The sequence below is a fragment of the Helianthus annuus genome, chromosome 1 (genome assembly GCF_002127325.2).
Source record: "Helianthus annuus cultivar XRQ/B chromosome 1, HanXRQr2.0-SUNRISE, whole genome shotgun sequence".
In the NCBI taxonomy this organism is placed as follows: domain Eukaryota; kingdom Viridiplantae; phylum Streptophyta; class Magnoliopsida; order Asterales; family Asteraceae; genus Helianthus; species Helianthus annuus.
In genome coordinates this window covers 36,367,108-36,439,196 of record NC_035433.2, presented here as the reverse complement: position 1 = coordinate 36,439,196, position 72,089 = coordinate 36,367,108, and the positions used below count along the sequence as shown (strand labels likewise).

The 72,089-nt window shown below is 38.0% G+C and overlaps 2 protein-coding genes and 1 pseudogene across 4 annotated transcripts; 1 reads left to right on the top strand and 2 right to left on the bottom strand.

The window, feature by feature from the left end:
- Positions 1 to 15,723: 15,723 nt before the first annotated feature.
- Positions 15,724 to 19,589, top strand: LOC110944102 (phosphatidylinositol/phosphatidylcholine transfer protein SFH2). Of its 2 annotated transcripts, XM_022185819.2 has the most exons (12): positions 15,724 to 15,868; positions 15,941 to 15,995; positions 16,072 to 16,100; positions 17,052 to 17,135; positions 17,214 to 17,267; positions 17,437 to 17,514; positions 17,613 to 17,666; positions 17,757 to 17,816; positions 18,143 to 18,238; positions 18,334 to 18,435; positions 18,514 to 18,594; positions 19,002 to 19,589. In XM_022185819.2, exons 2-12 carry the CDS (start codon positions 15,941 to 15,943, stop codon positions 19,326 to 19,328), a joined length of 1,020 nt encoding a protein of 339 aa, XP_022041511.1. In that variant the 5' UTR covers positions 15,724 to 15,868; the 3' UTR covers positions 19,329 to 19,589. The 2 variants fall into 2 exon arrangements, with proteins under 2 accessions (XP_022041511.1, XP_035846411.1); XM_035990518.1 differs by having other exon boundaries at positions 15,784 to 15,995.
- Positions 19,590 to 19,849: 260 nt separating this feature from the next.
- On the bottom strand, positions 19,850 to 37,184 carry LOC110944111 (sister chromatid cohesion protein PDS5 homolog A). Of its 2 annotated transcripts, none has more exons than XM_022185827.2 (32): positions 36,922 to 37,184; positions 35,550 to 35,753; positions 35,278 to 35,459; positions 35,074 to 35,200; positions 34,754 to 34,978; positions 34,322 to 34,538; positions 34,084 to 34,229; positions 33,532 to 33,662; positions 33,011 to 33,160; positions 32,883 to 32,931; positions 32,594 to 32,785; positions 32,249 to 32,431; positions 32,013 to 32,167; positions 31,359 to 31,485; positions 31,125 to 31,274; positions 30,644 to 30,703; positions 30,412 to 30,548; positions 30,209 to 30,326; positions 29,747 to 29,887; positions 29,457 to 29,656; positions 23,606 to 23,756; positions 23,222 to 23,518; positions 22,270 to 22,698; positions 22,109 to 22,201; positions 21,613 to 21,704; positions 21,489 to 21,540; positions 21,303 to 21,389; positions 20,907 to 20,944; positions 20,746 to 20,808; positions 20,471 to 20,658; positions 20,235 to 20,392; positions 19,850 to 20,152 (listed from the first exon to the last, which is right to left on the bottom strand). In XM_022185827.2, exons 1-32 carry the CDS (start codon positions 37,012 to 37,014, stop codon positions 20,108 to 20,110), a joined length of 4,680 nt encoding a protein of 1,559 aa, XP_022041519.1. In that variant the 5' UTR covers positions 37,015 to 37,184; the 3' UTR covers positions 19,850 to 20,107. The 2 variants fall into 2 exon arrangements, with proteins under 2 accessions (XP_022041519.1, XP_022041524.1); XM_022185832.2 differs by having other exon boundaries at positions 20,471 to 20,643.
- Positions 37,185 to 38,595: 1,411 nt separating this feature from the next.
- On the bottom strand, positions 38,596 to 43,324 carry LOC110932996 (annotated as a pseudogene).
- Positions 43,325 to 72,089: the final 28,765 nt, after the last annotated feature.

Sequence of the window (72,089 nt, the reverse complement as noted above, 5' to 3'; positions counted from 1 at the left end):
ATCTCTCTTCACAATATTCACTGTCATTAGTCTCTATGTTCTTTAATAGTACAAGAACTGTCACAAAAAATATGGTGTTTTATGTAAAACTTAACAAACCCACCGGTTTGATTATTTTGCCTGCTTGTCTGTTGAAGTGGCTTTTTTGTGGATGTTTGGGGACATAGATCTATGACGTGTGGGTGGGTTTTTCGCTTTTTCTTCATGTTGATCTTCATCTTTATAATCATCCCACTCTTTAGTGTCATTGATCTCTTCTCCTCATCCAAGCCTTCTTCAAGAACAAAAAATACAAAATACAAAATGCCATATGACTGATATCAGTATCTTTTTCTTGAATTTTTGTCCATCTCATGCAGCAAAATCTTACTGAGTTACTCGCCTTCGCTAACAATTCATTCAGTGAAACTTCACGAATAACAATACTGAATATCCAAGAAAGCATATTAGCCATCTTTGATTTTTTTTTTTTTTTTTTGCGTTTTACAGTGAGTGGTATTTAGTAGTATTGGTGTTTGTTTTTTTGGTTTGATCAAATGGAAGTTGCTGAGATGTATCATTTTATAGGATCTCTTTTTGGCGTCTAAGTTAGGCGGTGCGTTATTATAATAAAGTATTAGTCTTTTCAGTTACTGTTTGTAATTATTGTTTTTTACAAGCTTTAAATCTGAAGTCTGTAATATGTCCCGTCTTTCAAGTTTGGCGTTTTAGATTCTAATATAATAAATTTTCCCTATCTTCAGTATTACTGATTTGAAGTTACTGTTTCTAGTTACATTTTCAAGTTTGCTTTTTATTTATTTTATTATTTTATTTTATTTTATTTTATTTTTTTTGGTTTTTTTATAATACTTGTCCAAAGTAATTTTATGATGGTTTGATAAACGTCAAAGGTGTAAGACATTTGGCTTTTTGGCGTTTTTATTATATATGGCGTTGTTATTATATAACAATCAACTGAAAAAGAAAATTAAACAAAATAAATATTGATCTTTCAAATCTTCACTGTCACCAATCTCTTTCTTCTTTTGAAGCATCTTCACTGGCTGTTTCGACTTTCGTATGATTTTCTTTTATTTTTGTTTTTTGAAGTGGTTTTTTTTGTCGCCGTTTGAAAACCCGAAGTCTGAAATCAGCCTCTTTTTCTATAATTTTTGTCCATCTCATGCAGCAAAATGTTATTGAGTTTACACCCTTTCAGCCAAAATGTTATCTTTTTTGGCATTTTACCGAGAAAAAGAACGCCACAAAATAAACCATCTTTAAAACTGTAAATTTGATCATGCTAAAATCAATAAAGTGTTGTTGTATGGTGATGGATAACATTGTTAATCCTCAGTTAAGAAAGATAATTGACAATGTTGTCCACACCATACAGCTACACTTTATTGACAACAATATATTTGATGTTTGGGTTTTCTGGCGTTTATCAGACGAATAGTATATATTAAATATGGAGTTTGGGGTTTTTGTGTGTGTTTTTTAATTGAAGGTTTGAGTTGTTGTATATATAGGATTTTTTGGCGGTTTTTTAGGCGGGATTTTACTATAATTAAGTTTGGCGTTTTATATCTAATGGCGTTTTTAGTTAGAATGGTGTGTGATTTTTGTTTGGCGTTTTATTTTCATGAGATGGCGTTTTGTTTGGAGTAGTCAAAAGACGCTTTTACCCTTAATGAAGCGCGTCCACGTAATAAAATTGATGTTATTTACGAAAACGCCACCGCGCCAATCTAGTCCATAGATTGTTTTGATCGGACGATCCATAAGCGTTCTCACACTTTCCACCGTTTTCTCTAAATCCCGACCCTATATATATATAGTCCAAATTTCCATTGTCCGATTTGTCCAATATTCGGGTATAAATTATATATTTATTTTCTTGTGATTTCGGTAATATTTCATATTACAATTTTTGGTATTTTGGTGTGGTGCATTATTTTCAAGTCCCTAATTTTAATATAACTTATACAATCAATATACAAGTAGCACATAATTTTGTAACATCTACATATATATTTTCCTAAATATATACTTAGTCATTTTTATTATAAAAAATCAACCTTCCAATACTTGTAATTTTTATAATAAAAATCATGGCAAATTTTATATTCAAAACCAAGATCAAAAATTACTTGTAAACACTTGATTAATAATATTTTTCTAAGTGTTTAATTTTTACAAAAATTTTGCCATAGTTTCTGTTGGACCGTTCTATGACCCGAAAAAGTCAGTTAAGGCAGTTCATCTTCGTGTACAAAGGCGGAATCATTGTAGACAAAGTAACAACAGCTTTTCCTTTCAATTTCCTTCTCTATTAATGCTTTCTGAATAGATTTTGACAGAGTTTCGTCACCTAGCACATGACCTGATTTCGCTCCAATGGTTACAAATGAAGATCACACATGGGTTTATATAGTATGCCTGATTTCGCTCCTATGACTGACTAATGAGCGAAATCCCATGTGATCGAATAAGCGAAATCACTAACTAACCTAATGAGCGAAACCTACTCTAAAGTGTACATATGAGCGAAATAGCAAGAACATGATTTCGCTTTTAATGACACATATGTCATTATGAGCGAAATTATCATTCTAAAACCCTAATTTGCTTTCCAAGCTCCAATCTAACTCATCTAAACCTAAGACTCAATACAAACGTAGTCAACAGACATTCAGTGCACCAACAGACTCCCCCTTGGATGTTGACGGAGTCTTCAGCTCCGAGTCTTCAGTCTTGGTCTTTTCTCCAACTATGTCTTTTCTTTGTGAAAACTCTATCTTCACAGGTTCAGGTTCACTTCCTAGCTCCATCTTCAGACTCCCCTTTGACTGTTGATCCAGACTCCCCCTTTCACAGACTCCCCCTCTCAATATGCTAGAATCTGAGGTCTTAATCTGGTTCAAGCTTTGACAATTAGCTTCCGTGGGATTGATGAAGTCCAAAACCTGTGTCTCAAACATCAAATATTACAAACTTATCTTTTCACAAAAACACACAGTCTATCAGTTCTAGAAATCCACTCAAGTATTCAGGTCCAAGTTAATGGCCCTGATTACTCAATTAATCTACCAAGTTCAACTTAATGACCTTGGTTGATCTTTTGACAACACAGACTGATTTTGTTTAACTTTTTCCAACATTTTCTGAAAAATGTAACAAGCATCAAATTAATGAACTTGTTTTAACATTTTCAACAATCCAAACTCTATCATAGTAAGCTCTCCTCATTCTTCAGCTCAGAACATTTCCTGCATCTGCTTCAATCTTCGAGAATCCAACGATTAACTCTCCACTTTGGTTTGTCAAAAATAAAGCAGAAATAAAATCTTTTTGGATTTTAATAAAGTGTTCTAAACTAAGAAATGAAATACAGAAACTTAAATTGCAGAAAGTAAACAAAATTATCTATTTACAAACTTATTTTTGGTGAACGTGTTAGGGAATCATATCAGCTTTTCAGACAAATCACAAGTACCGTTAAGCTTCATTTCATACTCAGACTTAAACAATTCACATCGATTGTCGATATACTGCTTATGAACTTAGCTCATTCATGTATCCCACCTCTTGAATATACTCCCGTATCCAGAATCCCAAATATTCAGTCTTACAGGTGAGTATACCACAGATGATATCTGCAAGGGGTTAAATGCGAGGGCCGTGAGAGCTCAGGTCGATACTTCCGTATACGCAGAGAGATGACGGCTTCGACTTTTCGGTGTGTTCCCTTTAGAGGATCTTTTAGTTACAACAGCAGCGACTTTCAATTTTATTGTTTCATCAGCTTGCTGAGGGCGATGCTATGTTTCAAGCATTTGCAGAAAATATTATTCGGGGACTAGGTCAGAACTTCCATTCAGCAGAAGTCCCGGAATAATACCCCAGATATCACTGAGTATAAAGACCTGGTATCTCAGAATATGGGACCTTTCAAACAAGATTTCAGGGGTTACTTATATATCCAAGTAGTGTTCCCCACGAATTTCACAAGTTTGAAATTTTAGGTTTATATCCCGAATAAATCTACTAAATGTGCGAAAACCTATCGACACATCATCAGCAAGACTGTTTAACTCATTTAATCTTTACAATTCTTTAGCATACTGTAATTGTCTAGCCGATGTACTATCATTTTCCCTTTTTACACAAGCTCTTTTTCAATTTTCTATTGTTTTTGGATTTTGAAAATTTTATCATGTTTTTGTATTTTTGCATTTTTTACTATTTATGTATTTTCTGAAAATATACTATTTACATCTACTCCCCCTAAATACCAAAACAAGTAAAAAATCGACAAACCATTGCAGATTGTTTCTCATCTTCATACGCAACAGTACTCTCATCAAGGCCAATTATGCCATCCGACACCGAAAGAAGCTTCATACCATTCAGTTTTAACAAATATTTAAACCGATTTTTATCAAAAGCTTTGGTATGTAAATCAGCTTTTTGTTCGTCAGTGTGGATTTTCTCAATTCGTATCAACTTTTTCTCGAAACAATCGCGAATAAAGTGATGACGAATTTCTATATGTTTAGTTTTAGCGCGATGTACTGGATTCTTTGTTATATTTATTGCGGCCTCATTATCAACAAAAAGAGGTGTGTTAAGAAACTGCAAACCGTAGTCGCGCATCTGTTGCTGTATCCACAGGATCTGAGAGCAGCAACTGCTAGCAGAAACGTACTCCGCTTCACATGTAGATAGCGCTATAGATGTTTGTTTCTTACACTGCCAGGTAACCAATCTAGGTCCAAAAAACTGGCATCCTGCAGTTGTTGATTTTGAATTGACTTTGCAGCATCCGAAATCCGAATCGGAATACCCTTCGAGCGTAAAGTCGCCTGTTCTAGGATACCACAACCCCAATGTAGGAGTTCCCTTCAGGTAGCGTAATATCCTCTTCATAATAATCATGTGCGAAGCTCTCAGGTTAGATTGATATCTTGCTGCGAGGCACGTTGGGTACATGATATCAGGACGTGAAGCAGTTAAGTACATCAAAGAACCTATCATGGAACGGTAGAACGTTTCATCAGCCCTGTCTCCGGTGAGATCTGGGTGAATCCCATGATTTGTTGCAAGTGGGGTAGCAGCTGGAGTAGAACTTGACATTCCAAATTTCTCTAGAATATCATGCACGTACTTCGTTTGATGAATGAAAATTCCCTCAGGTAGTTGTTCAACTTGAAGTTCCAGAAAGAATTTCATCTCCCCCATTGATGACATTTCGAATTTTTGCTGCATCACCTGTTCGAAATCTTTGCATAGATTCTCATTGGTCGACCCAAAAATTATATCGTCCACATAAATCTGAACTATCAGAAGATGTCCGTCGACCTCTTTAGTGAAGAGAGTAGCATCTACTTTTCCACGTATGAAACTGTTGGCTAGTAGGTGTTGAGACAAAGTCTCGTACCAAGCTCTTGGGGCCTGGTGTAAACCATACAGCGCTTTGTCCAGCAAGTAGACCTTGTTTTTGTGGATCGGATCGGTAAAGCCCGGCGGCTGACCGACATAAACCTCCTCTTTAACCTTCCTATAAAGAAACGCCGATTTTACATCTACCTGATATACTTTGAAGTTCTTCCAAGACGCAAATGCAAGGAAAATTCTGATTACCTCTAGTCGTGCCACAGGAGCATAGACTTCAGTAAAATCAATCCCCTCCTGTTGACTAAAGCCCTGAACAACGAGTCGAGCTTTGTTCCTTACAACAACTCCTCTGTCGTCTCTCTTACACTTAAATACCCATTTCGTATTGATTTTCCTGTGACCATCCGGTAAATCCACTAACTTCCACACTCCTAACTTTTCAAATTGACTTAACTCTTCTTGCATCGCAATGACCCAAGAGTCTTCAGTAAGCGCCTCTTTGTAAGTTCTTGGTTCGATCTGTGAAATAAAACAACTTAATAAAAATTCAGTTTGTAAAGGTGCTACTGTAGAGTAAAAACATGTAAGGCCCTGGTCAATTTGACGTCTCGTGCGAACGCCTGCTTGCAATTCTCCTATGATCAACTCCTCTGGATGATATGAAAGAGTTCGCGGCATTGCTTCGCTTGGAACATCCACATCACCTTCCAGATTAGTAACATTTTGATTTGCACCTTGTTCACTCATTTGGTTTGTTTGACTTAAATCCTGAATCTGCTCCCCCTCAGAATCTGAATCTCATGATCAAAGATCGGCATGTTCTCAGATTCTTGATTGTCATTCTGATCCGACTGATTATCTTGAGCAACTTCATCTTGTTGGACATCATCGTGTTCACCAGCATTACTCGGACCTGCTTCATCGTCATTTGAAGTTTTCCGTGGTCGCCTTAAATACTCAGCTGGGAACCTTAGCTGTGACTCGTATTCGCGCAAAATATCCAACTCATCAAAGAAATCTTCTTCTTCATCTTCTTCTTCTGTCATGTCAAATGATTCCCACAATTTGTCATAATGATATCGCCATGAATCTCCTGGACTTTGTGGCGGCATAGTATAACCTTGACATTCAACATTTGCAGCTTCAATAATCCGCTTCTCACTTGGAACGAAGACACGTCGCGAAGGACTTGAATAACCAACAAATATACCCTCAATGCACTTCGGACCAAACTTTCCATAAGGCTCTAGAACAGTACAGGGTGACCCGAACGGTTCAAGATACTTCAAATTTGGTTTGCGATTATTGATCAGCTCAAAGCATGTTTTGTTGAACTTCTTGACAGTGAGAACTCTGTTGAGCGTATAGCATGCGGCGGAAACAGCTTCAGCCCAAAAATTAATCGGTAACTTTGAATCTGCGAGCATAGTTCTAGCCGTCTCGATTAGTGTCCGGTTTTTGCGTTCTGCGACTCCATTCTGCTACGGAGTGTATGGAGCACTAAACTCATGCAAAATACCTCTTTCATCACAAAATTCTTCCATCTTGCTGTTCTTGAATCAGTACCATTATCACTTCAAATTCTTTTGATACGCCTCTGGTACAGATTCTCAATTCTTTTGAACAACGCCATCAAACTGTCAACCGTTTCGTCTTTCGTCTTCAAGAAAGAAACCCACGAAAATCTAGAATAATCATCAGTAACCACAAGACAATATTTGTCTCCTGTAATACTCTTGACATTCACCGGACCAAACAAATCCATGTGAAGTCTCTCCCGGGGTCTTGAGACTCAATTGACTTGCTTTGTAGGGTGTGACTTTTTCTTCTGCTTGCCTTTAACACAGCTAATACACTCCCCTTCCAGATGAAAACCTTTGACATGAACTCCAAGAACTAAATCATTGTGCACCAAGTGATTCATTTTTCTAAGATGTATATGTCCCATCTTCCGGTGCCACAATCTCGATTCTTTTTCAGTTGCTCTAGACACGAAACAATGAGCCTGACCCGTGGTTGTAGTAGCTACGCTCATATCCAACACGTACAGATCATTAACTCTTGGTGCCCTCATGATAATCCATTCCTCAGGGATAACAAATCCTGGTTTCAAGATCAAACATTCTTTATCAGTGAAGTGAGTTGTATACATCCTGTCACAAATCTGCGAGATACTCAGCAGATTGTTCTCCAGCTTAGCAATGTAGTTAACTCTTTCAAACGTCACAATCCCGTTGGAGAACGTTCCTTCACCAATAATCCTTCCTCCTTGATTACCTGCAAAACCAACATAACCTCCATTGATATTCTTCACATCATATAACAATGCAGTCTTCCCTGACATATGTCGAGATGCACCATTGTCCATAATCCAGCGTGAGACCAATCTCGGAAGATCCTGCACATATAACAACATGATTCAAACACTTCAATAAGGATGTCGATTCATGCTTCGCGATCAAGGAAGCTCCGGCTATTCAAACTGTTTAGTCAAACATTGTGTCCACCCAAGCCTCATCAGTCTTGGGTGTAACCTTGACACTTTTAACTCTCACAATTTGAATTTTAAAGTTTTCAGCCTTCAAAGGTGGAAAATTTGCATCATAATCAATCTTAATTGAATCCTCAGAAGGTGAAATCTTTTTCTCAGTTTTCGGTTTCCAAACTTGTTGAGATAATGCTACCCGTTTGTAAAATTTGTCATTTTTAGTTACCACATTCTTTACGGGTTCATTTTTCACTTTGATGTTGTCATTTTTCACCCTCTTTTTCTTAACAACCACTTGTGCTTTACCCTTCTCGTCAACTTTCTTCTTTTGAATCTTCACAGTTTCAGTTTTAGGCTTCACGTTGGTACACTTTCGTGCAATGTGACCAACTTGATTACATCTAAAGCATGTTCTAGTATCAACCACTCGACTTGTGCCTTCAGACTGAGCCTGTGAAGCTCTCTTCTCAAAGAACTCTTCATTCGATTTTGAAAAAATTTCTTTCTCTTCATCAGCAAGTGAACTCGAACTGTTCACAAACCTTTTCTTTTCAACAAACCTCTTGTTTTGAACTTTTTGTCTACCACCCTGATAATTCTTACCACCCTAATAACCACCCGACCAATTGTTTCGATTTTCGTTATTATAAAAATGTGATGGAACAACAGGTTTCTTGTAGAATGATTTATCTTTTTCAAAGTTCATTTGTCTCTTTGTTTGACTTAAACTGTTCACTTCTGACAATTCAACCTCAACCAACTTGAAAACATTTGTTAACTTTTTCACATTCACATTCTCAATGGGAAACTCTGAATCCGAATACAACTTATCAGATCCCGACATCTTGTACATGACAAGAGTTGGTTCATCATTTAAGTTGTTTTTGGACTTTTGTTTCGGAATGTATTTGTCCAAGAAACATCCATCATCTTCAGCTGAATCAGACATCAAAACACTTTCAGCTGTGCTCTTAACAATCTCTATCCGAACACTATCATCAGATGATGAAGAAAAAATAACATCAATGTTCTCCGGAAGTTTAACTTCATTTTCTTCCTCGATTTCAACCAACCCAGATTGCTTTTTCGTGTAATTTTCCAGAATCGGCGGTGGAACTCTATGAAAACCTACCCCAGTTCCATCAGAATAAACATCTTCGCCAGCTTTGTTCTTCCCGATGGGTTTTGGAACAATGTGTTGCAAAACAAAGCTTGCGGAGTTGTAACTGTTAAGCTTCAACCGGATTCGCTCATTTTCAATTTCAGCCTCTTAAACTTTAAGTTTCAAATTAGCGATTTCATCCAGTTGTTGGTTGATTGATTCTTCTTTTACCCTAAGCACGGCTTTTAGTTGAACATTTTCTTTATAAGTTTTACCGTTTCGATCATCATTATCTTTCATTGTGGATTTAAGCTTCTCAAATTTTTCACTGATTTGACGGTTTTCATGAACTAACTTTTCAGTTTCTTGTCTAATTCTTTCATGATCAGTTTTATCATTTTCAATTTTGTTAGTTAATTCTTTTATCCGTTCAATTGAAGCTTTAACCATCTTGTCACGATCAAGAATTTGATTCTCAACGCTTCTGACCTTAGCTGTCAGATCATCAACCTTCTTTCCGTTGAGATATGTGATCGTATTACAAAATTTGCATTCTTTGATGCAATTTTTGCAATCAACATCCCCATTAACTTTCTTACCTGATTCAGTCGTTGACGTGTTTGAACTGACCTGGCTTTTAGACTCAGAGACGGATTTAGAATCTACCTCAATCGCCTTAGCTGCCAGCACCTTGTCAGCCATTTTTCCGAGATTTTTAGCAGTCAACTCCTGAGTAGTGTCAATGATCCCAGTATCAACTTTCTTTGACTTCTCTTTCTCTTCTTTCTCCTTCTTCTCTTTCTCTTCTTTCTCTTTCTTGTCTCCTGTTCCCCGCCATTTATTCTGCCAATAATCATCTTCATCTTTTAACTCTTTGATTATGGCCTCTAGATCAAGAGTGTTGTGGTCAATAGCAATGTTTCCATATGGGTCAAGATAACACTCCCTATCTGGATCCCATCTATTTGCTCTTTTTGCCTCCGAAAAGATACCAGATATTCTGATCATTTTGTTTGTGGCCAACAACCTTCTGTAATTATACTTCTGTTCTTCATTTCTGTTGTCTTTCCACGGAACAGGTTCATTCTTTGCCATGAAAGCGTAACCAACCGCATCTTCCTCCGGTAATAGTTCACTCCAGTCATAACCCTCATCATCATAAATCACCACAAGAGCTCTAGATTTCTCTTTGTTTTCTTCAGTCTGCTTCATTCTTGGCGGCTCCGATTTGTTTTGATGATATATCGCCTTCTTGTAGTAATCTTCCCTGAACGGGTTCTCAGACTCATCAGCATATGCGTTTCTGCATTCACGCTTGAAGTGACCTTTTTGCTTACACTTGAAGCATGTCACATTGGACTTGTCAAACCCCAACTTGGTAGATGGTCGGTCCACCAATTGACTTCCTGCCGGTTATTTCCATGAAACGTTGTGCTCGACGAACAGGACTGGCCATGCACCACCTTATGTTAATCAGTTTCATTTCTTCAGGATCTATTTGATCATAGTCCTCTTTTGTTAGGTTTGTGTTGCCAATCTTCCCAGCCACAAGACTTTCATAAGATTCCAAGACCGAAGCTAGGAAAACCATCTGCTGCTTAGCCGACTCCTCGCTGAAATTCTGAGCATTCTTCATGTCTACAGCGATGTTGCAATGAAACAAATTCTTTGCATCAGACTGGTTTGAATTTGATGAAGATCCACTGTGATAACCACTGTGATATTCACTACTTTGACTTTCTTTGTTCGTTGTGGAGACATTCTCAACAGAAAACGCAGTTTTGGGAGAATTGTTCTTTGGCATCATGCTCTTTGGATAATACAAATCCAAGTTCTGCTGGTATGATGAGTGATTGACTTTGTGTGTCTTCTTTAATTCCAGCTCATGACTTTCAAGTCTCTCAATCAACAAATCCACAGTAAGATCTGTAGGTTGATCGTATTCTTCAGCATCAATGCATAGTACTGCCAATCCATTTCATCTGGTAATGAATCAAACAGCTTGTCAACTAGCTCATCTTGAGGATAAGAAATTTCATGTCTCGCTAGTTCCAGTTTTAGATGTCCAAACCTCTCAATCATTTTACTGACTGACTCATTCTTTAAACACCCAAACAGATCAAACTCTTTTTTAAGCAGTTTCCTTTTGTTTTTCACAATTTCTTTACTTCCTAAACATTTGTTTTTCAACTTTTCCCAGAGATCTTTTGCACTAGAATATTCGATCAGAGAGATAATATCTTCGCGAACAGATTGAAACAGCAACGCCACACATTTCTGCTCAGCAGCAAACGACTCTATCTCATCAGATGTTGATAAAGTTTCACCCTCTTTGCCTCCATTATCGTATCCATTTTTGAGACTCTTCCAACTCGAAAACGCAAAAGCCATCAACCAATCTTCGAATTTCTTTGCCCACCGACTATACTCCTCGATAGCCATCAAATTCGGTGGTTTGTTATAAGTTCCGAAAGCACTTTCAACCTCCAAAGCATCCGATAACTTCTTCTTGGCATTTGGCGGGTTCTCATTGTTGTTGCTTGTAGATGTATCATCTCCCGAATTTCCAGCAAATGCGTACATGTCGCTAAACGGGTTCAAGAAAATGTCATCCATCTTGAATGTCCCTGCAAAATCAACAAACACTTAGAAAAATTTTCGAAATTTTGAAAAACAGTGATTTCGAGCGAAATCACCTATGAGCGAAATCAAGATGTACACTCGAGCGAAATCAGTAAACACGTTCGAGTGAAATCAGTTTTGACTGATAAGCGAAATTAGCACTATGACATAAAAGCGAAATTAGCAACTTGTGTCCCTACGAGCGAAATCAAGAATTTCTCTTTGAGCGAAATTAGACAATGTATGTCCTTAATAGCGAAATCAAGCAATTACAAGCGAAATCCTTCGATGCCCGTAAAAGCGAAATCAAGTTTTTAGCTAATTTTCACCATTTTTAGTCCGAAGTTTAACCTGATTCTTTCTAGGGTTTGTTATTTCTATGTTTTACACGTTATATTCGAAATTCAGTCCATTTCAACCGTGGGAACCAGTTCAAATCAGAAAAGTATGAGAAGAAGTGAGTAGAAGTAAGAGAATCTGGTAGAATCAAGCTGTAGTAGTATGAACTCCTCGTCCTGAGCCCTGATACCACTTGTTGGACCGTTCTATGACCCGAAAAAGTCAGTTAAGGCAGTCATCTTCGTGTACAAAGGCGGAATCAGTGTAGACAAAGTAACAACAGCTTTTCCTTTCAATTTCCTTCTCTATTAATGCTTTCTGAATAGATTTTGACAGAGTTTCGTCACCTAGCACATGACCTGATTTCGCTCCAATGGTTACAAATGAAGATCACACATGGGTTTATATAGTATGCCTGATTTCGCTCCTATGACTGACTAATGAGCGAAATCCCATGTGATCGAATAAGCGAAATCACTAACTAACCTAATGTGCGAAACCTACTCTAAAGTGTACATATGAGCGAAATAGCAAGAACATGATTTCGCTTTTAATGACACATATGTCATTATGAGCAAAATTATCATTCTAAAACCCTAATTTGCTTTCCAAGCTCCAATCTAACTCATCTAAACCTAAGACTCAATACAAACGTAGTCAACAGACATTCAGTGCACCAACCTTAAAATGGAGGTTTCCATGCTTAAGAGCATATCATTTTCTTTTAAAAATTCATCATCAATCAACAACAATCTTCATATAACTTACCATAAGCCAAAAATATGCATTTTTACAATATGACATGAACTTAAAGTTAGTAAATTTTGTAGTAATTTAACATGTTGTTTAATATGTTGTAAGAACACTAAATCCATGGTTCTTATTTTATAAAACTCATTCTTATGATATTTCATCCTTTACAACTTGTAAAGTGATTTTACAAAAATTAATCTTCTTGCATTTTCTTGTTTCCTACACTTTACTAGTTCCATTTAACCATCAAAACATGTTTTCTTTCTTTCAAAAATCAATCCATGTTAAATCTTGAAGTAGACTTTAGTTTCTTGAAAATCTTATTTTTTGAAATCTTACATTTTCAAGACTTATATCTTGTAGGATTCATCATCCTACACTAAATCAAACTCATCTTCAAGTTCATGTTCAACATAAAGGATGATCAACATAAATTTCTCAAGATCCATCCTCATACTTGCTAGATCATGTGTTGAATCATCATCTAGCAAGCTTCATATGGTGATCTACACCATACATACAAGTAATCAACAAACAAGTTTACTACATACACTTAAACAACTTTGATCTGCATGTTTTAGAGCTTTATGTTCATGTTCATCTTCATGTTTTGTTGAGATTCTTTAGATTACCAAGTTACATCTTTACTTTAACCACTAAAATTAAGAGTAAAAACAAGATCAAAGGAGCTTACTGCTAGCTCTAAGGCTAGGGAAGAATCAAGATGGAAGATGACGAGAAATGAAGTGGATAATAGCTCCTAGAGAAGGTCCTTCCAATTCCCTTACTTCCAACCTTCTTAGTTAAGCTTGAAACACCTTAGATTATGCTTGGATTACTTGGAAATGGCTTGAAGAATGATGACAAAAGAAGAGGGTGTTGGACCGTAGGTAATGAAGAGGGAGGAGAAGAGTTTTGTTGCTTTGAAGTGTTGAAGATGATAAGGGTTCAAGACTAAGGGTTATTATAAAATGACTTCCAACATGTTATTAGCCATAAGTTACCATGTTTAATATCATACCAACATTATCTAATAAAATATTGAAATTGAAATAAAATCAAGTTGTGGGGCCCTTATTGGACCGTCCACAATTGGGGGGGGGGGTCTTGGTTCCATTTCAAACGCTAGTTACACAATCTAGTTACATGTTAAATGTTTAATTTAGGGGTTTAAGTGTGTTTAGGTGTTTTAGGATGTATTATGATGTTTAGTGATCATAACTAGCTTTGTAACATTAAAACAATGCTTCTAGTTAAATTTTGGTGTTTCGTTTAGTATCCGGTTGTTCGTTTGGTTACTGGTTCGTTAAGGTGCTAAATTGCGCAGTTTAGTGTGCAATATGATGTCTTTTATGACAATTTTGATTCCTGGCATTTATCAAGGTATTCTGGACACTTAAACCATATTTCTGCATTATATTTTGAGGTTAAAATGCTGAATTTTGTTGTTTTCTGCAGAATTCTGCAGTTTTAGTGTGTTTAGGGCACTTTCTGGCACTTAAATCATCACTCGGAAGGCAGTTTTATAGTCCCTACTTTCCTACATGATATTATAGTGTAACTCTTTGTTCCGGGGCTCATTCTGTGTTCTAACAACATGTCTGTCTGAGTAATGAACTCCAGTTAGTACTTCTAGTTTATCTGATCAATGTACTAGTTTTGTTATGTGCACTAATTCAACTGTCTCATGTTGCATTTAACATTCATAAATAACATGCAATCATGTGATGTATTTGTATGTCTATGACAGTAATCAGAAAATCATTCATATCATTAATTCAATCATGCACAGTCATTAAGGTACAAATTACTGTTTGTTTTATACGGAACACATGGAAAAGTGCCAGTTGTCACACCGACACCCGTCATGTTAAATCTGACTCAAAATATACATTAGCTAGTAAATAGTACCCATGCCATAAACTATTTTATTTTTTTAATTTAAAAAAGTTAAATGCCCCAACCCACCCACCAATCCCCAGGTAACCTACTAGCTTAACCAACTCGTCTTACCTACCTTTGGGGGTGACAACAGCGTTCTGGCATGGGTTCGCACCTGTGGAGTGCCCCGAGCCCCCTAAGGGGCGACCACCCCAGCCATGACAGTAGGTCCGCTATTATACAACGCTATGGAATTTCAGACGCCCTTGTTTTCTATGTCATCTAGGGCTGTTTATGAGCCGATCCGAACCGAGCAGACCTTTGCTCGTGCTTGGCTTCTTTACAACCGAGCGAAATCCGAATGAGCATATTCGAGCGTGTAAGAGCAAGCGGCGAGCGAGAAGCGAGCGACAAGTAAATTGGATAACCATAGATTTAGCATGTTTCCTTCGATGTCTCCACTATCAGGTCACGACTAAGGTCCAACTGTCCGAGGACGACACTAAGATTGAGGTTGGATCGTCCGAGGATGAGGCTCTGGTTGAGGCAAATGAGGCGATGAATATACAACAGAGAACAATTGTCGCATTATGGCGTATGGTGAGAGCAAGAGACGATTGACGACTGACGATTGATGAGAGAAAGATGTCAAATATTGTCGCTTCACGACTTAGAATTTTAGTTTTAAAGTTGGTGTTAAATTTTTTATTGGTTTGATTAGGCTAGTATGGATAAATATAATTGTATATTTGAGTATAGTGGTCCAAATCTAATAAAGCGGTATGTATAAAATATGAATATACATGTAATTTGTGTGTGCATATATAATTATATATGTAATAAATTAATAAAAATTAATTCGAGCCGAACCAAGCCGAACGGACATTTGCTCATGCTTGGCTCGTTTGCAAACCGAACCAAACCGAACGAGCATATTTCGAGCATTTTTCGAACAATCAACGAGCAAGCGATGAACGACGAGCGATAAGCGATTTGAACGGCTATAATTGTCATCTCTCTTTCAAGATCGTGTGGGATTCCAAATACACCATGAACACTCTTAACTACATGAATATATAACTACAAAAGTAACAAATTTTACTGTTTTTTCCCTCAAAAAATACAAAATGGGTGGGGCCTACAAGTCGTCCTGATTTGTAGTTTTAGCTAATCTTTACAACACGTGACGTGTCTACAATCTCACATCCTACCAAAAGGTACCATACCATACCTTTACCAGAAGAAGAGAGAGAAAGCTTCAGAGCTTCACATTGACGATCACAAAAGCTCAAATCTTTCAAGTAAAAATTCAATCTTTTTCCTCAAACATTTCTTCTTTTTGGTTTATAATCACTACACATTTCATAATCCAGATGGGTCTTCCTCCCCATGAAGCAATCAACCAGTTCAAGGAGTTGATGGACCAAGGTTTCTTCATACCTCATCTTTCTTCTTTGACTTTAAAGATTTACTAAATTTGACATTTGTGACATTTTTCTTGCAGTTGATGAGCCTCTTAAAAGAACATTCAAGGTTCTGCTCATGTTTCCCTTTTAGATCTATGATTATTTTGTTGAATTCTATTGTTAGATGTGTGTAGATTTATGTAGTTGAACTTGTTTTTGGAAGAAAATTGGTTGATGTGCAAATGCTGGTGGTTAAAGAAAGTGTTGTAAAGTTTAGATCTTTAATCTTGTAGTTTTTGAGTTGGGTTTGGACTGATGACCCTATATTTTTTTTTATTTTTTTTTTAATTTGATGACCCAATTGGAAGCTTAAGTTAGTTGTCACAGATGAACATATTCTAAGGGTTATTATTTATATAAGGAAAAATTAGAAGTTTTGTCCTTTATCTTTATACCACTTTTCAGCTTTTCAGACGGTGTCCTTTTTAACGAATGTTGACAGGCGGTGTCCTATTTTGTTGCATGTTTAGTCCTTTACACCCAACCCAATTAAAAAACCCTGTTAATCGTTGACAGACGTTGTCCTTTACTAGGTATTTTGTTGCAAGTTTAGTGGACCTAGGTATTTTGTTGCAAGTTTAGTCCTTTACACCCAACAATTAACAGGGTTTTTTAACTGGGTTGGGTGTAAAGGACTAAACTTGCAACAAAATACCTAGTAAAGGACACCGCCTGTCAACATTCGTTAAAAAGGACACCGCCTGAAAAGTGGTATAAAGATAAAGGAAAAACTTGTATTTTTCCTTTATATAAATAATGACTATTTAGGCATTTAAATTGATGCTTAAGTTGAAAGCTTGAATTAGTTCTAACTGATGAACAGTGTACAAGAATCTTTGAATAAATGGTGTATCTTTAGGCAGTTAATTACACTTGGTAAGTTTAGTTTCCAAGAGTTGGATTTGAAATGATGACTCAATTGGAAGCTTGAATTAGTTAAAGAATCTTTATATCAATGACGAATCTCATGTTCATGGTTGCATTCTGTTTCGGGCTTACTTGAGTATTATTTGTTCAGAACGTTCATCAGGGATACGTAGTCGAAACTTTGGAGAGATTTCTTAAAGCAAGAGAAGGAAATGTTACAAAAGCCCACAAGATGGTTTGATCTATGATCCTTTACGCTTCATAGTACTGATTTTTCGTGTGATTATGAGTGATGTGTTTGTGTAAATTACAGTTGGTGGATAGCTTACAGTGGAGGCTGCAAAATGGGATAGATGACATTTTAGCTGCAAGTGCCTTTACCCTGATCACCGTCACTTAAACTAGTTTAATCTTCAAACAGTAAATATTTGTTTGGATACACGTTTTGGAACTGATTATTCCATACTTCAAAACGTGCATCTAAACACCTCCGTTTTTGTTTAACAATATAGTGACCCGAGGGTTTTCATATGCAGAAACCGATTATTCCTGCTAATTTCTACAGAGGAGTTCGTGATTCGCAGCTGATAGGACTGTCTGGTTACACAAGAGAGGTTACATATATTCACTTTTTTTCTTATTTATTATTATCATTATTTATTATTATTATTTTTTTTTGCATTATTCTCACTTATTTCTGTTTATTATACAGGGCCTTCCCGTGTTTGCTATCGGTGCAGGCCTCAGCACATTCGACAAAGCATCTGTAAGACTTTGTTTAAACGACTCGAGAATTTAATTAATTATATTAATTAGAAATCTAACGATGTATTTTAATCTAAATTATAATTTGCAGATCCATTATTATGTGCAATCACACATTCAAATAAATGAATATCGGGATCGTGTGATACTGGTAAGAAGAATATCAATGATTTATTAGGTTTTATTTTTCCTCATTAGCACGGGTAGGGTTCAGATCGACTTGGTGGGTTGAACTGTTTATTTCATATTTTTTTAAATGTGTGTTAGGTGATAAAATAAAAATAGGCCAAATGTAAAGGTTAAAAGAGAAATTAACGTCATGTTTTATAATTTAAAACCTAATTCTTTCATACACATTTTTATTTTTGGTTGTATACTTGTTAAAATGAGTATTAATACAATAAAAAATTAATAAACTATTTTTTTCGGGTTAAACGAGCTGCTAAGTGCTAACTTTCACTTTCGAATTCGTTATAGCCGGCTGCAACTAAAAGGAATGGAAAGTATATTGGCAAGTGTGTGAAGGTTTTAGATATGAGTGGCCTAAAGCTTTCTGCACTGAACCAGATTAAGGTACATTTATTAAAACATATTATTTATAAATATATTCTTAAAAAAAAAACTTAAAACAAATATTAGTTAACGAACATTGATGTTTTGCGCTGCAGCTGCTGACAACAATCTCTACTGTTGATGATCTCAACTACCCGGAGAAAACTATCACGTATTATATAGTAAACGTCCCCTACATATTCTCAGCTTGTTGGAAGGTCAGCTCGATTCAGTTAACTCCGTTATTATTAAAGAACAATAATCATTATGCTAATTATGAATTTTGGCACATGTAGGTTGTGAAACCGCTGTTGCAAGAGAGAACAAAGTTAAAAATACGAGTGTTGCAAGGTGGAGGTCGTGACGAGCTGTTAAAGGTAAATACATGGCAGTTGATTTGAATGGCATAGATTAAGGGTGGCAGTTTTTGACACGACACGTAAATAATCGGCTTTTGAGTTGTCATGTCTTAACCCTTCTAATAAATGGGTCGTGTTCGGTTTGATCTGTTTAATTGAAAAGGTTGACCCGCCAACGCATTTACAATCTGTTTAACCCATTTATTACAACCCACTAACCCGATTAACATGTTTACAACTTGATTACTACCTTGACGCATTTAGATAAATGGGTTAAACGGGTTGTGTTTGAGGTACATGCTTATTAATTGTGACTGGGTTAGAAATGTTTTTCGACACAAATAAATGTATGGGTGTGTTTGGGTTGAACAATTCAACACGCCAACCCAACATGATTATTGATCACCAATATTTCTGCTGTGCAGATAATGGACTACCCTTCACTCCCTCATTTCTGCCGAAGAGATGGGTCTGGATCCGGGTCCGGTTCTGGGTCAGGAGCGGGCAATTCGAATGATAATTGCTACTCGTTGGACCATCCATTTCATCAAGAACTTTACAACTACATGAAGGAGCTATCAGGGATTGATGAACCAAAAGAGCCAACAAAGCAAGGATCGATCCACGTGGAAGTGCCAATGGGGGACCACGAAGGCGTAGAGTTACACAGAACGTTGGAATCGGAGCTGATGAAGCTCAGAACCCGAAAGAGCCTATCTGGGTCTTTAGAGAAAGTCAAGATCAGTGATTAAAGATATAATTATGAAGACGAGTGATTAGTAGTGTGACTATGTGGTGTTGTTTAGTCATTAGTTGCTCATTATGCGGATGTATTTGTATTAGATCTACATGCATCATGTATCATCTATGGTCCATTTAGGTAGTAGGAGTTGCAATAGAGATGCTTTAGTAATGGACATAAATAGAAGGTTCATGTTAACGAACTCTGTAATGTATCAATCCTGTATGTGTTTTAGTAAGTTGTTTAGTCTTTTGGGCTGCTGAACTATTGATTTTACGCGTGTTAGGGAGATGAGGCACATCGTTCCTAAAAAGCAATGAGGTGGTGATTTTTGCTGAGATCCAATTTGCGCATCTGCCAGCTTGAGTTAATGCCATACCAAACGCCTCACTTACATGAAGCTCGCCTTTTAGGACCTAAATGCGTTGATGTGGCTCACATCCTTTCAAACTAAAGGCCAAACGGGTCAAGCCCAAACTGACCTATACCCGTTTAAGGCTAAACTCAAACCAGTGAATTCAAACATTAAGATGGAAGCAAAAGCTATCTATATCACATTAATGATAATACAGTCATTAGAGTATACATTAAGAAGCTAAAATCTACATATGCAAACAAAAGATGTAAAGTCATTAGCCCAAAACATGTGAACTATATCTGTACATTCCACAGCCTGTAAAACATGCTTCACTGCACATACAGGTTGATCTAGATTAATATATGCTGCACATTAACTTAACCTTTCTGTTTACCGGTGTCATGAATGCCACCATTTTCAGTCATCAAAACCTATTTTCTTTCTTCTGTTTTCCTACCTCGAGACTTCCATACACCCTGCATCCACAACAAAATCACATTCTTAACATGAAATTTAGCAGAATATAATATTAATATAAAAAAGGATGCAGATGGGTACAAGAGGCATATCATCGGATAATTCTGCTTCGTCGTCATCTTCTTGAATGGATCCTGACACATCAGCAACATTTTCAGATTCGCTCTGCACAGAATCGGGATCACTGAACCTGTTCTCTGCATTTTTATCGCGCACTCTATCACTTGCATCGTCCTCTTCTACACAAGTAAATAAATACCATAAAAAAACTAGGCAAAATATAAGTCAAAAGGTAAAATTACTGTCAAGATATTAACCTGAGTCCAAATTATCAACTTTTGAAAAAGTTAAATCCTCATGTTCACGTTCAGAGTCTGTCGTATTATCAAGTTCATCTGTTCTTTCTACTTCCAAATATTCAAGTTTCTTCCGTCTTACCTTCGTATTCTTTCTAGGGGTTCTTTTGCTTCTTACCATGGATGACGGATGCCTGTCATTTTCATACCTAACGTTTACAATTAACATAATTTCCTCAAGAAAAAGAAAAAAATATATATATCAATTACTCAGAAAACAAGAAACAAGTACTCACATGTCACTTGATTCCTTCTTTCCCTTAGAATTATCCACAACTTTAATTTTCTTCTTAGAGGACCTACATGCGTAACAGTCGACACAGACCAAAATCAAGTCATTTGCTAAAATGAAGATTGTAAGCTAAATATTTAAAAAAAAAAAGTTGGCCGTACTCACCCTTTTTTAGGACGTGGACTCTTGGACGATTTATTCCGCTGTAGAAGTGAATTAAAAGTAACATATCATAAATCGATCGAGGCAATTACATATATACCCGTGAAAACTTTACATGATATCATATTTACCCAACGAAGAAAAGAAGCATCCATTCAAAATACCAAAAATTTCAATCACCCATTTCACTAATACAATTTATATTATGACCATTGTACCCTTATATTTCTCCTAACACTTCAAACTCTCATATCCTAATGCAAGTTTTAAGAGAAGGGTATAAATGTAACAGATTTGCATATGCGTATATTTGACATTCTGTTTCGAAGGGTATACATGAAATTGTCCCCACTTTATACGTACAATGATGACAAAATAAAGATAAGAGATAACACTTGCCTTTGTAGGCTTGGGAGTGTTTCTAACAAGCACCCACCGCTCCTTGTCCAATCGTAGCACTTCAACATCACCATCATTGTATAACACCTTCAGCATAATACAAGTTTGTGGGAAATTAAATGAATAAGCATATTTAAAATTAATATCACATTTGATAAACTGTGATAACAGAACTATGCAACTTACCACATGTCTCTTCTTTTCATGGTCATAAGACTTCACCAATCCTTCATAAAACCTAAAAAACAGTAATTTAGAAAGTGAATGTGTAACGATTATCTTTTTTACTAGATACGAAAAAGAAACTCACTCTCTATCCTTAGGCCACCAAACTTTTATCCGTCTGCCAATCAAGTCTGTCGTGTGTTGACTGTGTTCACTTTCCCCTTCCTTTGATGTGCACTAAAGAGAAGAATAAATCATGTCAGAAACAACAATTCATGATATTAAAAATAGTAAAGTACATGGATGGCCCCTATGGTTTACCAAAATTTTACATTTGCTCCCTTTTCAAAAGTATATTGATGGTCCCTGTGGTTTACACTTTGTAACGCATTAAGTCCCCAGCTTTTTCCAAAAGTACATGTGGTTTGCACTTTGTTACGCATTTAGTCCCTAACTTGGACCCGCTGAAACCTTTAGATTTGTTGGTTGGGGATTAAATGTGTTGCAAAGTGCAAATCACATGGATCATTCGTGTACTTCTGAAAAACCAGGGACCAAAACCAAAATTTTGGTAAACCACGGGGACCATCCGTGTACTTTACTCTATTAAAAACTGAAAAAGTCAAAGGTCAACAACAAACCTTTGCTAATCCTGCAACACTTGCTCGTTTCCGCTTCCTCACAGATCCTGATTCTTTATTATTAACATCGTTATCAACATGCTTTTCAGGATTCTGCATGAAGCAATAAAACATTAGCAGTTAAAATGATAATAATATGTTTTTTATTTTTAAAAAATTACCTCTACGTCACTGCCATCAGTTTTCCCATCTTCTTTTGTATGTATATGGTCTTCTAAATCACTCATTTTGATGTTATCAAAAGCTGACAACACATTTGACTTCTTACGTTTGGCTACCGCAACACTTATTGTTTGGTTAGGTATTCTTTTCCTCTTATGCTTTTCATCAGATTTATTTATTTCATGACCATTTGACACACCTAATTTATGCAAATCTATTTTTCTCACCATACCCAAGTTATCATCATTGTTGTTATTATCTTTATTACTATTATTTTGTACAGAAGTCAATGTAGATCCATTTTTAACAGACTTTCTGTCCTTTGTTCCTCTAGCTTTTAGCCTTTCCAGTATTATTCCTAAAGGAACCTCCTTCCCACTTGTTTCTTCAATGTCCAGTATATCATCGTCAATAATTTTTGAGGTCGCCTGAACAAGAATAAATGCATAATTATCACTAACTTGTTAATTTGTAAATAGTGAATTGTACTTTACATCCTTTAAGTTTGAGCCAAATTGCAAGCGGTGTCCTTTAACTAACAAAATTACACTGGATATCCTTTATGTTATTGTTTCTCATCAGGCGGTGTCCTTTTACCCTTACCCAGTCAGTTTTTTTCTGTTAACTTTTAACACGTGCCACTCACATGAAGGCATAATGGTCATTTTCACTTATTTTGTGGTTAGTATACATATACTTATTTAATTTTGTTTTAGTTATCAAGTGAAAACGACTACTATGCCCTCATGTGAGTGGCATGTGTTAAGAGTTAACATAAAATATTAACTGGGTTAGGGCAAAAGGACACTGCCTGATGAGAAACAGTAACATAAAGGACATACAGTGTAATTCCGTTACTTAAAGGACGCCGCCTGTAATTTGGCTCAAAGTTAAAGGAAGCAAAATGCAATTTACTCATTTGTAAATGATCATTATGTGAAAATAACATACACTTTCATTGGATTCCATGTTGAGCGACTCAAAGTGCGCAACAGCACTAGCCTCACCCAACCATGTATGGCCTTTAGTCACATGTTTCTTGTCTTCTTTCTCCTGTTCTTTTTTATCGATTTCTGACTCCTTTTCTTCTTCTTTGTCTTTCTCAGTCTCGTTTTCTTCTTTCTTATCATGTGATACGTATAGCCCCTGAGGTACACGAACATGTACCAATGGCTCCTCAAGATCTTCTTGCTTTTGGGCTAAGCGTTTGGTGATTAAGAAGCAGAGGTCGCAAATTGCATACGAGTTCTGAATATGTATAGAAGTTAATAATTTATAACTATGTAACTATTTTATATACATAAATGCATCTGTTTAATTATGTATGTTATGTACCTTTGACATGTTTGTATCTATAGCATCTTCAGAGCTCCGGATGCTTTGAAGAATAGAAAGTACGGAAATAACCTCTTCCTTCTTTAGACTATTACTGGGCTTCCCGTCTTCATGGAAATTTGTCAACATAGAAAGAAATAAATACAATTTCCTGGAAATTTAAACATGTTATCATTCAACCAATCAGATTCAATAAATAAGCAGTTGACAAAATATGGTAATGTAATAAGAGTCAATAGGAGGGTAAAAGTTTTTTGACTTGACCCGAAACCCGACACAAAAAAACACCTCTGGGTCACACGACCCGTTTAAAAAAACGTATTGGTTCAAGTTGAGCCGTATAAAAACGGGTTGACTGATACGATTGATCCAAGTAAAATTATCAAAGAAAAACCCAAAGTGATTCATGTCTATTCTAGAGGGGGGAAAAGTGAAAAGTATGCAAGTGGCTAAAGTTGTTAGTGGGGTAGTAGTCTATATAATATGTAATAACTCCTTATGGAGATTAGTTTTGTGAATTGAGAGTTTGTTAGGCTCCTGCAGTATGCATGGAGAGAGGGTGTGACCCTGGTGTTTGATTTCCTTTTCTCTTTCATTGTATCCCAGTATCCATTACAATAAAAATCCTTTGCCTCAATCTATTGCATTCATTTTCAATTCTCTATCATTGGTCCGACCTGCCATCGTCCTGCCGAGATCATGGTGAATCAAGCGGCTCGACTGGATGGTCATGATGAACAAATCCAACAGTTGCATCAGGCTGTTGCTGCGATTCAAGCATCTCTGGAGACAGATCGAGCTGAATCTGCGGAATTCCGTAAGATGGTTTTTGATTGGATGAAATCACAGGAGAAACGATCGGGGGATGTTTCCTTTGGTTCGTCGTCTGGTGGGGTTTTCTCTCCTTCCGGCGGTGCGAAACTCCCGGACTCGTCGGGTGGTCCGTCTGGTCTTCCTTGGGCAGTGAAGAAGGTGAAGCTTCCAGAATTTTGTGGTTTTGATCCCCAGGGTTGGATTCAGAAAGCTAATCTGTTCTTCGACATCAACCAAACTCCGGACAATCTGCGTCTCCGTCTCTCAATTGAGCATGATTGGGGTTGCTCAACACTGGTTTACGGTGATTACGCAGGTACGTGATTCCCTTACATGGTCTGATTTTCAATAGGAGTTGTTACAACGTTTCAATGGTTTGGAAATTCACAATCCTTATGAACAATTAGCCACCATTCAACAATCGGACTCCATTCATGATTACATCGATGATTTTGAGTATTTGATGTCGTTGGTTCCACGTTTACCGGAATCACAGGCGTTAGGATATTTTGTGGCGGGGTTACGTGATGATGTAAAAAAATGGGTCCGTCTTCATCGTCCACAATCTCGATTGGATTGGATGCGATGTATATCGCTAAGGACGTTGAAGAGATGTTACGTCCTTCTACTGGTACTGGATCTTCTTCTCGTTACAGATACCTAAATCGTTCTGGGCCTACTAGTGCTGAAGGGTCTCCACAGTTGGGCCGTTTTGAGCCCAAAGTATCTGTCCAAAATAAACCCTGGGAAAAGAGCCCAATCTCTAAATCTGAGGTTTATCGTTCCCACAATTCTGTTCGCCCTCAGGGTCAGCCGACGGCGGAATTAGGGCAACAAAATTCACGCGATCGTGGGATTCGTTCTCTCTCCCGTACCGAGTGGGAGGATCGTCGGAAGAAGGGGTTGTGTTTTCGGTGTGGTCAGCAGTATGGACCAGCTCACAAATGTCCTGAAGGTAAACTTCGAATTTTATTATTGGGGGATGATGAGTCTGACACTTCTGAGGGTGAAAACTTCAATTTCGAACATGGGGGTCAACCTGAGTTGGTTTCGGGTACTGAAACTCTCACTAGAACTTGTATGGCTTTGGAATTTGCGGGTTCTTTGGCGATTTGTGGTGGGGCTAAAACCTTGAAGTTTGAAGGGGCTTTATTGGGTATACCAATCTGTATACTGGTTGATAGTGGAGCTACACACAATTTTGTGTCTCGTCGATTGGTGGCAGCATTGGGCTTATCCTCTTCCACTTTCGACGGTATTCGTATTAAGTTGGGTGATGGTCATTTTGTTTTCGTCACAGAACGTTGTTGTAATATCTCGGTTCATGTGGGTCCCTGTATCTTTGTGGTGAATGCCTTGGTATTTGACACGGGTAATTTGGATATGGTCCTTGGCATGGAGTGGCTTCAATCTTTGGGGGAAGTGGTTCACGATTGGCATAATTTGTGGATGAAATTTGTGTATCAAGGGACTCCCATTCAGTTACATGGGCTTTCTTTGGGACTCTCCTCCCCTGCGGCTCTGCAACAATGGTTGGCTATGGACGAAGGACTTAACTCTTCCTTGAGTGGGGATTTGTCAACTCAATCAAAAAACGCTCCTCCTTCATTGCCTATGGATCAGCAGCAGGAACTCTCCTTGCTATTGTCTACATTTGATTCCATTTTTCAGTCCCCAACCTCCCTACCTCCGGTTAGGGCACATGATCATGGTATTACGCTATCTTCAACTGAACCAATTTGTGTACGCCCTTATCGTTATCCGCATGTTCAGAAAACTGAGATTGAAAGGCAGGTTCAAGAGTTGTTATCTTTGGGAATGATTCGTCCAAGCAAGAGTGCATATTCCAGTCCGGTGATCCTGGTAAGAAAAAAAGACAATTCCTGGCGTATGTGTGTTGATTACCGGGCTCTTAATAATGCTACGGTACCGGATAAATATCCTATTCCCGTGGTAGAGGAGCTTATTGATGAATTGCACGGTGCTCTTTATTTTTCTAAGCTGGATTTGAAATCAAGGTATAATCAGATTCGGATGCGGGAAGATAGCATTGACAAGACAGCTTTCCGTACACACGATGGCCATTATGAGTATTTGGTGATGCCTTTTGGGCTCACGAATGCGCCGACTACTTTTCAGGCCATTATGAACGACATTTTCAGGCCGTTTTTGCGTCGAATGGTGGTAATTTTCTTTGATGATATATTGGTTTACAGCCCTTCTTGGGCTGATCACATGAATGATTTACAGTCTGTTTTCACAATTCTGTTACAAAATCAGTTTTTGGTCAACCGTACCAAATGTGCCTTTGATCAGGAATCGATTGAGTATCTCGGTCACATAATTAGTGGTCAGGGTGTCTCCATGGACCCACACAAAATAGAGGCGGTGCTTAACTGGCCGGTGCCGAAACATTTGAAAGGGCTGCGCGGTTTTTTGGGACTCACCGGCTATTATCGAAAATTTGTTAAGCATTATGGAAGCATTGCTCGCCCTTTGACCGATCTTACCAAAAAGGATGCATTCATATGGCAACCTGAGGGCTCAGCAGGCCTTCGACGACTTGAAACAAGCTATGGTTTCTGCTCCGGTGTTGGCACTTCCGGATTTTTCTTGTCCGTTTGTGATTGAATGCGACGCGTCGGGTCGGGGTATTGGTGCTGTTTTGATGCAGAATAAGCGCCCTATTGCTTATTTCAGCAAAGCATTAAGTGCCCGAAATTTGGCCAAATCAGCTTATGAGAGGGAAATGATGGCATTGGTTCTTGCGGTCCAACATTGGCGTGCATACCTATTGGGCTCTCGTTTTATCGTGTACACTGATCAAAAGAGCCTCAAATTTCTATTACAACAGCGGGTTTCTTCTCCTGACCAACAAAATTGGGTTGCTAAACTTTTGGGTTACACGTTTGATATCCAATATAAACCAGGGCGGGAAAACAGAGCCGCTGATGCACTCTCTCGCCGGGCTGATTGCGGAGAATTTCTACAGTTGGTGTCTTCTCCGGTATGGGTACAAGGAGCCCAGTTGATTGAGGAAGCTAAAGCGGATGTTTCGTTGCAACAGTTGATGCGAAAATGTCAGACGGCTCCTCTCAAGTATCCGGGGTACACGGTTAAACAAGGTGTTTTGTATTATCGTAACCGGGTAGTTATACCTTCCAACTCCAAGTTCATTCCTTCCTTGTTACACGAGTTTCACACCACGGCTACGGGAGGTCACTCCGGGTTCTATCGAACTTATCGGCGGTTGGCAGCTAACCTGTATTGGCCGGGAATGACGAAGTCCGTCAAACGATTTGTACGCGAATGTGATATTTGTCAACGTTGCAAGGCTAGTTCAGCCTTACCTGGGGGTTTATTGCAACCTCTAGATATTCCGGATGCGATTTGGGAACATGTTTCTATGGATTTTATTGTTGGCTTACCATCTTCTCGAGGTTATACGGTTATTCTAGTGGTGGTGGATCGTTTGTCTAAATATGCCCACTTCATTCTCCTGAAACACCCTTATACTTCCAGATCGCTGATGTCTTTATCAAGGAAGTAATTCGTCATCATGGGGTTCCCAAGTCCATTGTTAGCGATCGGGACCCATTATTTCTGAGCAAATTTTGGCAGGAAATATTCCGCTCTATGGGAACTAAATTGCACATGAGTTCGGCTTATCATCCTGAATCGGATGGTCAAACCGAAGTGATCAACCGTTGTGTTGAAGCGTATCTTCGATGCTTTGCAGTAGACCAGCCCAAAAACTGGGCAGTTTGGCTTCCCTGGGCAGAATTTTGGTATAATTCCACCTTCCATGTATCGACTGGAACCACTCCATTCGAAATGGTTTATGGCCGTCGCCCTCCGTCGGTGATTCAATTTGTTTCGGGTGAAGTTCGGGTTGAAATGGTTGCTCAAGATCTCCGTGACAGGGATGAAGCTCTGAAACAATTGAAAATCCATTTGTCTAATGCTCAGGGCGCGATGAAGGCTCAAGCGGATAAGAAACGACGTGACGTTCAATATCAAGTGGGAGAGTGGGTGTACGTGCGTCTTAAACCATATCGCCAGATGTCTGTTGTAAGCCGTATCCATCAGAAACTGGCTGCCAAATACTTTGGTCCCTTCCAAATTATTGCGAAAATCGGAGCAGTAGCCTACCGTTTACAGTTACCGGCTACTTCCAAAATCCATCCAGTCTTTCACGTTTCCCTGTTAAAAAAGGTCATCTCAGGATCTGCAGAGGCCGAGCTACCTCCTGAGCTGTCCGTTGACACCGATGAACCACTCCTTCCAGCAGCAATCGTGGCTACTCGCGTAAGACAAGATGGTCACGAGGCGATAGAGCAATGGTTAGTTCAGTGGCAGGGACAACCACTTGATGAAGCAACATGGGAAGATGCTGATTGGGTAAAGGGTCAATTTCCTACAGTAAGTCTTGAGGACAAGACTTCTTCGGAAGGGGCGAGTATTGATACGATTGATCCAAGTAAAATTATCAAAGAAAAACCCAAAGTGATTCATGTCTATTCTAGAGGGGGGAAAAGTGAAAAGTATGCAAGTGGCTAAAGTTGTTAGTGGGGTAGTAGTCTATATAATATGTAATAACTCCTTATGGAGATTAGTTTTGTGAATTGAGAGTTTGTTAGGCTCCTGCAGTATGCATGGAGAGAGGGTGTGACCCTGGTGTTTGATTTCCTTTTCTCTTTCATTGTAACCCAGTATCCATTACAATAAAAATCCTTTGCCTCAATCTATTGCATTCATTTTCAATTCTCTATCATTGACCCGTTAACCCATTTAACTATTTAGAAAAAAAAAACTTTTGTATTTTTGTTTTTGTTTTTTCCGTTTTCATTTTACATGGTTAGTCATAATAATGTTAGTTTTGGCACATTATATTATTTACTTGTCATGCTCATAACGACCATTAAACTGTTTATCGATAACCCACTTAAAACCGATATATTACAAAGGATTACACGCCAATATACCAAATATACTGACATGAATACGTAACCTAAGCTGAGCCCTATGAGCCTGTTACCTGTATATTGGTTCATATGCTTTGAGATCCTTGCATTGATCAATATTTGGAAAAGAAGGATGATGGGCAAGTGCATGGATCAAATAGAGAAGAATGGATTCTGGACGAACAACAGAAAATTTTCCATCACTTTGCACCGAAACTTGTCTTGCTTTTCCTTGCTGACACATCTGAATGATGTCATTCAGATTACGGTTTTCCTGCCAAATATAAGTTTAATACCAAAATAGTAAAAATGACTATTTTGTACGCTTCAAACATAATAATTTTGTAAAAGATCCAGCAAGAACCTCAGATTTCTCTTCTTGAACTGATTGCTGAGAGCCTAGATCTAGTAAGAAACCACAAGCGTATTTAGGGTCCAAACTTCGGTCCTTAATGTATTGATGAACTTTTTTGAGAAATAATCTCTTAACTTCAGGGAATTCAAACTACAAGTGTCATCAGAAAAGAGAAAAACAAATAGTAAGAGGTAAAGCTAGCTACCGATAAGTGGGTGTAAAAAAGAGTGAATTCGGGTTTTTTTGTCTGGGTAATTGGGCCAATTCAGATCAAATATAAAACAATAGCTACAAATCAAATATGGTCGAACTGGCTATATGGGTCAAGCGTCTAAAGTGTATTCAAAAGCTTGCAGTGCTCTAACTCGTTATATTTTACAAAAGCTGCATTGTGATTATAATAACACTGTGTTTTAATTATATTTAATAATACATTAATTGTTTACAAAATTCCAAACAGAAGGACTTTACCTCTGAAGTTCTCAAGGTGTGGTAGAATACATCAACGGGAATCTTCTTATCCCAATGCCTTGATAACCGAAGAATAGCCTTGGCTGCAGCTAGCTTTAAATGGGCCTTATCGACACGACTGTGGAGGGTGGGAAAAAAGTATCTAAAAGATTAGAATATAAAAATAACTAGCGAACGTATAAGATTTCAGTGACCAAAAGCACCTTGATTCGATATCTTTTGAGATTTCCCCAAAAGAAAGTATGTTGTTGAGATCTTTTATAAGTTCACCAATCCCAACACAAAGATGTGCATCTTTCACTGGCAAATAACTCTTTACCAGAGTCTTGATGCCAAATATCTAAACGGCAACATTTGGTCAAAAAAGCATGAGAAACTTAAAACATCCATCAAAATTAGAAATCTAGAACTTTCAATTATAATATATATACTAACCTTCAATGAACACACTTCACTTTTATCATCCCAAGATTCTTTTGTTTTATCACTTGTTTTCTAAGACATAGTTAAACAAACTTTAGAGTAACGTACACGGATGATCCCTCGGTTTTAACAAAATTTTGGATTTGGTCCCAATCTTTTCCAAAGTACACGGATGGTCCACGCAGTTTGCACTTTGTAACGCATTTGGTCTCCGGCTTTTTTCCAAAAGTACATGGATGGTCCCTGTGGTTTGTACTTTGTAACGCATTTAGTCCCTAACTTGGACCTGCTGAAACCTTTAGATTTGTTGGCTAGGGACTAAATGCGTTACAAAGTGCAAACCACAAGGACCATGCGTGTACTTTCGAAAAGCTAGTGACCAAATCCAAAATTTTGGTAAACCACAAGGACCATGCGTGTACTTTACTCCAAACTTTACTACTCATAATAAATAACGAGTAGAAGATAGCAACTGGATTCAAATATTCAATACCTCACTGTACCCTAAGATATCTTTCTTTATGAAGTTTCGAATTTTGGTCTCTTGAGTTTCAAAAACAGGCCTCGCGGTCTGTGCAATGCAACCGAGAGATTGTAGCACCGAAGACAAATGCTCCTTCTTCTCTAGCATATCCACAAGTTTCTGTACATTTTCCAAAAAAAAGATTAAATAAGTATAATCGAGGCATGTTTAGAATAAATATCGAAAGAAATTTCAAATCGGAACCTTGTATAATACAGATAATGATTTGAGCTCATCATCCTTTGTTATGGCAACTAATGCATGCATGGCATACTTGGCGAGCCGCCTACTACCTTCTAAGCATAATCTCTCTAAAAATAGATCTAATGAACTGAAAAGGAATAATATAACATTTAGAGAGACATAAATAACGAACGTGATACGCTTCACAAAAAAGTTCATATTTTTTCATCAAGTAAAATGCCATTTTCGTCCCTGAGGTTTGATCAGTTTTGCGACTTTTGTCCAAAGGTTTGTTTTTCCGCATATGGATCAAAAAGGTTTGAAATCTTGCCATTTGCATCCGGCTCGTTAACTCCATCCATTTTTCTCTGTTAGGTCAGGGGTATTTTCATCTTTTTTGTTAACTTAAAGGGCAATTCGGTCTTTTTCACTTTATGTACAAGCATTTAGCATAATGTCAAGTATTCAAAACAAAACAAAGTAGATAAAGAGACGGAAATACCCCTGACGGCTGACTTAACAGAGAAAAATGGATGGAGTAAGGAGCCAGATGAAAATGGCAAGATTTCAAATTCAAACCTTTTGGATCCAGATGCAGAAAACAAACCTTTGGACGAAAGTCGCAAAACTGGCCAAACCTCAGGGACGAAAATGGCATTTTACTCTTTTTCATACCTAGATGATTTTCCTGATTGTTCCCTAATCGCGCCACCAGCTTTTGCGAGAACATACAAAATGCCTTCTTTTATTACTTCATTATCATCTTCGAGAAGATGGACCAAATCTTTTTCAGTCCTACTAAGTAATAAAGGACTAAAGGATGCAAGAATCTGAAAATACATAACATATTTATGTCAAGATTGTTGAAATAAACAGCAAACATTTTACCATAAAAGCTAAAGAAGTTCTACCACAAGTATATTCATGCAAGACTGTGTCAGTAGTCTGTTTCTGGAAGATTTCTGTAGGTCCACCTCTAGAAGAATATCCTTAACATAATCCTTGTTAAACAGTATATACGAGCACTTTATAGACAGAATGCTTAAAATTCCGTAAAGTGGATGCTTCTGGCCAACTATCTTGAGTAATGCATCCTATAAATCAAAATAAGAATGTTACATGTATCATACACACGAGTCAATATCGTATTTTACTGGACGTTTTCATGTCAGTATACGAGTTGCGTGTTTACGTGGAAAACGACTAACAAAAAACTACTTTACAACTAACTCCTTCACTTTCGGCTAGTTTCTTACCCGAGATTTGGAACTTTGAAGAGAACTAGTGGTGGGATCAAGTAATGTAGCCAATATTTTCCAAACATTAGCATCCTTTAGTTGGTGAAGAAGCAAGAAATCTGACTCGGCTTTTGTGGGGTCCGTGAAACAGCGAGACATAAAGCGAAAGCAGACCATGACTTTCTTCTTGACCTCTAAAGCATCACTTTCCTAAATCGTAAAAGAAAAGAAAAATCTTTTAGTTAGAACTTACAAATAAAATGTAGTCTTCTCCTGTCTGTGGTTGTCGGTTAATGAAAGACCAAACCTTATGCATCTTCCTAAGAGAAAGATACTTCCGTAACTCTAACTGTAACCTGCGATCCAATTGAAAAAAAAAATTGATTATTGTAAGTGGATGTATTTATCAAAGGATTTTTTGTTATCGTAACAAACCTTTGTTTTTGCTCCAGTATTTTCTCCAAAGCTTTTATCTCAACCTTATCAAATTTTGAAAATAGTCTGACCCATGTTCTAACCTTGTCTTTAACAGAAAATTCAGCTGGGAAGAGAGACGTGCATAGAATGCATTCAGCCGTGTCTGATCTGAAACTCAGAAAATGTTTTTAATAGTCAACCAGTGGGTTACCACTCGCGCTCCGCATCGGGTTCGAAACGTAGATAAAAAAAAAACAAATTGCGAGAGTTAAAGTTGTTTGATGTATTAGTAAAGGGGCTAAACATGTCACTATTAAAGTTGAGGGGCTAAACATGTCATTATTAAAGTTGAGGGGCTAAAGTTGTTTGATGTAGTTAAGGGGCTAAACATGTAATTATTAAAGTTGAGGGGCTAAACATGTAATTATTAAAGTTGAGGGGCTAAAGTTGTTTGATGTAGACAAAACAGCATATATTTATAATATATAATATGCTATCATAATTAGCAAAAAATAAACAACTAAAAAGGTATAACATACCTAAAATCTTTATCATAAAAACATCTTAAGATTCGTCCCGGAATCCAATTATAACCATCGCTCATATGCTTGGTGCAGCTCATGCGGTATATATCAGATAGCCTCTCCATGGTATACTTTTTCACAAGAAGCTGTAATTAAAACAACTAATTTATATCAACATACTGTTTAGAGTAAAGTACACGGATGGTCCCTGTGGTTAACCAAAATTTTGGATTTAGTCCCTAGTTTTTTAAAAGTACACGGATGGTCCCTGTGGTTTGCACTTTGTAACGTATTTAGTCCCCAACCTTTGCCAAAAGTATATGGATGGTCCTTGTGGTATGCACTTTATAACGCATTTAGTCACTGAACGTTGAGAACTAAACGTGTTACAAAGTGCAAACCACAGGGACCATGCGTGTACTTTTGGCAAAGGTTGGGGACTAAATACGTTACAAAGTGCAAAACACAGGGACCATCCGTGTAGTTTTAAAAAACTAGGGACTATATACTTTACTCTACTGTTTAATTGAAATGCATTCATAATTAGAAAATACAAATGATAATTACAGATTTGTCACGAAGTCGGTCAGCTACAAGCTTTACGGTGTTGGGTGATATAGAAGATAATTCATGACATGCTATGTCTGAAACTACTGCAACCACTTTTTGGCGGATGCTTTCATCATAATCCAACAGGCGGTCACAGAGGGCAGCTACCAAATTTGAGATAAAAAGTAGACTTATGTTAAGTAACATTGTAACTGAATGATGAAAGTGAAATAATATAAGATAAATTAAACCTTACCGATAAATTGAGGAGATTCTGATCTGGAAGGATTGGATAATATACAAAGCTTGACGTGTTCAAGAACCGACATTCGAACTTCAACAACTTTGTCTGTCAACCTCTTCAAAAAATCTATAACGATCGGATGAAACGTGTCGGGAATGCTACATCCTGGGATTGAAAAAAGGTCCCCCGCTAGTTTGACCGCTTTTAACCGAACGTCTAGTTTATCTGTCTGTAAATCTCATCACTTTACTCACCAAAACTTATAAACAATTGTTTGAAACGGAATGACATCGATATTAAATTATGTTTAGATTCTTAGGTGGCGTTTAGTTTGTACTTTATAGTCAGGACTCAGGAATCAATACGGCTACGGGTTTGATAACTGGTGTAAATCGAGAAAAATATGAGTAATTGTAAATCGAGGGGGGAAAAAGTTGTGATTACCAGGAGCTCTCCACTTAAGTAGGGAATGATTCCCGCTAAAGCCTGGGGAGCACAACGGTAGATATCATAGATGATTTCATGGTGATCAATCTGCAGAGAAAATGCAGAAGTAGAGGCTTCTCCTGACATTGATTTTACAATGAAATGTTTAATGCCTGGTTCAAGTTTTCCGGCACACTGTGCTATAACACTCATAGCAAGCTTCCTTGCAGCCATAGTTATTGCCTATTGTTATCAAAGTTACAAATTAAACCCTTGGTAGAAATGATATGCATGTAAATGTAGTGTATATATATTAATTATGAAAGAAGATGGCTTACTTTCTTATTTCGGCCCAAGACACGCAAGATAATGAGCAAAAGGTCTTGGTTAATGTCTTCACTCTCTTCCAAAAGAGCCACCATGATTGTCTTCATTGATGTAATAACAGTCTCAGAATGCCCATCACTGCATATGTTAAATATTAACAAAAATGAATTTCCCATTTGATTATCAAAAATGAATATTATGTTACAAAAATGAACCTGGCAACAGCAAAAAATGTTGTGAACATTTCGTTGATTAAATCATCACATTCAAGATCCAACATCACAACGCATGATCTATATTTAGCTACGGTTTCCAAGATTGTAACTCTTCTCCCATACGACGGGCCTCTGGTATCTCTTAGCCCACTGAATGTGCTTACAATCAAATGGAAGACATCCTGAAGCACAAATGCACAACGTAACAGCCGTTAGAACGGTTAGATGATGGTTTATGCAACTAAAAGTATTTCCCAAGAGGAAAATCATACCTTTAACACGTCATCATCATATGGTGCTTCAGGAGCGGTCACTCTGGTTATTTCACATGTACAAGCGGCAGCAAGAAGCTTAACTTCTTTGTCATGATGTTTTAGCAATTCTGGCTTTACAATTGCGTTTACGAAAGGTTGCATAGATTTTAATACTTCCTTTCCTGGTGATTGCTCTAACTCAGATAAAGATGCCGCAGCTTGCTGCAGTAAACCAAAGCATATGCATTATGTTTATACTTTATTATAACATCCATCAAACATCAGTACATCACATCATTTCAAATTTTTGCCCATTTTTTAAATTTCTATAATTCAAGAATGTCCTTGGTACCGGTAAACGTCCAGATATTTCCCTGGGTGACTATGTTTCTATAATTGGCAATATGTTATCTTATATAAGCAATGACTTCTATTTTGTGTTTTTTTAGCAATCTTAAATTTCTAAAACTAGGAGATCAAGCCAACTAAACCTAAACATCAAGTATCCAACACTGACCCTCAAAAGCACAGATGACAGACCTAAAAAGCATAATTAAATCAGCCATTATCAACATTAAGAATGATAGAAGCTGCAAACATTTTACAACCTCCACTATTTATCTTCCTCAGCCCTTCAACCCCAACCCTAATTCAAATCAGATTCTACAAAATTTTCAACATACTTACGAATTCTCCCCCCAAAAAATAGAAAAAGTTTTCCAAACAGATACGGCAAAACCACAAAAAAATATCATTTCTGTTTTCTGTACAAGTGCAAATCATTGCCTAAAGGCTAAAGGCACCACAAACAAACTCACAAAGCAACGTTTTATACTGAATGAAAACTCTTAAGTAGTGTTCGTTTCACAGAATGGAATTGGAATGTAGATTTCATTCCTTATACGGTTAGTTTCAACAAAAGAAGGAATTAAAATTGAATCGGAATCACTTGAAATCACTACTTGAAGGATATCAAGAGATTTAGATTCAATTCCAATTCCTTCTTTTGTTGAAACAACATAAGGAACGAAATCCACATTCCTCCATTATGTGAGACGAACACCACCTAAAAGTGGAATAATGAATAGTCTAATTACAGGCCCAAACATATCATAAACTTAAATATATTCCCCACTCTCTGAAACTGAACCCTAATTTAAACAAAATTCAGACAAAATTTCCAGAATATCCTCAAACAATTATTCATTCTCCAACAAACAAGCTGCAAAACTCAAACAATCAATCCACATACAACCAACACGAACTCAAATTTCACCGAAATTCGAACCAATCGAATCAAACTCACAACAAATTCCACAACAACAGAACCTGAAACAAACGAGAATCTACAACAGTTGAAGGATTTCAACATGCAATGAGGAGAAGGAACCTTTAGGAGTTTGACGAGAGCATCTTTGTTGGCAGGTGGATTGTCGAGTTTGGATCCAACATCCTCCAGTGTCTTTTGGAGCTTTTCGGACATTGTTTGGTGTTGGGAGATGTGAATTTTGATGTGGAAATTAGGGTTCTAAATCGCCATTAAAGGGTTTTCTCGAACAAGAAGGGGGAAACCAGTGAGAATTTGAAGAAAGAAATTATCCACGCGATACGGACAGAGCTTCAACTCGAACTCTTTAGATCTCTATGACGCTAGTCACAGTTTTTTACAACTTTTTTATTATCATTAAATTATTTCTTTTGAACGGCAAATTAATATATGCAATAAAAAATATTAACAATAAATAATTACTGGGGGTGTTTTGCTAAGGTTTTCCATGTCTCCTTAAAACTTATTAACTTTTACAAAAAAGTTAAAAGGTGTTTGGAATTACTTCTCAAAAAGGACTTAGGGATGTTTATGTGTTTTCAAAATAAATTTTGCGTTTTCAAAACTGCGTTTTGAAAAAGTATGTAGGTACATGCTTCTCCAAAACTACGTTTTGAAGGCAGATAATTACTTTTTCATCCAAACATTTTTTTAGATTATTTATGTTTTACAAACGCAATAATCAAATAATCACTTCAAAACGTAATCTCAAACACCCTCTTATTAACTTATATAAGTCATAAGTTATATTACAAAAAGTTAGGGGTGTTTGGGATTCCTTCTTAAAAATGACTTATTAACTTATACTAGTGGGGTGCCCGCGCGATACGGCGGGAGCACAACACCAATTGTATAAGTAGTTCTCTTAACATATATAACTTAGTTATTGTGATGGACCGGTCGCTATTACTCTTAATATATATGTCACAGGCTTTAAAAAGAGTTGTACATTTTGAAGTGCAAGTATTAAAGATTCGACCCTATATTTTCGACAGGGTATATATATTAGATTATTGTTATGTGGTTAGATTCTAATTACTTTTAATAAAAGGTCTTTCTAATCTATGTTTCATCTCAAAAGTACGGTTCTTGCAATAAAAACATATAAAGTTTTAAAACATTAATTAGCTTACACATCTTTTAGTTTTACTCTTAAATTTACACATCTTTTAATTTTACTCTTAAGAAACTAAAATTTTAGAATTTTTTTAACTAACTTACACACCTTTTAATTTTACTTTTAAATCTACACATTTAGGGTGGACGGTATGGTAGCGGTGAGTGGGGCGGGGATGGCACTTTGCCGTGTGGGGAACCATTGCCAGCCTTTGTTCGGTGAGTAGGGAGTGTCCAAGTCGGTGTATACTCACCGAGTGAGAAACCGAGAGAGACGAGAAGTGATGGAGGAGAGAGAGAGGGTTAATAGCGGGCCCCAACCTCTTTCAACCAATCACAATATTTTTTTTTTAAATTGTTTACCACTCTCTATATGTTTTACCCTAAACAAAAAATAAATAAAGTACCAATCACTATCACGTAGGTGGCATAAAAATATCCATATTTAACAACTCACACACATATTCTCTGTTTCTGAATCTTGAAAGTACAATGAGGAGTGCATCCATTAAGGCAAATCAAATAACAACTTGAATATTAAGGCATCAAAGAGAGTTGGATATATAGTAAATGTGTTGCTCACTCATTAAACATTTGGAAAACTTATCGCGTGTATATGCTTCAACAGGTTTTTTGGGACTTGTTTACAGTTGTTCTCAGTAGAGATATAACTTGAGCTGGTTCTGGAGCTCAAAATACCACCTGCAGCTGCAGCTACAACTGCATCAATAGTAGAAGGCCCTAAACCTCCATCAACCTGCATCCCAGTAAAACATAATTTCATGAAATATAAGTTTGCTCACAAGATATAAATAAACGTACAAGTATGAATATGTTTACGCATTAAATTACAATAAAGGTTGCAGGTATGAAATAAATAACCTCTACATCAAGTGTTGGGTACTTCTCTCTCAGCGTGCGTACCTAAAACCAAATTGAGAAATAACAAAAATCAATTAAGAAACTCAAATCGGGAATTTAGAAAATTTCCCTTAAACACAGCTCGTGTACCTTGTTCATCTTATCAGGCATGAACTTCTGCCCACCAAATCCAGGTTCCATAGTCATAACAAGAACCATTTCAACAGGATGTTCACCTTCAAGCTATGAACACATAGAAGAAAATTATTAATCTACTGACAAAATGGGTTCTTTTACTGTTTGCACCATCTGTGAAAAAGCTATAATGAGAAAAATAATTTAAGAACATATAATAGATAAGATACCAGCGGAAACACTTCTTCAATGGGTGTTCCTGGCTTTAACGCCACACCAGGTCGCATTCCCTTGGACTTATTCGTTCAACAAGTTTAGGCCAGTTATCTAGCAACAAAGTAACATGTTTGAATAAAATTAGAACACAAATCACCAAAAAATGAACAGTGAAAATGCAATTTATGCAAATAACATATATATCCCACCTTTTGACACTTCAATGTGAAATGTGAAACCGGAAGCACCAGCTTTTCAAGTCCCCAAATGATGGGTTATTATTGTCGGTCGGTTACGAACAACTCCTCATTCAATCAATTCGTTTATAACTCTTTGAATTCCATTTATTATTTTTAACTTGAAGACTTCTGATTAACTCTATTCGTCAGTTTCATTTTGAATTACTTCTCTTTGAATTCCATTTAATATTTTTAACTTGAAGACTTCTAATTTACCTCTATTTCACTATTCATTAAACTATTTTATTACTAATTTAATATTGATATAAAAAGACTATCTTGCCCCTTACGAACTTAGTTAAGTTATTGTACCATATGCATAAAAAGTTGTAATTACTTAAATTTGGTGGAAATCCTTGGGTTAAAAAGGAGTTTTTATCATTTTACTTTCATAAAGTTGATATTAAAAGGGCCAATATAGCCATCTTCTTCCCCATATTACCATATTATCATCACAGCCAATCTCATAATCAGATTTTGCTTTAGGTTTAAAATAAATTACATAAAACATTATATCAAAACATGTAGCATTATGAATTGTTTTTTATAAGTTTTCTATTTAATGTCTTGAAAGTAATTGTAGAATTAAATGTCATTAGTTTTCATAGATAACTCTTAATTCTTGAGTTTCTTTAGATTAAATATGGTGCAAGAAAGACAATTATACCCCTCAAACATAATTAATATACGTATTGTGTGTTGTATATCAAGCATTTCTACTTGTACCTCTTAATTTTTAAGAAGTCCCTAAGGAAATGCTTTATAATATAGTATAGAAGTATAGATAACTCTTAATTCTTGAGTTTCTTTAGATTAAATATGGTGCAAGAAAGACAATTATACCCCTCAAACATAATTAATATACGTATTGTGTGTTGTATATCAAGCATTTCTACTTGTACCTTTTAATTTTTAAGAAGTCCCTAAGGAAATGCTTTATAATATAGTATAGATAAGTCATAAGTTATAAGTTAGAAATACTAATTTCTCAAAAACAACTTCTCAATATACAAAAACAACTTAAATAAGCTAACTCAAACACTATAAAAACAACTTATTAACTTTTATAAGTCAATAAGTTATGAGCTGCTCCAAAATAAGCTAACCCAAACACCCTATTAATAAGGAGAAAAAGGTGTTTGGCAAACTCAAAAGGACTTTTTAAAGTAAGTATACTGAGAAAAAGTGAGTTTGGAAAAATTAGAACATTGTGACTTTTTGAAGCTTCTTATAACTTTTCATAGAACATTGTGGCTTTTTTTTGAGCTCCTTAGTCATTTTACATGAATAAGCTAAGCCAAACACTTTTTAAAAAAACAAGTTATTGACTTATTGGTTTTTCCCACCGCATAAGTTAATCCAAACACTTTTTAAAAAATTATTTTCAAAAAATCCTAAGTTAATAAGTCCTTTTAACAAAAAGTCATTTTTTGAGTTAAATAAGCTTAGCCAAACATCCCCTACATATTATCTAATTTAAATTCGGATTTCAATAAATGACACATGACATTTTCTTCTTAAACATTTATATTCGACTTATATTTTATTAAAAAATAGTTTTTATCTTTCTTATTATTATTATTATTATTATTATTATTATTATTATTATTATTATTATTATTTATAAGAGTAACACATGATAAAGATTAAAAAACAAAAGTGGCATTTTAGTTAAACACGAATTAGTCTCATAAACCCTAGAAAAAAAAAACTTAGTTCTAAAATAAAACACAGTACGTCTTTATCTTTCACAATTCATCTCACCACTGGTGTGGGTTAAGCGTGATAGGATTTTATTAATATTTTAAGCCCGTTTTACGCATTAGTCAAGTTTTAAATTTATAAAACATGATATTATACTAACACAAAACACACACTTGGGCAAGTGCACCCATCGCGAGCGTAGTATAGTGTTGGTAAGATACCGAGGTCGTCCAAGGACACAAGAACTTTTAATACCGATTTATCGTCAACGTCTAATCAATCGAATTTTTTTAAAAGAATTTTTAAACATGAAAATAAATCTAAAAAGTAAAAAGATAAAAATGAAAAACAAATAGACAAGATAGAATCACTTGGATCCAACTCATCTTTAATGTACCCTTTGATGATTTTCGCACTTTCGGACTTTTTAAGAGATTATCTTAGTTATAGTAGTATGCACCTCTTTTAAAGGTGAAGTTACCCTCAACCCAGTGGTTTGAGTCCGCAGGGATACAATCCCAAAGGGTCAGAATATTGAAAGATGATTAAATAAGTTATTAATGCGAAAAGTGGTAGGCCACTCTTTTGAAGGTGACGTTACCCTCGGCTAAGTGGTTTGAGTCAGCAAGGATACAATCCCAAGAAGCCGGTTTAATGTTTTAATAGTAGTTTACATATGAGGGGTTCAAGCTATTCGCACCCCCGCCATCCAATACCTTTAGAGCATTGAAAAAGGTCCTAGTAAGCTTGAACCAAGTCCTCGCAGGATATATACACTGAACGAGACAACAACTTTACCAAACCACCCTCCTAATGTCACACCCCAACCGATGGCGGCGTGGCACTGAGCGAAACAAATTGTTCAAGAGAATCCATAACAACTATTAATGACAATATATTTAACGTTAAAGTCCCATACCAATAACATATAATGTAAAAACATTATTACAGACAGAGTTTCTCAAAAACAAGTAAACTGTTCCGACAACTCAGATTTCTTATTCGGTGGGTTTCTAGTCCTCCTACTAGATTCGTCAAGCAAACATAGCATCCTATCAACCTGTCACATACGTTAAAATAAAGTCAATACATATAATGTAAAGGTGAGTACACAAGTTCACATAGCATATAATATAGCGAAAAGCGTTTACGCATAACAACATGTATCACGTAATGGGCGACGCAAGTAACTATCAAAACTATGTTCACACTTAACCACAAGTCTGCGTTGTAGAGTATGCGCGACACATGTCCAGCAGATACATGAAGTAAAGAGATGTGATCCCTAGCAACCCCTGTCCACGACAGGTGCTGAGTCCAAACTATAGTACTATCATTGCTAGAGGCGGTACAGTGTAACACTGTCTAAGCATAGTAACAAGCATTCAAGTTCACGTATAACATGCGGGAGCGGTTAGCGTTAAAAGTGTTTGCATTATGTGTTGGTGTATGTTGTTATAGCGAACGTATGTAACACCCAAAGTGCTTTAAAAGGAAATGGGTTCGAGTATACTCACAGTTCGTGTTTAGTTAGTAAACATAGTACTTGGATTGAAGGGGGCGCGGTGGAGATTAGCCTGAGTATAGAACAGTAACGTAAGAGTTGAACAACATGTAACAGAATGAGTGTCAAATGGTGAGTCGAACGGATGGTCATTGTAACGCCCTGCGTTTTCATACTTTCCATATTTAGGAACCATTGTTTGAAATTCTATTTTTGGAAATCTCGTGTTCTTGTAATCGTTCTTTCATCGTAAGCGTTGTAAAATACGGGACTTGATTCATAAATAAAACTCGTATTTTGTTACATACACGTTGTATACTTTATACATGCTCATACATTCAATTTCGTGAAACAATTGATGCTTATTCGTTATTCTTGGAAACTATGTGCTAAACTTGTAAATACGTGGAACTTATGCATAAAACGTGTTTTGATCGTAAACGAGACTTAAATACGACATTCATACGCTTAATTATACTTGGTTTACGTTCCTCATGCTTGATTTACCTTCATACTATGCTTATATGTCGAAAATAGTCCCTAAAACATCTTAAAACCCTAATTTATAAACTCAAGGGACCAAAATGTCATTTCTAAAACTTGAAGTGCTGACCTGATGGTCTCTGGCACCCCGTGACCGCCCTTGGTCCTCTCTCGCGCCCCGCCAGAGGCCGTAATCCGCAGCCAGCATGTTTCTAGCTACGGGATTGGCGAAAAAGTGTGTTTGTTGGGTGTTTTATTGTGTTTCTTGCATTAAAACTCAACCACCAACCAACCCCCTTCAAACCCTATAAAACCAAGGCCTCCTCTAAGCTAAAATCACTTTGTAAACTCTCCTAATCACCCTTAAATCACCATAATCAGCTACAACATCAGAAGATTCGGACAGAAGCATACTACTTCACAAAAGTATGCATAAATTCTTCGTTTCTTATCCGATTTAGTCCACTCTTTTTCCTATGTGCTTGGATTGACCTTAGCTTCGATTCCATGGGGTTTTCACAGTAAATAAGTCCCTGGAACTCTGGCAAAAAGGCTCCAAAGTTCACTGGTCATTTCTGATTTCATCTAATCTTTACTAAACTTGTTCAACTTGAGTCTAACTCATCTCAAACCAACGTCCTTATGCGCATAACCACTTGTATGGTTAGTTGGGCTTAAAAACGAGGCTGAGACATTCGAAATCAGAGGTTAAACCTCACATACATTCTGTTTTATTTAGGGTTTTTAACCCATAAGTGATGTCAAACTCAAAACTTGATAAGTGTGTGATTATTTGGATAGCTTGGGCTATCCTACCTTCAATCCACCCATCACTTGATGTTTTCTTAGTTAGTTAGTATGTATTTCCACTCCTTATTGTATGTATTCATGACCATCCTTGTTGTCTATGACAACTTATGCATTGGTGAAACACAAGAGGTACCTAAATGGAAGATTTATCTTCCTACCTCTTATATGACTTCCATGATACTTAAGAGGTGCCTAAATGGAGACTTTGATCTCCTACCTCATGCTTGATCTCTTAGACATATTAACATATCACATAGTACGTATATTATCTAAGTAATCAACCATGATGATGAACTAATATTCACTTGTCAAAATGTTGGTTACATCATCTAAAAACATCATATGTGTTAAAAAGATGATTACTTTTCATATGTTTACTTTCATCTCCACAAACTCCAAATCCTTAAACCATACGTAAACATCTCCTAAACTCCCTATCAAACACAATCAACTTACTAGTCTCAACAAATTCGTCACATTGGATAATCGGAAGACTTGGCAATTTTGTGAATATACTCGCAACTCCCTTTTTATGTTTACCACTTTTGGGGTGTAACATGTTAATTTATAAAACCACACTTAAACTTATTCTTTATGCAATGCACGAAAACAATCCTTATACATGAATACTATGTTGTTATACTTGATGCTTATACGTGGACCATACTTATGTAATATACTATAGTCATTAGCTTTATACGAGCCTCCATTTGACATGTATAACGCTATAGGAGTAACGTACCACCCGTAAACTAGTGGTCATGTTGAATTATATCATTTTGCGTAAACAGACGGTTGACTAGAAATATTGCATGCCATGTTATGTTGATCTTGTATAAACTATGTTGCCATGTGGATTCGTTTTAAACTTTTATACTTATACTTATACGTAAACTTGTATACTCGTCTTTGTTTTTGCATTGAACTTTATTTTAAACATGTTACAGGTTGAGGATGATGATGCTATGAAACGAAGTAGCAATGATGCCTAGATACACATTTAGACGTCTTAGGTTTAATATGTTGTATCAAATTTTGTTCATGTTGTTATGTACTTTTCATTAAACTTGTTGTTATTTGAGATTCCTATGTAATGTTGACAATTTGAACTATGGAATGAAAATGGTTACTTTAAATATTGTCACAATTAGTGTTATGAAGTCTCTTGTAATCTCGAACTAGTCCCACTCCGATGATTCCGCCATTGGTTGGGGTGTGACAGATGTGATTGTAGCAATATGGATACTGACTATCGAAAGATTAACAGAACCATTGTGACACCCTAGGCAATCCCACATCGGCCGTGGCCAGGAGAGATCCTCGGTTCTTAAGGAATGCCTTGCCTCTTAAATCACCAACGCGTTTTGGGCTTAGTTGGCTGTGGAGCACATGAAAACTCCACAGTTAAGCGTGCTCAGGTGGAAGTGGTACCAGGATGGGTGACCTCCTGGGAAGTCTCCACAGGAGCAACCAAAAACAAATCCGTGAGTTCTTGGATGGGCAACCCATCGGGGGCAGAGCGGACAATATTGGTGATGAGAGGGGCCGGATGTTACAAATGGTATCAGAGCCACTCCTGTGCCGTTCGGGATAATGGGGCAAACCTCATCGAGGACGATGAGTCCCTAGGGGTGGGTGATTGTAACAATACGGATACTGACTATCGAAAGATTAACAGAACCATTGTGACACCCTAGGCAATCCCACATCGGTTGTGGCTAGGAGAGATCCTCGGTTCTTAAGGAATGCCCTGCCTCTTAAATCACCAACGCGTTTTGGGCTTATTTGACTGTGGAGCACATGAAAACTCCACAGTTAAGCGTGCTCAGGTGGAAGTAGTACCAGGATGGGTGACCTCCTGGGAAGTCTCCATACGAGCAACCAAAAACAAATCCGTGAGTTCTTGGATGGGCAACCTATCGGGGGCAGAGCGGACAATATTGGTGATGAGAGGGGCCGGATGTTACAGTCATCCGGGCAGATGGCCATTCGAACGGTTGATCATTCGAATGAGCGAGTGTGTTTGTAAATTGTTTGGAAACTTTTGAAGTTTTCGTTGTGGTATTCAATCAAGTCATCCGGACGGATGGCCATTCGATCGGATGGCTATTCATCGAGAAACCTGAAGTTTGAAGTTTGCTCAGATTGTTTAAGTGTTGAAAGCTATAAAGAACAGATCACCTGGTCGAATAGTCATTCGATTGGATGGTCATCCGATCGGATGGCTATTCGATTGGGCGACCTATTGTTTTGAAAATCTCACAAGTTTCCTAAGTTAAAAATTTGGAGACGGCGTGACGACGTGTCAAACAACGGAGCCCACACCAAGCCCAACTCAGTCGATCGGATGGGAACCACCCCATTCGATCGGACCAACTGTTCTTTATGAGATTTCATGTTCAACCCGTGAATTGATAATCTCTCCGGTGGAAATCCATCTTCAAGCCGGTTTCCCCACTAGAGAATGAGTAGGGAGCCTGAATGAGTCCAAATTCCATCGGTTTTGAGTAGAAAGTGAAGAAAGTTGAAGAAAAGCACGAAAATAGTTGGGAACTGTTTAGATCTCGTTGTGGTTTGTGTAAAATATTGTGGAAATCCTTTGGATCTGAACATATCTTGATGAGATGAGGTCACATAACAGTTTTCATCAGAAACCGAGATGACGTCACCTTCAAGGAGTCCAAATCAGGTGATTTCTAGGTGAAAACAATGATTTTGATGGAGAAGATGATGAGAAAGTGTGTAGTGATGATGTAAGTACAATATTTAGGGAAGAATACTTACGAAATAGCCTTGGATCGAGTAAAATAGTGTTTGAAAGGGACTTGAGAGCGTTTGGGTCGGATAGAGCTGTCACATCAGTGAACAGTGATGTGACAGGCGGGTATTTATAATGTGAGAGAGAAAGTAAGGCGGTGGAACGATGGGTCGGATGGCCATCTGATCGGATGGTCATCCGGTCGGATGTCTATTCGATCGGGTGGTCATTCGACCAGCCGAGTTGCGTTTTGTTGGTTTCTGACTTTCGTTTCGCGCGTTAAGTGTTGCGTTGCGTTTAAGCGAGTTGCGAGTGAGCGTTGTGATGAGATAACCACATTACATTAAACAAGTAATCACACAAATAACACACATAACACATAAAATGCATAAAAGTAAATTTGTGTTTCGAGTTTGCGATGAGATTGCGATGTGATAGCGTTTAGTATAAACATGCGATGTGATATGCGATAAGATGCGTTTAAATAGTATGCGTTGTAATTAGCATTAACTGCGATAACTGCGTTTTGAATAAGCGTTGTGAATGCGTTGTAAAACATAGTTTAAAAATATCGTTTAAACCCTTTGCGATAATCGAAATCTCGAGAGTACAAGGTAATTAAGCAATAATTAAGCAAGAAGTGACAGATACAAGTAATGACCCGAAAAGTTGGGTTGTTACACCTAACCCCCTTCCAGGTAGTTAACGTGCTTTATATAGACCGTAAAGACACGAATGACCAAATCAATGACATCATGAAGAAATGGTAAAGAAAATTCACTTTCAACATAAGAAACTAGTTATTAATATCATTAATACATACCCAATTAAAAAGTGTCGAAAGATTAAAAATCAAAAGTAATACATTAAAGACTTGTCTTCACCAAGTGATGTAAGAGATTAGCCAAACATGGCCTTTGATTAACAAGAACTCTTACGATCAATCTTGGATCCCGAGACTACTACACACTCTAAAGATGATAGATGGATGATGGTGGTGGGTGTTGGTGTTGTAGTGATGGTGGAGTGGTGGCAAAGTGGGAGAGAAGTGGTTTGCCAAGGGATGCCTTTGAAGTGAACCAAGCACCCCTATTTATAGACAGAACAGTACCTCGGCCACAACCCCGTGTCCATTGGGCACGACCAATGTTGTAGAAGGCGCTAGGCGCTAGTCGGGCGGTGGGGTACCGCCTAGGAATTAATCGGATTGAGTTTTTTATGTATAATTTTATAAATTTATATATAAAAAACATTTATTTTATACTTTTTATCTACAAAACTGAAAGTTTAGGGGCCAAGTGTAACCTAGTGAAAATAGAGAGGGGGTTAATGTTAAAACACCCAAACCTTATTAACCCTAATCCCACCATTGTTCTTCATACGCCGTCTCCTCTGTCCTTCATTCATCAGAACCCCAAAATTCTCCTTCATTCATACAGCGACATCAAGAATCTCTTGGCTCTCTTGGCTGATGTTGATTTCGCACAATGGAGACTCATTTTTTACTCGAAATTGGTCCGATTTTGGTTCGAATTCTGGTAAGAACACCCTTCCCTTGAACGATTTGGTCTAATCTTGAACCATTCTGATTAAATTGCTACCAGTTTTGACATAATTTTGACCGACTAGGTCCGATTTTCAGCGGATTTCCACCGATTTTTCCGACTTTTGACCGATGTTGACTTTTACCGCCTAATTAGACCGATTTTGGAAAATCCGAGCGGCATACCTCCAATGAGCAACTAATAGCCGCCTAAAATCGATTTCTACAACATTGGGCACGACCCGTGGCCAGTCTTTTTCTCTTTCTTCATTAATTGCATCTGTAAGCAGAGGGCCCCACACAACCCCGTGTCTTCTGGGCACGATCCCGTGGTCAACTCTTCACTGTACTATCAAGATTCTGCAAATCTTAGAGTTAACCACGCCCCACGGTGAGCTGGGTTCGGCCCCGTGGTGGGCGTAGAAGCTTCTGCAGTCTTTGTCTTGTTGTGCAAGGTCTGACCATGGCCTATGCCTGGCTGGGCACGGCCCCGTGGTCAGCTTCTGTCTTCTTGTTTTTGTTTTGGGAGATGCTACCGAGGGGTCGGGCATGTCACGTTATTCCTTCTTCTTGTAATTATGTTGGTTTTGGCTGCTTATTTGTTCCTTTTGTTCTTTTAAGCTCATTTGGTCCTGTAAATTTAAAAGGAAGAAAGAAACATGCTTTTTCCAACATTAGTACTAAAAAGGGTTGGTTTTACGCCTCTATTGATGTAATTTATATGTTGCATTTTGTACACATCACCTACACCACCACCACCACTCATCGCCCACCACCGCCACTCCATCGCCATTGTTGGACCGTTCTATGACCCGAAAAAGTCAATTAAGGCAGTTCATCTTTGCGTACAAAGGCGGAACCAGTTTAGACAAAGTAACAACAGCTTTTCCTTTCAATTTCCTTCTCTATTAATGCTTTCTGAGTAGATTTTGACAGAGTTTCGACACCTAGCACAAGACCTGATTTCGCTCCAATGGTTACAAATGAGATTACAAGTCAACTATTTATGTGCCTTTGATTTCGCTCCTATGACTGACTAATGAGCGAAATCCCATGTGATCAAATAAGCGAAATCACTAACTAACCTGATGAGCGAAACCCCCTAATGACCTAAGAGCGAAACCCCTACTAACTTATGTACACATAAGCGAAATCTCATCAACTCCTGTTTTTTTCGACTCCGTACAACCTATCTAGACCTAAGACTCAATACAAACGTAGTCAACAGACATTTCATGCACTAACAGACTCGCCCTTGGATGTTGACGAAGTCTTCAGCTCCGAGTCTTCAGTCTTGGAGGCTGTTTGTTTGCCACTGAATGGGTCCATTAAGAGGAAACCTCTGAACCGCTCAGAGGCATACCTGTTTGGTTCGTCAAAAGGCCCACATATGAATGGTTCAATTCAGATCTTATTCATTCAGATATCAATAGTCGCTGAATGGAACTTTTCTCAAACATACCCTTTACCCTAAAAAACAGATCTGTGTTCACACATCCACTCCTCCACGCCTCCATCTCCACCTCCTTCCTCCTCCTACCTCCTCCACCACGTCGCACCTGTCCACCTCACCGGCCTCCTCCACCGCATCGCACCTCTCCTCTGCCGCTGTTGTCTCTTAGGTACGTCGCACCTTCTCCACCTTGATTGTTCCGATCTTCAATAGTTCAGTGGTACAAAGATATGATATTTAAAATTTGATATGAGTATTTAATTTTTTGATATGAGTATTTAATTTTTCAGTGGATGATATCTAAAATTTGATATGAGTATTTAATTTTTTGGAAGTAAAATAGTGATTACTTTATTAATCAAATGTGATTTTGGATGGTTGCTGTTTGTTTGCCGCAGAAGAGTGTAGGGCTTGATTTGATTTTGGATCTTATCTTTTTTAATTAAATGTGAATTGTGAAAGAAATTAGGGTTAATTATTAGATAGGTTTTCAACAATTAATAGTTCATATTGGTACAAGGATACTTCAAATTTCAAGTTTGATATGCATATTTTTAGCAGAAACTGTAGTGATTCATAAAGTTCAATGTGAAGCAGATTGGTATGTTCTTTTTGAATGGTTTTAGTAACAGTTTATACATAGTAGTTTGGTTATGTTGGCTATATTGGTATGATACTAGATTTTATGTCAAGCTGTCTCGTATTAAGTATCTTTTTTTATGTGTGTATGTTTTAAATCGTTCAAAGAAATGGAACAAAAAAGGGGTAGGATTAACTGGAACCTAGAGGGTATTGAGAAAACGTTTCTTGAAACTTGTCTTCAAGAAATCACACTTCGTGGACGTGAAGGAAGCAGTCTTAAACAATACTCATGGTAGAATGTAGCTGAAAAGTTAAAAGTAGAACACAATTTCATAGCGGATCAAAAACAAATGAAGAACCGATATGACTATACAAAATCAAAGTTTGCAGCCTGGTTAAAACTTAAAAGCAAAACCGGCATACACCAACACTCGTGGATATATGACTCCCTACCGTAATATGAGGTATTGGTTACCCGATTTTCGACGACAACGCGCGTTAACAAAGGAAGAAAAATTCAATCATGCACACGCACAACTGAGAAATATTATTGAGCGCTCATATGGTGTTTTGAAGGCAAGATTCCCAATCCTAAAGCAAATGGCTTCATTTTCTCTTCCAATACAAAGAGACATAGTGATTGCTTGTTTCGCCGTCCATAATTTTCTAAGGAAATGCAATATTCATGACCATTTATTTATGAACTATGACGAGAACACTTTGTTTTTCGAAATACAAGGTGGAGAAAGTGATGGACAGTTCGTTCAAGACATAGAATGGGGTTCACAAGGCATTGAGTATATGAATACCTTACGTAACCAGATTGCTACTCAACTATGGTCAAATGGTTCAAATTAAAATTGTACGCCTAGTATTAATTTCTATTTGGATTGTATTATGTTTCCATGTACTTTGAATAATTTATGTGTAACTTGAATTTTCTACTATGTTTTGTATTTTTTTAAGTTATTCATCATTCAGTACAGAACACTAAACAAACAGCTATATTTCATTCAACACAAAGTAGTTCAGAGGGGTAAAAATGTCATTTTACAGAGTCATTCAGAGGTGCAACCAAACAACACTTTACTGGTTCAGCACTTATTGGTTTAGAGCCTCTTACCCATTCAGACCTCTTATTCATTCAGCACTTATTGGTTCAGATGTTGCCAAACAGCCCCTTGGTCTTTTCTCCAACTCTGTCTTCTCATTATAAAAACTCTATCTTCACAGGTTCAGAATCACTTCCTAGCTCCATCTTCAGACTCCCCTTTGACTTGTTGATCCAGACTCCCCCTTTCACAAACTCCCCCTCTCAATATGCTAAAATCTGAGGTCTTGATCTGGTTCAAGCTTTGACAATTAGCTCCCGTGGGAATGATGAAGTCCAAAACCTGTGTCTCAAACATCAAACATTACACTTCTATCTTTTCACACAAACAAACATTCAATCAGTTCTAGAAATCCACTCAAGTATTCAGGTCCAAATTAATGACCCTGATTACTCAATTAATCTACCAAGTCCAATTTAATGACCTTGGTTGATCTTTTGACAATACAGACTGATTTTGTAAAACATTTTCAAACATTTTCTGAAAAACGTAACAAGCGTCAAATTAATGAACTTGTTTTAACTTGAAAATAACTCAAACACTGTTAAAGTAAGCTCTCCTCATTCTTCAGCTCAGAACTTTTCCTGCATCTGCTTCAATCTTCAAGAATCCAACGATTAACTCTCCACTTTGGTTTGTCAAAAATAAAGCAGAAATAAAATCTTTTTGGATTTTAACAAAGTGTTCTAAACTAAGAAATGAAATACAGAAACTTAAATTGCAGAAAGTAAACAAATTAAACTATTTACAAACATATTTTTGGTGAGCGTGTTAGGGAATCATATCAGCTTTTCAGAAAAATTACATGTACCGTTAAGCTTCATTTCATACTCAGACTTAAACAATTCACCTCGATTGTCGATATACTGATCCATCTTAAATTCTCACACAAATTTCAATTTACTCAGGATACGATTTAGATGACTTATGAACTTAGCACATTCATGTGTCCCACCTCTTGAATATACTCCCGTATCCAGAATCCCAAATATTCAGTCTTACAGGTGAGTATACCACAGATGATATCTGTAAGGGGTTATATGCGAGGGCCGTGAGAGCTCAGGTCGATACTTCCATATACGCAGAGAGATGACGGCTTCGACTTATCGGTGTGTCCCCTTTAGAGGATCTTTTAGTTACAACAGCAGCGACTATCAATTTTATTGTTTCATCAGCTTGCTGAGGGCGATGCTATGTTTCAAGCATTTGCAGAAAGTATTATTCGGGGAGGGGTAGCAGCTGGAGTAGAACTTGACATCCCAAATTTCTCTAGAATATCATGAACGTACTTCGTCTGATGAATAAAAATTCCCCCGGGTAGTTGTTCAACTTGTAGACCCAGAAAGAATTTCATCTCCCCCATTGATGACATTTCGAATTTCTGCTTCATCACTGATTCGAAATCTTTGCACAGATTCTCATTCGTCGACCCAAAGATTATATCGTCCACATAAATCTGAACTATCAGAAGATGACCGTCGACCTCTTTAGTGAAGAGAGTGGCATCCACTTTTGTTGGTGCACGAATGTCTAAAGCCTGCGTCTTAGTCTTAGTTGTTCAATGTATAGGGTCTAGATGTGTTAATTATGAATGTATAGGGGTTGAATATGTAAAAGTTAGGATTTCATGTCATGATTTCGCTTATATGTCAATGTGCCATATGAGCGAAATCCCAACTAGATGATTTCGCTCATATGTACATGGTCACATAAGCGAAACCTCATCCCCTATATATAGTTCAGTTGTTTTCTCATTTTGGACGTTCATGTCTCCCGTGTAGCCAAACTGCTGCTCGTGTATTTTGTGATAGGTTAATGAGAAAACTGTTTTAAAGTGATCTCCTTCTGTTTCTACTCCATTTCTGCTTTGATTCATGCCGATTTTGTATTTCCGTTGCATTTTCGGTAGTTGCTAGCTCTGATTGACTCACACGACTGTCAATAACGGTCCTACAATTGGTATCAGAGCCAGTTGTGAGCTAGTTTACCCTAATCAAAACCTTTTTCTAGCACATTTTGAGTTTCTGGACTTTTCGACGGACAAAATGGACTGAAATTTGAACACATAGTGTAAAATTGTCTAATAACAAACCCTTGAGAAATTAAGACCTAAAAACAGCTTAAAAGTGACCTAAAATGGCTCGTGAACAGGTTTCGCTCATATGGTATTTGAGTGATTTCGCTCATACGGCATAAGCGCAATCAGGGGTTTCGCTCTTGAGGTTTCGCTCATAGTGTCATATTTGGGTTTCGCTTTAGGGGTTTCGCTCTTGAGGATTCGCTCATAGTGTCATATTTGGGTTTCGCTTAAGGGGTTTCGCTCTTGTGGTTTCGTTCTTCTAGTTTCGCTCAAGCTGACACCCTGATTTCGCTCATATGGCCATTTCCTGATTTCGCTTTTCTGACCAAAAGTTGATTTCGCTCATAAGAGCATATATTGATTTCGCTTTTGTGAGCATTAGGTGATTTCGCTCATAACAACACTTAAAATCTGATTTCGCTTATAAGACCTGTTTTAGTGTAAAAACCATGTTTTGAGCGTTTAGTCCGTTTCGTACGTGATCAAGTGTTGGAAACTCAGTCTATGTTAAAAGTTTTTCGATAAAAACAACCTGTTAATAAAAAAGTTAAACATTTTTGGAAATTTGTCACTAAAAATGGAACATCAAGATTTTTATAACTTGTTTGCGGGGAGCGGCATGTCGGTTACGCAAAGTCCGGCGAGTATAGTTCAGAACGTTAACATGGAGAATGAATTAGGGACGATGCAAAAGCCTCCGAAGCTTATGAGTTTGGATGAATATGCGGGTTGGTCAGGCCGTTTCAAAAACTGGGTGCAAGCCAATCACTTCGAATGTTGGATGAAAATAGAGGCGAAGTATGTACCACCAGTTAACGGTATGGGATTGGAAAAGGGCATCGGGAGTTTGACAGAATCTGAACAGATTGACTTTAAGGCTGAAAAGAAGATGGTGAGCATTTTGCAACAGGCCATCAAAGAAGATATTCTCGTTTTACTGCAACATGAAGATAATTCTCAGTCGATGTGGCAAGCGTTGAAGCTGAAATTCCAAGGCAGTGTATCAATGATTAAGAGCAAGAAAGCCTTAATCAAGATGGAGTTTGATATTTTTACTGGGATTAAAGGCGAGACAACAAAGCAGTTAATCGAATGATACTGTCATCTTGTGGTTGAAATGAAGCGTTTGGAAATTACAAAGACGAATGAAGAATGGATTGATAAGCTGTGTGATGCACTTCCGTATGATGAGTGGGGCACTTATCTAATGATGCTGAAGAATAATTCTGATTTTGTGAATCTCAACCTTAGCTCATTCATCGAGAAGATTGAAGCCCACGAGCTGGAATTGCTGAAAATCAAGAAAATGAACTCAGCGAGTGTGCAGCAGGATGTATCGTTGTATTACAAAGGCAACCCTTCAGTTTCAACCAATCAAAGCCCAAAAATACAGACAGGGTTCATTGCTGATAACACCTCAAGTGTTTCTTCAAACACTCTGTAATCCGACAATTCTTCATCATTCGCGAACTTTGAACCGAATGTCAAAGCTTAGGAACAGCCTTCACCTCAAAGCTCAACAGGATCCAACCAACAGGCGTACGTTTCTGGGGTTCAGTGCAATATTGCGGTAAACATAAAGAATGGAAACGAGATAACTGAAACAGCCGCAAAACAACACATAGCACTGCTTGCTTCCGTTCTTGAGGCTTATGAGGGCTTAGTCGCAGGGAGGATTGGTAATCCTGACATGACGAAGGAGGATTACGACCAAATCGATCCCGAAGAGCTTGAATTGATTGACATCAAATGGTGCATGGCGAGTTTGGTGCGTAGGGCTCAACGTTTCATGGAAATTACAGGCCGGAACAGTCTATCAGGCCCCAATCAAAAGTTAGGGTTTGATAAGTCGAAAGTTACATGCTTTAAATGTAAAGAACGCGGTCACTTCAAACGAGAATGTCCTAACCGTGAAGTAAACAATCATCAAAACCCGTTCACCAACGACTACTACAGGCAAGCGATCTATCACCGACCAAATCAACAGCCAACTGTTCAGAGGCCACCGATTGAGAATAAACCGGAAAAGGCACTGATCGTGAATCAAGACGATGAAAAGGTTGCTGCAGGTTTCAGCTGGGATAAGTATCCCCGGTAGCGATGGACAGGCCATGATGGCAGAAGTTGTTGAAATTTCTGAAACGGTGTCTGAACCAGAAATAGTTTCTGAAGATGTTTCTGTGGTTGTTGAAGAGGTTTCTGCTGATAATGCGGTCAATATTGAAGAAATAACTGCTGAAGTGTATTACTATCAGTCAGAGCAGGAAGTTTTGGGAAGTTTAATGAAATCTGTATTACCTCCTAACATCTCTGAATCTTTTGCAGGTTACTTTGAAGAACCATGGACCGGATCATACCCAAGGTTTGAAGAGAAGAAAGAAGTCGTTGAAGAGTTGATAGATGTGTCGAAAGAACTAACCGGAGAAGCTTTGAAAGACATAGCTGACAAAGCTCTAATGGGAAAACTCAAAGAGGTAGACTCAGAATCCGAGGAGTCAAAGTCTGTCAGTAGTGTGTCTGTCAAACGAGAGGAATCTGGAGTTCAGGAGATCAAATCAGTCAAACTGTCTGAGTCTGAGTCAAACAATGTCGGTAAAACTGATTGTGTAGAGCAAGTTGTTGAAAAGGTTGTTTCAATCCCTGAAACACCGTGCAAACAGTGTTTAGAACCATGCATGGAGTGTCTTGAAAAAGACACTAAGTATCAGGAATTGAAGCTGATATGATTAAGTTTGACCTTGGCCAAGTTAAAGAGGCGTACGATACTCTCGCCAGGTCAATCAAGATGATACAAAAGGAAAGTGTTGAAAACGATAAAGCTACAAAATTGGCTAAAGCAACACTATTTGATAAACAAAATGAAGTCAATTTTCATTTAGATACAATCGCATCGCTTAAGAAAGAACTCGAATTGGTTAAAATTGAAAACGATCGGATTGATAAAAAGTTAATGAGTTATGTGGCTTCATCGTACGTTCTTGAGCAGATTGTCCCCCAACAGCCCCAATGTGGAATCATTACACACAGAAATATCCAGATGGGGTGGAAGCAGCTTTGAATCTCAAATTGAGACCGATAGAGGATGATTTGCCTGAGACCATAGATGTCACATTCTCCCCATCCGATACCGACAACCAATCTCAGGTTATCAAAACTGTTGTCGATCAGGTGTTGGATGAGGAGAGTGAGAAATCTGAAAAGGCTCAATCTGAGAAGGCTGTTAGTGATTCTGAAGATGAAGGGAATTTCTTAGATCAATACATACCGAAATCGGAGAAGAGTGCGAATGACGATCCGATCATGGTGGTATACACTATGGTTGGAACATACAAACTTTATTCCGATTTCGAGTATCCACTTCAGAATGTGAAAATCGAGAATGTCAAAAAAGTGTTTAAATTGGTTGAAATGAACATTAACGAGGTTAATAACAATGAATTCTTTTCGAAACCTAAAAAGTCATTTGTGACATCACGTCCAACAAGTTCGGGAAAGAAAGATGGGGATGGTAAAGGTCACAACAAGAAAAACAACCTTAAAAACAAAGGAATCGGTTTTGAAAAGAAAACGGCTAAGCAGGTGTTTAAGCCGAAAGAGAAGATGAATGATATTTTTGTCGCTGGTCCAAGTGTTGACGATGAGAAAGATTATATTTTCAGTCAAAAAGCTGTGGACGATTTCAATGCAGCGAAGAAGTTAAAAGAAGAGTCAGTCAAATCTACTTTTGTTGAATATGACAAAAGGGTGTGTTACCGCTGCAGTGAAATCGGACACATGGCGAAACAGTGTCAGAAAGTGATTGAGAAACCTGTTGTTGTAAAACCGGTTAAAAAACAAACTGTTTCAAAACCAAGTGTTAAAAAACAAACTGTTTCAAAACCAAGTGTTCAAAAACAAACTGTTTCTAAATCAACTGTTTAAAAGTCAAACATTCAAAAATCTTGACCTAAATCTCCGACTGACACAAAAGGCAAAAAGTCGATGGTTTCTCTGATCCGTATTTTGAAAAGAGGGGAATCTTTGAAGTCGGAGGATAAGCCGAAATCGACTTTCAAGATTGGCGAGTCCTCTAAGACTCGAAAGACTTCAAAAATTTACCCTAAGACAAAAATTTTTGAAAATCAATCTTGGGTCGCGAAATCGAAACCGTCTGTTGAGGTTAAAAAGATGGAGAATGCTTTGAAAATTGATTCAAACATTTTTAAAGATGATGTGGTTGAGTTTGAAAATGAAGTTGATAAGTTTCTTGCTGAATTTCCACCGATAACTAACTAAGTTAAAACGATTGTGAAAGAAGAGGTTCCAAATGTCACATGTGATTTTCCGAAAACAAATGAGAAGTGTGATGATGTGTTCGGAAGTGTGTCAGAAGTTAAGAAATCCTGGGCTTCATTGTTTGAATAAATTTGATGTGATGTTTGCAGGGGCTGCCCAAGTCTATACTATCGAAGTGGATTATGGATAGTGGCGCTTCAAGGCATATGACTGGGACGCTTGCTCTGCTATATGATGTCAAATCCATAAACGGAAGCTATGTTGGATTTGCCGGGAATCAAGGTGGAAGGATCGTTGGTCAAGGAACGCTGTCAAATGGCGTGATTTCGTTTGACAAAGTGAACTACATAGTAGAGTTAACAAACAATTTACTCAGTATTTCACAAATCTGTGATAAAGCGTTTAGTGTACATTTTACTAAAACTGAATGTGTTGTGTTGAAACCAGGGTTTAAAATCCCTGATGAGATGGTGTTGTTGCCGCTCCACGGGAGAATGATCTTTATATACTTGATATGAGCGTCGCAACGCCAACATCCCATCAGAAACAGTGTTTTGTGTCTAAAACTAAAGCGACAGAAAAAGATTCGATAATGTGGCATCGAAAGATGGGCCACATTCATGTTCACAAAATGAACTTTTTAGTACACAATGATTTGGTTGATGGTGTTAATCTGAAGAATTTTCACTTAAATGATGATTGTGTAGCGTGTAAGAAAGGAAAGCGACTCGGAAGTCACACGCATTGAAGATTATGAACACGATCAGGTTACCTCTTGATAGATTGCACATGGATCTCTTCGGGCCTGTCAACGTAAAGAGCATCAGCGGAGACTTATATTGCCTGGTGGTGACTGATGACTTTACGAGATTTTCTTGGGTAGTGTGTTTGGAATGAAAAGATCAAACTTTTGAGTCATTGATGGTGCTTTTCAAGAAGATGGAAACGGTGTATAAACTGCCAATCCGGAGGATTCGGAGCGACAACGAAACGGAATTCAAAAAACAACAAAATGTACGAGTTCTGCAACGAGAAGGGAATTCTTCATGAATTCAGTGCGCCGTACACACCACAGCAAAACGGCGTAGCTGAACGAAAGAATTGGACCCTGATTGAGACAGCCCGTACAATGTTAGCCGATTCCAAGCTACCAATCTTTTTCTGGAGTGAAGCAGTATCAGCAGCCTGTTACAAATTGAATAGAGTTCTCACTGTCAAGAAATACAAAAAGACTTGCTTTGAGTTGCTGCACCGTTATAAGCCGAATCTTGAGTTTTTGGAGCCATTCGGGTCTCCTTCCACTTTTATTGATGAAACTGGTAAATTTGGCGCTAAACCTAATGAGGGTTTCTTTGTAGGTTACGCAAGCCCGCTGAAGAGGGTGTTCGTACCATGCCTGGGGAAGGTGATTCAAGTCCAACATGTGGATTGTCAGAAGCATACTCCATCACCACAACTTCCCGGACAAAGATTCCTGTTCGACTACGACAAGCTCTGGGAGTCGTTTCATCTACCGGTTCAGCCGAGTAATGAGGAACTAGCTCTTATGTACCTGTATCAGCAAAATATGTCACAGGAGCAAGTGCCTAGACCGCCAGTAGTTCCTCAACCCACCGGGGGTACTCACGACAATGAAGCAGGACCGAGTGGAACAGCTCATGAACCACCAGAGGAACCAACTCCATCTTTTGACGAATCTGACGACTCAGAAGCGGAACCTGCTCCGACTTTTGACGAGGATCCAATGGAAGCTGAGGATCAAACCATTGATCTTGACATATCGAGCTTGGAATTGGAAGTGAATGTGCCTGACAATGCTATGCCACGGACGTTGTCTTATCATCCCTCAGAACAGATTATTGGTAACCTGCAAAGTAGTGTCAAAACCCGACATCAAATAGATCGAGCTCTTACATGTTTCTATTCATCTATTGCTGATATGCAAAAAGAAGTCTCATTAAAATGTTTTATTTCGCAGATCGAGCCCAGAACCTACAAAGAGGCATTGACCGAGGATAGCTAGGTGAATGCAATGCAGGAGGAGCTGCAACAGTTCAAAAAGCTGGGCGTCTGGAGACTTGTCGATCTGCCTAAGAATCAAAAGCTAATCAAGACGAAATGGGTTTTTAAGTGCAAACGTGATGACAGAGGTGTCGTGGTGAGAAACAAAGCGCGACTTGTGGTTCAAGACTTCAGTCAACATGAAGGAATAGATTATGATGAAGTTTACGCACCGGTTGCCAGACTTGAGGCAATTCGGATTTTTCTAGCCTTTGCGTCATGGAAAGATTTTAAAGTGTATCAGCTGGACGTCAAAACTGCCTTCCTTTATGGACAAATCAAAGAAGAAGTGTATGTGGGGCAACCGTCGGGGTTCACAGACCCACTGCACAAAAACAAGGTGTATCTACTGGACAAAGCGCTGTACGGGACTTCACCAGGCCCCGAGAGCCTGGTACGAGACACTTTCACAATACTTGCTGGACAACGGGTTCACAAGAGGGACAGTAGACAACACTTTGTTCACCAAGGAAGAGGCAGGCCACTTGTTGATCGTGCAGATATATGTTGACGATATCATCTTCTGTTCCACCAACGACGACCTGTGCAAAGAATTTGAGAAGGTGATGAAGAAAAAGTTTGAGATGAGCTCAATGGGGGAGATGAAGTTCTTCCTCGGGCTGCAGGTAGAACAAATGCCCGACGGAATCTTCATTCACCAAACGAAGTATGTGAAGGACGTGCTTGACAAGTTCGACATGACAGATTGCAGTCCTGCATCAACCCCCCTCGCACAGAATCATGGGATATGTCCAGACGAGAATGGTGTGAAGATGGACGAGACATTGTACCGATCTATCATTGGATCATTGATGTATCTCACGGCTTCCCGTCCAGACATCATGTACCCTACATGCGTCTGCGCCAGATATCAGTTAAATCCAAAGCAGTCACACCTGACCATAGTGAAACGTATTTTACTTGTAGTATCCTCGATCGGGTGACTTTACTTTATCTGGTTTTGCTAATTCTGACTTTGGGAGCTGCAAGCAAAATGCAATGTCCACCACTGCTAGGTGTCAGTTCTTCGAAACTCGACTCATCACCTGGCAGTGTAAGAAACAAACCGCAGTAGCGCTCTCTACATGCGAGGCTGAATACGTTTCAGCCTCCAGCTGTTGCTCACACATCCTTTGGATCCAACAGCAGATGCGAGACTTCGGTTTGCAGTTCTTAGACACTCCGATCTATGTGGACAATGAAGCAGCTATTAACATCACTAAAAATCCGGTTCATCATTAAAAAACAAAACATATTGAAATCCGTCATCACTTTATCTGTGATTGTCACGAGAAAAAGTTAATTCGGATTGAACACTTGCACACCGATGATCAGAAAGCGGATTTTTATACTAAACCATTTGACAAAAAGAGATTTTATTATCTTTTGAAACTGAACGGGATGAAAAATCTGCAATCTGGGAGGGTTATTGAATGTGAAGCCGATTTGGGCGCGATCTGACGTGAACCTTTGTCGTGTTGTCAATTTTGTTTGTACAGTTCATTGTCTGCTTTTTGATAAAAACAAAAACACAAAAATATGTTTTAGTTTTAGGGGGAGAAAGTCGCAGAAAAATACAAAAACATGATAAAATTCAAAAATTCAAAAACATTAGAAAACTTCAAAAAGAGTTGTGTAGAATAGGGGAAATGATAGTACATCAGCTAGACGGACACAGTACGCTAAAGAATTGTAATGTATAAAATGCAATTAAGCAGTCTCGCTAAAGATGTGCCGGTAGGTTTTCGCAAAATCAGTAGATCAGTTTGGGATATAAACATAATACTTTACTTGCGTCTACGTGGGGAACACCTCCAGGATATATAGGTAACCCTTGAAATCCTGTTTGAAGGGTCCTGTATTCTGAGATACTAGGTCTTTATGCTTAGTGATATCTAGGGTATTATCCCGGGACTTCTGCTGTATGGAAATACTGACCTAGTCCCCGGATAATACTTTACGCATTGCTTTACTTGTAAAGCCTCCCCTCAGCATAAAAAATGATGACGCATTGAAAAATGTTAATCATGTGCTGTTGTAATCAAAAGATCCTCTAAAGGGGACCCACCGTAAAGTCGAAGCCGTCATCTCTCTGCGTATACGGAAGTATCGACCTGAGCTCTCACGGCCCTCGCAATTCACCCCATTACAGATATCATCTAGGTATACTCACCTGTAAGACTGAATACTGGGATCTGGATACAGGAGTATATATTGAGGTGGGACACATGTAGATGTTTAAGTCCTAAAACACTAATTCTGTATCCCGAACAGATTGAAAGTTTTGTGAGAATTTAAGAGGATCAGTATATCGGCAATCTACGCGAATTGTTTAATGCTTAAAATGAAATAACAGCTTAACGGTGCTAGTGTCTAGTCGGCAGCTGATATGATCCCCTAACACACTCACAAAAAGATTGTGTATACAGTTTTCAGTTTATCCAGTTAAAAATCCAAAAAGATTTTAGTTTCTCATTTTATTTTCGACAACCGACATTGGGAATCGGACGATCAAAGCTTAGTGTAGATCATGTCTGTGTTTGATGAGGGCTGGGTAAGCTGGAGATGCTAAACAATGATTGGTACAGTGTTTGTCAAGTTGAAAAGTGTTTGAAAGTTCAAAATGTTCAAAAGTTCATTCATTTGAACTATTTTCAGAATGAAATAACTGCGTACTTCATAATTAGGTCAACCAAGGTCATTAACTTGGACTTGGTAGGCCAAGCAGTTGACCAAGGTCATTGACTTGGACTTGGTTAACTGGGTGTGACGGTGTTTAATCAGAAAAGTCTTAAAATGTTAAATTTTTGAAAATCTTGATCTGATTTCGCTCATGTGTCACCTAAAACAGATTTCGCTCATAGTGCTTCATGTGATTTCGCTTTTAGCTCCATGAGGTTTCGCTCATAAGGACCATTGGTCTTAAGAGCGAAGTCAGGCCAACTATATAAGTCAAGTTGATTTCGCTCATAAGTCACTTTTCACCTTTCGCTCTTAAGTTCTCTCTCTCCGGCGATCATAAGCGAAACCCTAAAAACCACCATTTTCAAACGAATTGCTGCCCAAATCTTTACAGATCTTGTTATATTCTTAGTATCTAATCATGGGCAAGGTAGAACGAGGCTTAATTTGATATGTATTAACCATTTTCTGAACTGTCGGCCATATTTGTTGAACATAACATAGAATTAAGTCTTTAACAGTTAAATCAGAACTCGAAATCTATCACATGTGGTCGTCTTAGTGTGTAGATTATGCTATTGAGTGTTGATTGTTTCAAATCTGTTGTTTGTTGATGTTTGTCGATGTCCGGGTATTACAAACTTAGATCTAGGGGATTTAAGAGGTCAAAAATGAAATTAAATCATAACAATGTGATCGGAATCATCAGGCAAACAAGTTAATGGTTTCAATTTTGGGATTTGATGAGTTTTTGAGTGTTTGATAGTGATTTCGCCCATAACTGTCATGTTTTGTGATTTCACTTATTGAACACATCAGTGATTCCGCTTATTGTGCATACATCAGTGATTCTGCTCTTATGTACAAAATATGATTTCGCCCCAAATCACAGTTAACCTGTTTCCGCTTTTGTGTACATCAGTGGTTTCGCTCTTAAGGTCATATGTTGTGTTTTCGCTCTTAATGAACACTTGTAATTTCGCTCATTATACACTCAGGGTTTTTCAAGTGAAACTATTGTGATGAAATTTTTCTAAGTGTCTGATTTAGTGTATGTGATTTTAATATGTAGGGTTCCAGTGTTGTCTTTGATCGTTGTGATTTGGATATACAGAAAAACACCGAGCTGGCCAAGTTTAGCAGTATATTGGAATTCATAGGTCGTATTCCCATCCAGAAAGCGCTTACTGATCTACGACCACTGTACAAATCTCACATAGAACGTTTCTGAAAAAATACAAGTTACGACGATAAGAACAAAGTAATTTCGTCAATTGTCGAAGTGCATGGCAAGGAGGAGAAAATACTAGTCACTGAAGCGCTTATTCGTGAAGTTGTTAACTTTCCAGATGAGGCAGAGTCGCCAATGAGATTTCCAGAAAGAATGGTGAAAGGCTGCATACTAAGAATGGGTTATCAGGGAGCTTTGAATGCTGGGAACTATTTGAAGTCGAAGTTTCAGAAACCATACAAGTTCCTTATTCACTGTGTGTTGATGTCATTGAGCCATACAAAAGGAGGTTATGATGCGATGCCTGACTATCAAATGAATATGGTTACTGCTCTTGTGCTGAACAAGAAGTATAATTTTTCACACATTGTATTCCACTATATGGCTGAGAATATTAAAACAGAAAGCAAGAGTTGGATGTATCCGAGGTTCGTGCAGATGTTGATTGATCACGCTTATCCTGAGATTGACAGAAACATAAAGAATGACTTGTTGATACAATCACACATGAGCAATGATTCACTTAAACAGCTTGTGAGATACCACCCGAATCACCCAGAACCGAAAGTTGGTGCTGAATTCTTTGGTTTTATAAAGGATGCTAACTACGTTGATCCAGATCCAGTTGATCATCAGAAGTGGAGAAACGAAGCTGAAATGAAAGAGGCAGCGTATGTTAAAGAGCTGAAAATTCTTGAAGACTTCAAAAGTACCAAGAATGAATGGTATGTTAAAGAAACAGGGAGAAGACGCAGAAAGGCCACTCCTATTGTTCAAAAGGTTGAAGAATCTTCTTCACAACCAAAGAAGAAGCAAAAGAAAGCTGCGAAAATGTCTTTGATTGATGAACCTGAAGAAGATGAAACAGTGGTAGCTGCGGAAGAAGATCCATTTAATGTTGAAGAACATCTGTTGTTTGATACTGAAGTCTTAGAGACAGGGCCAACTGTGGAAGTTGAAGCTGAGCATGTTGTGAATGTTGAAGCTCAGAAAGGGAAAGATAAAGTTATTGATGACATTGAAGGAGATGACATTGATAAAGACACTACAAGCTCCTCAAGTTCTTCAGAAGAGGAAGTTGATGAAAATGAACGTTTGCGAAGAATTCAGGAAGCTACAAAACAAGAGAAGTTATTGAGAAAGAGAAAGAGACAGGAAAAGGACGATGATGATGCTTATGTTCCTTCTCCAGACCATGTCTCTGAGTCACAATCTCCTCCAAGTGGTAGAAAGAAAGCTGGAGCTCCTAAGAAAGTCATATCTCCAAAGATCAGAAAGGTTACACCGAAGATTAAAATGCCGAAGATTGTGCTAAAGAAGAAACCAACAAAAGAAACCAAGAAACCACCAACACCACCACATGAACTAACACCACCACATGAACCAACACCACCACATGAACCAACACCACCACAATCTCCAATCGAATCACCACCCCGACAACCTACACCACCACAACAACCTTCACCACCGAAACAACCAACACCTCCAAGACAACCATCACCTTTACATCATTCACCACTACATCTTTCACCTCCACCATAACAAACCCTACTCACCTCACAAGAAATCTTTCAAACACCTCCATCCACTCAAATGCAACCTGGTTCTTCTGGCAAAGGTCTTTACACTCCTCATGATAGTCTTGAAGATATCGGAGACTTCGGTTTTGCTAATGATGAGCAAGTGAAGAAATTGGAGAAAAAGATGGATGAAGTGTTAGTTAAAAACAAGAAGTTAGCCGCTGAAAACAAGAAAGTTGCAGAGCGTGAAAGAATTCTTGAAATGCGTGTGAAAAGGTTGGAAGGTGATAACAAAGAGTTGGTGAAAAAGATTGACTCTGATCAATCTGAGATAGATATTTTGAAAGTGAGAATTGCTGAGCTTGAAGAAGAAAAGGCTCGACGAGATGAGCAAAATGAGTATTTCAAGTTGAAGAACAAAGAACTTGAAGCAGCTAAAGCGTTCAGAGATCATGAGTTCTACATGTTGAATAAAGTAGTTGAAAGTATGCTCGGAACGTCTGTAGAGCAAAAGTTTGAAGAGCTGCAAGTTGAAGAGCTCAGAGCGCGACGTCAAGCCGAGATAGATGAACAAATTAAAGAAAAGGGTAAAGGCGTTGAAGGAAGTTCTGCAGTGACAGAAAGATCGATTGTTCCTTCTATGGTTGTTGAAAATCCCGAGCCTATTTCTGCTATTTCTGGTTTATTTGAGGATGAGACACCTATGGATGAGTTGATTGGTGATAGTGATGAAGAAGATGAATAAGAGGAGGATGAAGAGGAATATGACAAAGATGAGAAAGTATATTCTGCGAGCAGTCATGGTTCTGGTAAAGACGATGATGACGGTGATGCTCAGGGTGGTACAGGATTGAAAGTTACAGAGGCTTCCACTGAACAGAATGTTGATAATTTGATGAACGATTCAGTGAATGAAGAACCAGAGGGAGCAGATGGAAAGGGGGAGTCGAGTGATGCACAAAATGTTCAACAAGCTGAAAAGTTAATTCTGAGGTTGGATACTTATCGTGAAGAAGGAGAACATTTTCATACCTACACGCTGGAAACGATCAGAGAAATGATGCGTATGGTGACTCCTGACTTTAAATTCGACTTTGAAGAAGAATTGAATGCCTTTGATATCAATCAGCAGCGTGATTACGAGTATAAGTATGTTGAAGATGCTGATATGTATGACAGAGTCGAAGTCGAAGATTGGACGGATGATGAAAGTGTTAATGAAGATACTTCACAGTTGCCTACACTAATGGAGTTCTTTACAGAAGAGAATCGTGATGAGTTGCGAAGAAAGGTAGCTGAAATTTTGAAAGATAAAAACTTTGATGGCACTCCTAAAGATTTGGCAAAGGAAGAACGAAAGAAATGGTTCAAAGTTAGTCACGAGAGGAAGTTTAAAAGACCGTTAAAGTTCTATCAACGTGATCGAAGCGTGTCTCTCGGTGACATAATCAGCTGGGGCTTCTTACCACAAGTGAATGCGTATGCAATCAGAAGAGAATACGGGGTACAGTATTTTGAGTACTTATATGATGTGATGTCATTACCCTGGTGGGACGTGGAAGAGCTATCTAAAGTCAGATCTTTAGATTATCCTGTGCGGCAGAATGATATTCCAATGTGGGGGTACATCAAGTATGAATCGCTGAAAGAGTTTCGTCATTGGAAGCCGCATTACCCTAAACGAGTGCAAAGGGTTGATCCGGAAACAGGAGTTGTAGAAACGATCCTTAACGTCAAAAAGCCTAAAACGATGAAGACTATACCAGTGCCATCAATGGAGCAAGAGTTTTATAAAGGCTTCATGGGCTGGGTTTATAGTTGTATTACTACTGAAGCAGTGATTACTTATCGAGCAGGGAGCGAATTTAGAGAGATTCATGTTTATTATGCTATGTGGCTTGTGAACTGTTCTGCAAAGGATATCGAATGTCTGTTCATCAATAAGATTCACTATCAGCCAGAAGACAGAGAGCAGGCCATGCAATTTCAGCGAGTTGCAACACTTTGCTTTCAGAAAGGCATCAACTCTGAAAGTAAATGGAAGTCATCATGGTGGTCGCTCGATGAGAAGATGAAAAGGAAAGCTGCTCGTGAACGTCAAAAGCTTGAAAAGAAAGGAACATGGATGAATATTCAAGCTGAAGAAGATAAAGCAAGAAAGAAAGAAAATGACAGGATAAGGAACGCTCTTAGGAGGAAGCCTAAGCAGCACGAAGAAAAGTTCAAGTCCTTATGAAGACCCGAAGACCAAGACTGAAGACTACGGCTGTATCTAGGGGGAGTTTGTTGGTGCACGAATGTCTAAAGCCTGCGTCTTAGTCTTAGTTGTTCAATGTATAGGGTCTAGATGTGTTAATTATGAATGTATAGGGGTTGAATATGTAAAAGTTAGGATTTCATGTCATGATTTCTCTTATATGTCAATGTGCCATATGAGTGAAATCCCAACTAGTTGATTTCGCTCATATGTACATGGTCACATAAGCGAAACCTCATCCCCTATATATAGTTCAGTTGTTTTCTCATTTTGGACGTTCATGTCTCCCGTGTAGCCGAACTGCTGCTCGTGTATTTTGTGATAGGTTAATGAGAAAACTGTTTTAAAGTGATCTCCTTCTGTTTCTACTCCATTTCTGCTTTGATTCATGCCGATTTTGTATTTCCGCTGCATTTTCGGTAGTTGCTAGCTCTGATTGACTCACACGACTGTCAATAACGGTCCTACAACTTTTCCACGTATAAAACTGTTGGCTAGTAGGCGTTGAGACAAAGTCTCGTACCAAGCTCTCGGGGCCTGGTGTAAACCATACAGCGCTTTGTCCAGCAAGTAGACCTTGTTTTTGTGGATTGGGTCAGTGAAGCCCGGTGGCTGACCGACATAAACCTCCTCTTTAACCTTCCCATAAAGAAACGCTGATTTTACATCTAGCTGATATACTTTGAAGTTCTTCCAAGACGCAAATGCAAGGAAAATTCTGATTGCCTCTAGTCGTGCTACAGGAGCATAGACTTCAGTAAAATCAATCCCCTCCTGTTGACTAAAGCCCTGGACAACGAGTCGAGCTTGGTTCCTTACAACAACTCCTCTGTCGTCTCTCTTACATTTAAATACCCATTTCGTATTGATTTTTCTATGACCATCCGGCAAATCCACTAGCTTCCACACTCCCAACTTTTCAAACTGACTTAACTCTTCTTTGCATCGCAATGACCCAAGAATCTTCAGTAAGCGCCTCTTTGTAAGTTCGCGGTTCGATCTGCGAAATGAAACAAGTTAGTGAAAATTCAGTTTGTAAAGGTGCTATGTAGAATAAAAACATGTAAGGCCCTGGTCAATTTGACGTCTCGTGCGAACGCCTGCTTGCAATTCTCCTATGATCAACTCCTCTGGATGATATGAAAGAGTTCGCGGCATTACATCGCTTGGAACATCCACATCGCCTTCCAGATTAGTAACATTTTGATTTGCACCTTGTTCACTCATTTGGTTTATTTGACTTAAATCCTGAATCTGCTCCCCCTCAGAGTCTGAATCTCCATGATCAAAGATCGGCATGTTTTCAGCTTCTTGATTATCATTCTGATCCGATTGATTATCTTGAGCAACATCATTCTGTTAGACATCATCGTGTTCACCAGCATTACTCGGACCTGCTTCATTGTCATTTGAAGTTTCCCGTGGTCGCCTCGAATACTCAGCTGGGAACCTTTGCTGTGACTCGTACTCACGCAAAATATCCAATTCATCAAAGAATCTTATTCTTCTTCTTCTTCTTCTTCTTCTCTCATATCAAACGAATCCCACAACTTGTCATAATGATAACGCCATGAATCTCCTGGATTTTGTGGCGGCATAGTATAACCTTGACATTCAACATTAGCAGCTTCAATAATCTGCTTCTCACTTGGAACGAAGACACGTCGCGAAGGACTTGAATAACCAACAAATATACCCTCAATGCACTTCGGACCAAACTTTCCATAAGGCTCTAGAACAGTACAGGGTGACCCGAACGGTTAAAGATACTTCAAATTAGCTTTGCGGTTATTGATCAACTCAAAGCATGTTTTGTTGAACTTTTTGACAGTGAGAACTCTGTTGAGCGTATAGCATGCGGCGGAAACAGCTTCAGCCCAAAAATTAATTGGTAACTTTGAATCTGCGAGCATCGTTCTGGCCGTCTCAATTAGTGTCCGGTTTTCGCGTTCTGCGACTCCATTCTGCTGCGGAGTGTACGGAACACTAAACTCATGCAAAATACCTCTTTCATCACAAAATTCTTCCATCTTGCTGTTCTTGAATTCAGTACCATTATCACTTCGAATTCTTTTGATACGCCTTTGGTACAGATTCTCAATCTTCTTGAACAATGCCATCAAACTGTCAAACGTTTCGTCTTTCGTCTTCAAGAAAGAAACCCACGAAAATCTGGAATAATCATCAGTAACCACAAGACAATATTTATCTCCAGTAATACTCTTGACATTCACTGGACCAAACAAATCCATGTGAAGTCTCTCCAGGGGTCTTGAGACTGAATTGACTTGCTTTGTAGGGTGTGACTTTTTCTTCTGCTTGCCTTTAACACAGCTAATGCACTCCCCTTCCAGATGAAAACCTTTGACATGAACTCCAGTAACCAAATCATTGTGCACCAAGTGATTCATTTTTCTAAGATGTATATGTCCCATCTTCCAGTGCCACAATCTCGATTCTTTTTCAGTTGCTCTGGACACGAAACAATGAGCTTGACCCGTGGTTGTAGTAGCTACGCTCATATCCAACACATACAGATCATTAACTCTTGGTGCCCTCATGATAATCCATTCCTCAGGATAACAAATCCTGGCTTCAAGATCAAACATTCTTTATCAGTGAAGTGAGTGGTATACATCCTGTCACAAATCTGTGAGATACTGAGCAGATTGTTCTCCAGCTCAGCAATGTAGTTAACTCTTTCAAACGTCACAATCCCGTTGGATAACGTTCCTTCACCAATAATCCTTCCTCCTTGATTACCTGCAAAACCAACATAACCTCCATTGATATTCTTCACATCATACAACAATGCAGTCTTCCCTGTCATATGTCGACATGCTCCACTGTCCATAATCCAGCGTGAGACCAATCTCGGAAGATCCTGCACATATAACAACATGATTTAAACACTTCAATAAAGATGCCGATTCATGCTTCGTGATCAAGGAAGCTCCGGCAATTCAAACTGTTTAGTCGAACATTGTGTCCACCCAAGCCTCATCAGCCTTGGGTGTAACCTTGACACTTTTAACTCTCGCAATTTGAATTTTATAGTTTTCAGCCTTCAGAGGTGGAAAATTTGCATCATAATCAATCGGAATTGAATCCTCAGAAGGTGAAATCTTTTTCTCAGTTTTCGGTTTCCAAACTTGTTGAGATAATGCAACCCGTTTGTAAAATTTGTCATTTTTAGTTACCACTTTCTTTACGGGTTCATTTTTCACTTTGGTATTGTCATTTTTCACACTCTTTTTCTCAACAACCATTGGTGCTTTACCCTTCTCGTCAACTTTCTTCTTTTGAATCTTCACAGTCTCAGTCTTAGGCTTCACGTTGGTATACTTACGTGCAATGTGGCCAACTTGATTACATCTGAAGCATGTTCGAGTATCAACCACTCGACTTGTGCCTTCAGACTGAGCCTGTGATGCTCTCTTCTCAAAGAATTCTTCATTTGATTTTGAAAAAAAATCTCTTTCTCTTCATCAGCAAGTGAACTCGAACTGTTCACAAACTTTTTCTTTTCAACAAACCTCTTGTTTTGAACATTTCTCTTTTGATAATTCTTACCACCCTGATAACCACCCGACCAATTGTTTTGATTTTTGTTATAAAAACGCGGTGGAACAACAAGTTTCTTGTAGTATGATTTATCTTTTTCAAATTCATTTGTCGCTTTGTTTCACTCAGACTGTTCACTTCTGATAAGTCAACTTCAATCAACTTGAAAGCATTTGTTAACTTTTTCACATTCACATTCTCAATTGGAAACTCTGAATCCGAATACAACTTATCAGATCCTGATATCTTGTACATGACAAGAGTAGGTTCATCATTTAAGTTGTTTTTGGATTTTTGTTTCGGAATGTATTTGTCCAGAAAACATCCATCATCTTCAGCTAAATCAGACATCAAAACACTTTCAGCTGTGCTCTTAACAATCTCTGTCTGAACACTATCATCAGATGATGTAAAAGTACATCAATGTTCTCCGACAGTTTAACTTCATTCTCTTCCTCGATTTCAACCAACCCAGATTGCTTTTTCGTATAATTCTCAAGAATTGGAGGTGGAACTCTATGAAAACCCACCCTAGTTCCATCAGAATAAACATCTTCACCTGCTTTGTTTTTCCTGATTGGTTTTGGAACAATGTGTTGCAAAACAAAGCTTGCGGAGTTGTAACTGTTAAGCTTCAACTGGATTCGCTCGTTTTCGATTACAGCCTCTTTAACTTTAAGTTTCAGTTTAGCGATTTCATCCAGTTGTTGGTTGATTGATTCTTCTTTTAATCTAAGCACGGCTTTTAATTGAACATTTTCTTTATAAGTTTTACCGTTTCGATCATCATTATCTTTCATTGTGGATTTAAGCTTCTCAAATTTTTCAGTGATTTGACGGTTTTCATGAACTAACTTTTCATTTTCTTGTCTAATTCTTTCATGATCAGTTTTATCATTTTCAATTTTGTTAGTTAATTCTTTTATCCGTTCAGTTGAAGCTTTAACCATCTTGTCACGATCAATATTTTGATTCTCAACGTTTCTGACTTTCGCTGTCAGATCTTCAACCTTCTTACCGTTGAGATACGTGATCATATTAC

What these genes read in the sequence shown, in the direction of transcription:
- LOC110944102 (XM_022185819.2), top strand. Translation starts at nt 15,941, where the DNA reads ATGGGTCTTCCTCCCCATGAAGCAATCAACCAGTTCAAGGAGTTGATG. An exon ending in TATTCTCAGCTTGTTGGAAG is followed by an intron (nt 18,436 to 18,513) that starts GTCAGCTCGATT and finishes TGGCACATGTAG; the next exon opens with GTTGTGAAACCGCTGTTGCA. An exon ending in GTCGTGACGAGCTGTTAAAG is followed by an intron (nt 18,595 to 19,001) that starts GTAAATACATGG and finishes TCTGCTGTGCAG; the next exon opens with ATAATGGACTACCCTTCACT.
- LOC110944111 (XM_022185827.2), bottom strand. Translation starts at nt 37,014, where the DNA reads ATGTCCGAAAAGCTCCAAAAGACACTGGAGGATGTTGGATCCAAACTC. An exon ending in ATGATGATGACGTGTTAAAG is followed by an intron (nt 35,460 to 35,549) that starts GTATGATTTTCC and finishes TTTGTGCTTCAG; the next exon opens with GATGTCTTCCATTTGATTGT. An exon ending in ACACTCCCAAGCCTACAAAG is followed by an intron (nt 20,945 to 21,302) that starts GCAAGTGTTATC and finishes TCACTTCTACAG; the next exon opens with CGGAATAAATCGTCCAAGAG.